We start from the raw sequence: 61,155 nt of genomic DNA on the forward strand, positions 1-61,155 counted from the left end.
ATCCCTGGCAGTGTCCAAGGCCAGGCTGGAGCAGCCTGGGACAGTGGAAGGTGTCCCTGCCATGGCAGGGGTGGCACTGGGTGGGATTTAGGGTCCTTCCATCCCAAACCATTCCAGGATTCTGTGTCTTGCTTCTCTGGAGAACGGATTTGCCATGGAGCAGAGGAGAGCCCCGTGCTCTGAGGAAGGAGGGTGGCCATGGGGCACATGGATCACCCTGATGTCCCCAAAACCATCTGGATTCTGTTGGGGTGGCACTGGGGGAGCAGTCAATCAGACGGGTTCTGTGGCAGGTTTAAAAAGAACGAGGAATAAATTCCCTCCATCCCTCGCTCCATCCAGCGAGAAGCAAACACGTCAAATCTGCCAGCTGGGGCCAAACACTGGGGAAAACCAGAGAGGAAAGGGCAGAGAGGGAACATCTCCAGGCTGATCCCTTCAAAGTGATGCACCGGGCAGGGACTGCCCTGGGACAGGCTGAGCTCGGTGCCCACCTATTGTAAATGCAGGTGAGTTGGTGGGAGGAGATGCTGATGTGTGACTCCAGCTCAAAAGGCTGAATGATTTCTTTATTATAACTGTGCTATAATACATTAATTTACTATTTAAAGGAGATACTAAAATTACAAACCTACTTTTTCTAACTGCCAAATCTAACTCACAACTCGTGACCCTCTCTGAGAGTCCAGCCACAGGTGGGTTGGATTGGATTGGATTGGATTGGATTGGGTTGGATTGGGTTGGGTTGGGTTGGGTTGGATTGGGTTGGATTGGATTGGATTGGATTGGATTGGATTGGATTGGATTGGATTGGATTGGGTTGGGTTGGATTGGATTGGATTGGGTTGGATTGGATTGGATTGGATTGGATTGGATTGGGTTGGATTGGGTTGGGTTGGGTTGGATTGGATTGGATTGGATTGGGTTGGGTTGGGTTGGGTTGGGTTGGATTGGATTGGGTTGGCCACCAGGCCCAAACAATCCTCACCAGAATCCAACCAAGCAATCACCCCAGGTAAACAATTCTCCACACACATTCCACATGGGAAAAACAAGGAGCAGAAATAGAAATTGTTTTCTCTTTCTTTCCTCTGTGCTGGTCTATGAAAAAATCCTGAGAGAGAGAAGGATGTGCTTACTACACCCGCCTTGTTTACATCCCAAATGAGCAGTGAAATGAGGGAACTCGATGCTGACAATCTCCGGGCAATTAAATCCCAGCTCGGCTGAGGTGTTCAGGGAGGTGCAGCTCAGCCCTGCTGTCCCTGCCCTGCTCCAGGGGCTGTGACAAAAACCCGCCTGGCCCTGGGGATTAATGACCCTGCGGAATCTGAAAACCAAACTGGGAGGAGAGAGAAAAACACACTGATTTTTCTCCCCAACTTTTTTTTTTCCTTTCTTTTATTAGCCTCTAAATAATTAAGAGGCGGATGGTGCTCTGCTTTGCAGCCCGAGCTGGCCCTGGAGCAGATGGAATAAATCCATGGGTTGCCATTCCCAGTTCCCTAGCAACGAGCCAAAGCAGGGAAAGGCGCTGGGCTGAGCACAAGAAGATGTTGAAGCAATTAATATTCCTCACCCATGGCTCCAAAGGGCAGCCCTGGTGCAGGGATGGGCTCGGGGAGGGAGGGAATCCTGCCAGCCCCAAAACAAGGGGGCACAGAGGGAACATCTGAGAGTGGGGAATGGGAAAATGAGGATTTTTTTTTCCTGGTAAAACATCGTGTGAGAGGTGTGATTTGGCGGTTAAATCGTGCATCCTGCCCAGCTGAAGGACTTCGTGCAGTTTAAACCAAGCTCAAAATTCAGATTTCTTCAGCTGGCTGCAGATCCCACACGTGGCTGGGGGCCTGGGCATTGGGTTGTTCCGCGCTGTGGCAGCAAATAAATGAAGTTCTGGGGACTTGTTTTTGAGCAGCCTGGGGTGGATGGAGAAATTTGGCTGTGGAAAACACAGCTGGGCTGGGGGAGGAGGGTGAGGCAGCACAGAACCAAGCCCTGGTTACTTAAACCAGCAAAATTCAGAGAAATAAATCACCTGTGTTCTGGACAGGGACAAACTGACAGTGACAGCAGCAAGGGAAGGGGAATAATTGTCCAAGTGGGACGGGAATGCCAGGGAAGGAAGGGCTCTATGTCCCCAAAATCCTACATGTGCTCATCCAGAATTGTTTTGGACAACCTGAATTATCCAAGGATTATCTTGGCTGCTGCAGGGAAAGCTCCCTCCTTATCCTGCTGTGGATAACCCGACTGAGAGGTGCATTTATTTCCATCCTAAAGCTTAGAGGGATTTTTTTTTCTTCACCAGAGTGAGAAAATTGAGGTGTAACAATGTTAAAAACCAACCAAACAACCCCTCAAGGATGTGCTTGAAGCGCTTTGGCTTCCTACAATTTTTTTTTGTGGATGAGAAGCAACGTCAGATTTGCTCCCGATGCAATAAATTCTCTGCCAGGAGACCAGGTTAAAACACACTTAATTGACCCCTGACTCATTAATTGTTTAAGGGGGAAGATAGCGACAGCTTCAGAATGTTTAATTAACCGCTGAAAATTCGGCAGCGAGTTAATTACCACGTAACATTTGCCTCTCTTACAAACATTTCTTGAGACGGGGTAAGCAAGGCAACAATAATTGTAACAATTAATTAGAAATTAAACTGATAATGGCTACAGCTGCTAACAATTAGCGGCTAATTATGTCAAGCACTTTAACCGTTTGGAGAAGGACTGAAGGGTGGTCGGAGAGGGAGAAATAATTGGCTCCACCCTTCCTGAAATTTGTTACTTCGGAGTTTTTTTGGGAACGAAGAAGTTCAGCCGGGTTCCGGGGAAGGCTGGAAATTCTGAATTAGCAAGGATTAAAAAACTCCCTGTTTATCAAAAATTATCCATGTTTAGAAGACATCAAGCCTTCAAATTTTAGGGCACCATCAGTATTTTTTACTTTATCTTACCGGGAAAAGCGTTTCCAAGAGGCTTCACACAATGCAAAAGCTGCCCTTTCCCAATACTTTATTTCTTCTTGGTTTGGAAAATAACAATTTCATGTTTTAAATGCCTTGGGCCTCCATGATGTGAACAGTGAAGAGCAGGAATTGTCTCTCTCAAGGCTTGGATTGACGTGTGAGGAGCCAATGGCTTTTATATCCCTCTAGAAATTCTCTATTTTGGCATCTCTTGGTAATTTTTGCCACAAAAATGGGTCTGTTTGATGCTGTGAAAGCTTGGAGTCCTTCCTGTTGGTCTGGGCTGCTTTTCCCCATGTCCCCTTCCTGTTCCTTGGAATCCTGACCATATCCCAGGGCAGCCATTCCATGGAGATGGTTCCTACTTTGATTCTCCTGAGCAGGGCAGGTGCCAGCAGCAAAAATACGGGGTTTTCCCACTTTTTTCCCCCCTGTGAGTAACACTAAATTTCTCACTGCAGCATCTCTAGTGAGCAAAACACCAATTTTGACCGATTTGGGCCCCAGGGGTGACCTTGGGGCGTTGTCCCCTGCCTTGCCCCACACTGTGCTTGCCCACTTGCTTTTCCCTCCCCAAATCCCAGCCTCCCGCAGCCCCTGGTTGTTTTTGGAGCACAACGAAGCCCGGACTTTGCCAGCACGAGACAATGGAATGCAATAATTGGAGCTGTAAAACCCATCTGTTCGGGCACACGGAGTTTTTTCTGCACGGTGTGGAATTGCTTGTGCTCCACGTTTCTATTTAAATCCCGTGCCTGTGGAGGGAACTTGCCCTGCCAAAGCAGAAGAGGCTCTGGGATGAGGGAATAGCCGTGCCCAGGGGGGTTTCAGGGCTCAGGCTGTGCACCCAGCTGGGGCTGCACCTTCAGAAGGCACAGAGCTGGCACTGCTGGCGCTCCCGAGGCGGATCCTGCTGCGTTTTGGGCAAATCTGGAGGCCAATTATTGGTGTCGGTGGGCATCGATGATTGCTGCTGCCACGGGAGGGATGTGCAGGTCCTGCCTTGTCCGAGCCCTGCTCTGCTCCAGCTTCAGCCCGGCCTGAGGAAGTGAAAATCCCAGGGTTTAACATCTCATCTCCTCCAGCTCTTCCTCAGCCGCACTTTTTCATTTAAATCACTTCTTATGTTAAATACCTGCGGTTTGGGCCATCCCACCCACATTTACCCTCATTTGTGTGCCCGAGGGGCTGAATTTGCCCAAGGTTTGGCCAGTGAAGAGCTGCAGGATTAGTGGGCAGGCCCTGCCAGGTGTCCTGCAGGCTGCTGGGCTGCAATTCTGGTGAAATTCCATGTTTAGCCTGGGTTTTTTGGCAAGAACTCATTCCCTGGCTGCACCAGTGTTCCTTGCAGCAATGCTTTGTTGCTTTTGTTGTGCTTACCTATTTTATATAATTAGAATAGAATGGAATATGTCATAGAATAAAAAATTATCCCTACCACCTTTTCTTCAGAAATCTCCTGCACAAAGCTCGTGCACCATCTTAGGGAAACCAGTTTGCTGGTGTTGGGCTCCACAGAGGCCCCTGGTGAATTCAGCTTTTTATTTTTAGTCAGGGAAGCCACACGTGGCTCTCGCTGCTGTTCAGGAGATGGATCCATCAGCAGGCAGACAGGTGGGAGAAGGGAATGTGGAGATGTTTTCCCCGTGTGCTGAGGCAATCAGCAGGAGGATATTCTGGGAGCTGGGATGTGCTTGAAGGACAAAAAAATCCGGAGGAACAGAAACTAAAAGTCCCTGCATGGCTGCCAGGTAGGTCTGGGGAAAAACAACCCAAATGAAATTAAAGCCCATCAGGTTTTTGAGCAGTGTTTTATGAGCTGGAGAGGCTGCAGTGGCTCTCCCCTCTGCAGGGATGCTGCAAGAAGATGTCAAATCTGCACTGAGGCACCGTCAGCGAGGAGGAGATGGAGTCTGCAGGGTGGCTGCTGGTGATTCCAGCAGGAAAGAAATCCATGAATTCACCTGCCTCAGTGCAGCCAGGCAGGAGGGGCAGGGAGGTGGCAGCATGTGGAGAATCCTCTCTTCAGCAGTTTCCTGGGTTTGATGGGGTGGGGAGGATAAAACCAAGCCCTGGGCACTCCCTGAGATGCTCCTGGCTGGGAACGACCTTTGGGCAGCACCCAGACTGTCACCAGAGGACACAAGGAAAAACCACGCACCACAGCCTTGGTCACGATGAAGAGACTCATTTATTTTCTCTGACTCCAATCTTTTATAGTTCTCAAAAGGTGCCAGTGGGTTGGAGGGTGAACGTGCCACCTCTCCAAGGACACTGGACAAACTACCTGTACATCAAATTTCTCCTCCTCTATGAAAGATTGGAAAACAACAGGCTGTTTACAGGAAGTTGTGTGGGAAAGTTCTCTACAAGAATGTAAACTCAGAAGGCTTTAGAAAACTCTTGAAAATCAGGGCGACACCCAGACCCTGCAGGAGCACTCAGCACAGAGCAGGAGCAGCAGCCTCCACCCCCTCTGGGTGTTTTCAGCAAAGAGAGACGAGCTGGGAGGTGGGGAAGGGACCAAACCAGCTTGGAACCATCTTGAAGGAGTTGGGATGGGCCTCAAAACGAGAAGGGGCAGCTTCCATGGCTTATCTATCAATGGCAGCTGAGTAACAACTGGAATAACAGCTAAAATCAAGTTTCATGCTTCAGTTTAAGGGGATAGAGGGTTTTAAAGGCACATTAAAGCAGGGATAACCTGAAATGGGCCAGGAGAATCCAGTCCCAGTTTGTCAGGGGGGTTGGGGAGAGGGTGAGGCTGTTCCATGGAGTCCCATCTGACATTCCCAATCCATGTGCATGGAGGAATGTGCCTTGGTTTCTCTGGCAGGGATATCAAAGCCCCATTTCAGGCTCTGGGGCAGGGGCTGCTCTCCTGCCAGGCTGCTCTCCAAGCTCTGCTTCCTCACACTCTGGCCAAGGCAGGAAATCTTTGCCCCCATAACTCCCCTCAGACTGAAGCAACCACAAAAATCAAAATAAAACCTGCACAAAACCCAAACCCAAACATTTCTAACCTGTTGATTTTGCTGGGGCAGCACAAGGCAGATGCCTGGATGCATCCCACTCCCTGTTTTCCATTCAAAGGGCTTTGCAGTGCTGGTGTTCCAAGGAAGCCTCTCCCTCTCCTGCTCCAAGCAGAGCAGATTCCCATCCCCATGAAGCTCCCTGCTGCACAGAGCCATTACTGCAGGAACCATTTCTCCTCGTGCCCACACTCTCCCTTAAGTGCAGTTTATATAATTTCAGGAGTTTTGGGAGCCCCAGCGAATGCTCTGTGTTACCCCCTTCAAACCAAGGCTCACATCAGCATCTGCTGGGTCTCCTCAGGTGAGGTGGATCCTCTGCGTGTGTAAAACCTCCCTTTTCCTCCTCTGTTCCCTCGCTTCTGCTGGCAAACACAACATCTGTGCCTTGCACCGTTAGCCTTTATGTGGGTATGAGCAGACAGGGATTTTCTCTGCAATAAAAATCATCAACAGAGCCATGAAATGGGTTTGCCTCCCTGGCTCGGGCTGCACACGTCCAAACAGTAAAATCTGTAACCCAGAGGTGAATGTGCAGTAAAAAAAATATATAAAAAATAGCAGCAGGAGTTTACCTCAAGTGATTTTCTCTGCTTCTGAAGCTGGCAGCGCATTTAAGGATGTTTGTGGCCTTGTGCTTAATATTTCCTTGATAAATTTGGGTCAGGGATGGATTGCTGTAGGTATTTTAGTGCAGAGGAAGAAAATATTTGTAGAACGGGAGCTCAGTGGAGGCAGCACAGGTAGTGGGGGTTGAGCAGTGGGAACCTGCACTGGTTATACTGGGATGGCTTTTACTGGGGACGATATCCTGTGTGATTTCTGTTTTGGAGCAGTGGTTGTGTTCACAGGGAGCAATTCCTCCCTCTGAGGATTCCTCACCCCCTGGTGCTCAGTCCGGGGCCCTCCTGCAGGGCTCCTGGAGCCTCTTCCAGGCATGGATTCACGGATCTGTGGGTTCAGAGCCCATGCTGATGCACCAAGGTTTATTTTCTTTAAAGCCAGGGATGTTTGCAATTACCCTAAGTGTGAACACATGCTTCCAATCCTTGTGGGAAGAAAGCCCTGGCTCCTAATGAGATTTATTCCCCACAAGCCTGAAATAAATGGAACATGGCAGCAGGAGCTTTTCTTTCTGCAGCAATGCAGCGAAGCTGTAAATATTCCTCAAATGATCTAATCCTTTTATGCTCCTCACCAGGAGAGGCACTTCCAAGTGATTCCCTTTTAAGGCTCCTTTTCCACCCAAATTCCTCTCCGGAGCAGTCACTGGGGTGGCTCTGAGCAAGGTCCAGCGTGGTTCCCCCTCAGCACCTGGAGGAGAATGGGTTAAGAGGGAGACTCGAGGCCTGAGCCAAGAGAGGAGCTGCACAAGGGACACTTTTGGCTGATTCCTGGTGGATTTTTAACCTTGCACACGAGCTGTAGGAGCACTCTGCACGGGAGGCAGTGCTGCCGCTTTCTCCCTGCTTTCCCTGAGCCACAGGCTGGAGTTTGAAGCTTGTGGAGGATCAAATTGCCCTCCAGGAGCTGTGGCTTTAGGGTTGGCATCTCTCAGGTTGTGGGTAAACCCCTGTGATCAGAGCAGGAGGTGCTGGGCCCCACCAGAGACCCCCCCATTCAACCCTGGGCAAATCATTGCAGCCTGTGCCTGAGTTTGTGCTTAAAGCTGCCTTAAACCGTGGCTTAACCCGTGGCTTAAACCTTTCCTTTTCCAGGCCATCACCTCAGGGAGGACACGTGGGCCACGGAGCAGGGGCTGCCTGCGAAGGTGACAGCGAGATGGATGCGAGGCAGCCAAGGAGCTTGGCTTGAACCCCTGCTCCCAGCCAGGAAGGCTCCCAGCTGTTTGCACATCTGGATTCTCTGTTTGTGCTTAGAGGAGGTGTTCTCCTACAGGAGAGGGCCTGACAAAAATTACTTTGTGGGAAAAAAAAAAAAAAAAAAAAAAAAGAAGCTCTCCCTCCTGCTCAAAGTTTAATTTGCCAGTAAATGCCCCAAATATCAGCTGTTGTCAATTATTGGGGTGTCTAAAGAGTAACCCTACTCCAGGTTGTAAATGGCTCTGAGTAGCAGAGATGCTCCCTGTGAACTGTGAGAAACAACACAAGTCCAAGGCAATAAATAAAGATGTCTCATTATGAGGAATGAAATTAATTAGGAAACTCAAAGGTCATAAGAAATGGCAAATTTGGGGATGTAATTTGCTTGCAGTGACTTGATTAATGCTGGGCAAAGCTCTCTGCTGGTGGAACAGATGAACTGGGGCTTTATCAGGGCCTAAAGAACAGAAGGGACTCCAGACCTGCTGCTTTCTTCATACTTCTGTCCTGTACTTAGAAAAAAAAATAGTTTTCTTTGAACTTATTAGCTATGAGTTCTTTGGGTACTCTAAAAATGATTTAATAGCTTGGGCTTAGGTGACTGTTAAACCTAAATTGTCAAATTAGGGTTTTATACCATGCCTTCTAAAAAGATTAACGTCACAGACGTGGTCCTTGCAACCTCCTTCTGTTCCTGGTGCCTTTTCCATTCCTGTTCCAGGTGTTCTCTGTCCTGCTGGGGGTTCAGCTGAGCTGGGTGAGCCCTCCCAGCCCTGGCACTGTGGGATCCTGCTGGGCCAGGACCTCTGTCCCACACGGGGTTTGTCCCCCAGGCACCTCTGAGGTGGCTCCCAGAGCTCCAGCACAATCCCCTGGCTGCACTTGGGCTCCTGCGTGCTCAGGGGACTCACAGTTCTGCTCGGGGTCCCTTGGCAGATGTTTCCTAAAAATGAGGCCCCTCCCCATTGGTTTCCTCGTCCTGAACTTGCTGTGCTCTGGCAGAATTCCCATCCCACAGCCACTGCTTTCCCTGCCATGGCTGCCATGTAAGGAATAACAGAACTCTGAGGGAAAAAAAAAAAAAAAACCAAAAAAACACTGATGGTAAACTTGATGTTGCTTCAATTTATAAAGTCAGCTTGGGTGTGTTAGTTTTGTTGGAGATGGGAGAATTTGGGGTTTCCTTTCTTTCCTTGAGATGTGGATCAGTGTCCTAGAGAGCTCAGATGAGTTGGAATGAGCTGATCTGCTGCTCTGGGAGATGACATTGATGATGATGATGATGATTGATGGCTATTACACCTTTTTAATGCAGGAGCAACCCTGATGCCCCAAATGTTCCACTGAACCAACCCCAATCTCAGAATTTAAAGTCAATCCTCACAAATTCTGCCAGGTCCCTCTGCCTGCTGCCTCTGGCTTTTCCATGTCCATATTCCAGGCTGGAGAGATGCTCACAGTGCTTTCATTATGCTCTGTTTTCCCCTGGCTGCCTCTACCTTGAGCTTGCAGGGGCTGCAGAGAGTGAAACCCCAAATATTTTGTCACTTTGGTGGCCCCGGGGTTGTTCCCAGCTCTTTTCTGTCTGACCTGGCTGCCAGGGCTCTGCCTGGGTAGCACCAAGGATCAGCCCCTGGCTCCCTGCCCCTTATGGACTTTCATGTCAATTTTTATTGGGATTATCGACTGTTAATTAGTCCCACCTATAATTACTCTGAGGAAAACCTTTCATTTGGCACCAGGGACTGTTGACTCAGCTTTCCTTGGGAATGGCTGGGGATCAGCTCAGCAGCTGGATTTTTAACAGCACCTCTGGCACTCATTCCCAGCACTCAATTCCCATTTCCAGTCCAGGATGAGCCTGGGGGGAATCTGAGCACCCCTTCCTGCACTTCCCTTCCCCATGGCTCCACTGCCTGAGTCTCACATGGAATGAGGAGGTAAATCAGAACAGAACTGGGATTTTAGGCCTCTTTCCTGGAAGGAAAAGTTCTCCCCCAACCAAATCCTTGAGGCTCCATGTGAGCATCTGCCTGCAGCATATGGGAAACAACGTCTGGGAGAGCCAGGCTTCAAAGCGGGGAGGTGATGCTGGCAAAAGGCATTTTTGGGATGTTTGGGGATGAAAACAGGCTGCTGGATAAAAACTGAGGTTTTGGTAGGATTCTTTTCCTGTATAACTTCTTAAAATGATCATCAGAGAATCTCAGTCGTGGAGAATGTCATTATGACTAAAGGTTAGGTTTTTATTCCCAGTGTTTGAAAATGGAACCACTTCAGGCCCATTTCTGCACGTGGTGTGGGCTGTAAAAGCCTCCAGGTTCCCAGCCATTTTCTGGGGAAAGGGGTTGGAAAAATTCATTTGATGCTGTTTCTCTGGAGCCAGAAATGGCTTTATCCTGTATCCCATCATCCCAGGCCATTTCTATTCAGCCCTACAAGTGAAGGAGCTGATAGAAACCTCCCCCACATCAACAAAGTGCCCTTATCTTAATAGGAAGGGACCTTTGGGGTTAAAAAGGACTGGAGGGGGTCAGAAGAGGGAATCTCTTCCAGCAGAAATGAGGCAGTGCTCCTGCTGACACCACGGGATTGATTTTTACAAGTGGGGCACTTCAACATCTCCACTTTCAAACAAATATTCAGGGGGTCACAGATAAGCTGGGAAGATCAGTAGCCCCCATTGTCTGGGACACTGGAAAGCCCATCAGGTAGGAAGGATTTGGGCAGGAAATGTTTAAAAAAGAGGCTCCTGAATTTAAATTTTCAGACAGATTTCTTTTTTTTTTTTTTTTATTATTCTCTCCTGGGAGCAGAAGGGAGCTTTGATGGTGGAGCTGAGGACAAAACAAGCAGGAATGTGTGAGGAATGACACACTGACAGAGTTCCTGTCTCCCAGAGGCAGATTTTAGTGCTTTTCTCAGCTTTTTCAGCCTTTGCAGCCCCCGTGGGTGGGGACAAGTGAAGCTCACTTGGATCTGGGGTTGGCAGTGGCAGGAACTGGGGTTGGACCTGGCAGATTCCTTATTTTTGATTCTTCCCTGCCTATTTGTTTGTGGTTGCCTCCCCCTTACAAATCTTGCCTGGCTGCAGTTCCAAAGCAGTGTTTTAGAAGCAAATCACATATTTTTCCCTAATAATCCCTGAGAAAAAAGAGCTCCCCAGCAGCCCCAGGCCTACACGGTGCAATTAGGTGTGCTCGTGGCATTCTGCACCTCAGACCTGACTCCCAGTGGCCTTCTGGGGACAGCAAGCTCTGATTTTATTGGCTTCATTATCCTTTTCTCAGGAATTAATAGCTCCTGAGACTCCTGGCCTAATGTGGCTGATTTATGTTGGAATTGAGCAGCAGCAGGGAAATTGCTGGCTGGACTGAGGATGCAAACAGGAAACAAAGCTCACCCGGGGGGTGGGGGGAGATGCTCTGGCTGTGCCTGAGGGACTTGGGGGCTGCTGCTGCTCCCCGGGGTCAGCCCTGAGCTCTTGAGGGGCTGGACACTTAATTATTGCTTTAATTTTTAATGTGCTGGGGGAAACATGCCCTGAAATTAAAGAGGCTGGGCAGGTGAGGTGGATGTTTTACATGGAGAATGTGGGAGCAGCAGTTTTCTTAAGGAATTCCAAGCTATTCCCTGGTTTCCAGGAACTTCTGGTTTGGAAATTCTGTTTGCTGGCTATTGATAAGATATGGACAGACTTCACCATGTGTGGGAGCTTTCTCTGGGCAGGATCTGCATCAGCTGGAATTGTGGAGCTGCTTTCCCCCCAGCACACGCTGTCCAGAAGGGGCTGTGCTCCCTAAAATCCCTGGATTTCAGGCAGGCTGCATATGTCAGTCTGTTGTAGATGCTGTGACTGCTGCTCTCGAGGTTCTCTCTCTTGTGAAAGAGAAGAAATTCCTCCCTGAGGAATCCTGAGGGATCTCAGCTCTGAGGGAGAGGGAGGAAAGAGGGGATTTTCTGTAGCCTTGGCAGTTCCAGAAAGCACCACCCCGGTGCCACAGGGGGCTGGGACAGGGAGAGGTGATGGACGTGATCCAGGACGTTGGCTCTGGATAAACAGAGCACCTGGATCCTGCAGAAATGGAGCTTTGCACTTCACTGATGCTGGCAGCAGAGCTCATGAGCCCGACAGGGATCAGAGAGCAACTTTTGGAAATTCCTGCCTTGGGAATTGATGAATTTGGGTCTAAACCAAGGGGAAAGTGGGTTAGCAAGTGGAGGAAATGGCAGATAAGGCTTGGCATGCCACAGGACGGGTCTGAGAGCTGTGCAGAGAGTGTGGAGACCTTTGGCAGTGCAAGGGGTGGGCTGGCTGCGAGCTGCAGCCCTGGGGATGTGCAGGGACAGGGGAAGGGCCTCGTGGAGAAGGGTTAATCCCACCTGGATTGCCAGACCAGCCCTGGCTGCTGCTGTGTGAGGTGAGACCCCTCTGCCTTGCGGTGCTCCCCCAAATCCATCGTGTGACCCCAGGGCAGCTCAACCCCCAGGATTTTCTTGCAGGAGCAGCTCTCTGGCAATGCCCAGCTGTCCCTCCCTCATCCCTGCAGCCCTGCAGAGCCCTTGGCCCATTCCTGCCCTGGGCTGCAGGGAAAGCAGAGCTGATCTGCCCCCGAGGTGGGGCTGGGGGCTCGGGGCTGGAGCCACTGGATGGCACTGCTGCCTTGCACAAATCCGGCAGGAGCTGCCTGGATCTGGGAGGTAAAAAGGGAATGCTGGCAGGGACAGAGCTTTGGGGTGGCACTTGTCACATGTCCCCATGGCTGGGTCCTTCTGTCAGCGACGGACAGAGGAGCTGGGAGTGTTCCCCGGGTAGGAATGGCCCTGGGAGCCCTCAGCCTGGGCACGTTCCCTGTGGGATGGGGCTGTGCCCTTTTCCCAGCCTGGATTTGGCAGAGGTGGGGTCAGCCAGCCCTCAGGGCTGCCCGGGAGCAGGGGACAGATGGATCCCAAACCTCCTGCCATTCTTGGGTGCCCCGAGGTGGCTTCAGCCCCTACTTTGTGGTTGAGTCTTTACAAAGACTCTCAGGGCTTTGCTTTCTGCTCCCTTTCCATGTCTGAGCTGACTTACGAGAAAGGGAAAAACCCAAGAAACACCAGGCAGAGGAAAACTTGCAGAGAGAATGAGAAATGACGTTTCTTGGACTGTGCTGAGAAACTTTGCAGGTCACTCTTGCTTAGATCCTGTTCTGGACCTTCTTCAGAGCACGGCCACAGCTGGGGGAGCCTCAGGCCCGGGAGGCAGAGCAGTGATGACAAGTCCAGAGGGTTCACAGGGAGAGGGAAATGGAGGGGGAAACTTTGTGTGAGATCAGCAGATGAAAACCCAACCACTTGACCTTCTTTGAACTTATTTCAAACCCATCAGGCATGGAGAAAATTGAGGCTATAACTCAGGTTGCTCCTGTTGGTCACATTACCAATTCCATTACCCTGGGCTGTTTGTCTTAATTGAGCTGCAGTCTGGCCTATGACTAATTGCCAGGTCACTCTGGCCCTAAATTAAAGAACACGGTTGTTTTTTCTACTTTTAACAACTTTAAAGTCCAGTTATTGTCACATTTCTTCCAAAAGTCTGTGGGTTTTGTCCAGGCAGGCTAAATGGTGTGCTGAGTTCAAACCAACCCACATTTTTCTTCTTGGGATGGTTATTTATATTCCAGTGGTGGCTACACAGAAAATGGCCCTGGAGGTTACTTTGACCACTGGGAGTTCATTACATCAACAGGAAAAAAAAAAAAAAAAAAAAAAAAGGTGAGAAAACGGCCTCCTGCTCAAAAAATCTCCTTGCTGCTCCCTCTTACCCCACACCATCATCTGTGGTGGGGTTTGGCTCCTCTCGCTTCTCCCCAGCATCACCTGTGAGCCTCAGCAGCACTCTGGGGGCTGGGACTGCTGCTCAGAGCTGCCCTGCAGGGTAAAACCCCTCCTGACCCTGCAGCCTGGGTTTTGGGGTGAAACCCCTCCTGACCCTGCAGCCTGGGTTTTTGGGGATGAAATCCCCCTGCTGACCCTGCAGCTTGAGTTTTGGGGTGAAACCCCTCCTGACTCTGCAGCCCAGGTTTTTGTGGGGATGAAATCCCCCTGCTGACCCTGCAGCCCAGCTTTTGGGGATGAAATCCCCCTGCTGACCCTGCAGCCCAGATTTTTGGGGATGAAATCCCCCTGCTGACCCTGCAGCCCAGATTTTTGGGGATGAAATCCCCCTGCTGACCCTGCAGCCCAGATTTTTGGGGATGAAATCCCCCTGCTGACCCTGCAGCCCAGGCTCTGGGGGTTTGGAGGTGAAATCCCCTGCTGACCCTGCAGCCCAGATTTTGGGGATGAAATCCCCCTGCTGACCCTGCAGCCCAGATTTTGGGGATGAAATCCCCCTGCTGACCCTGCAGCCCAGATTTTTGGGGGTGCAATCCCCTGCTGACCCTGCAGCCCAGGCTCGGGGGCTTTGGGAGCAAGGCCAGGCTGAAGGCAGGGCCCGGCTTGGCTCAGAGCTGCTCCCTGTTCGGCTGAGCTCGCCCTGGCTGCTCCAGCAGGGTGCTCAGGGTGCCAGGGCTGCCTGCTCGGAGCCGCAGCAGCTCTCCCCACGGCTCCGGGGCTTTGCAGGCGGCCCCAGGGCGTTTGTGTCCCCGTCACCCCCGTGAGGGAGGCTGGGCCTGCGGGAGTCACCGTGAGCTGAGGGCATCCCTTACGCTTGAAGGGCCTTGCTCACAGTCACCCTCCCTATAAAAATTGCACTTTCAAATGTCCATTGTCCATTTTCAAATGCCCAAATTGTCCATTTCAAATGATCCTGGCTAATGATTCTTCCCCTCCGGTGATTTCCAGGGCATTTCCTCTGCCTCGGCCCAGGCCGCCAGGCTCTGCGGCCTTTGGGGCAGGGGCTGCCCAGGCCTTTGCTGTGGCTTTGGGTTCGGGAGGGATTCCAGCACTTCTGGAGGGGAAATCAGAGGGAGGGAGGAGGGGATGGGCTGCCTCGTGTGGAAAATGCGGATTTTAGGATTGGCTTCTCGCAAATATTGCAATGAATATCATATGCGTGATGTTAGAAAGTTATGCTGTGTTAATTCTCTTAAGTAGCGTGTTAAATACAGTTTTAGGTTACAACACCATGTTAAAATAGAAACTCTGCGATGTGAGATATTTGTTACTAGCTCAAGAAATGGATGAGATAATCAAGAAACTCTTCACACAGAGATAACAGCGACAGGGCACATAAAGAGTTACAGCCTCCTTATCAGAAAAGACAAACATCCTTCCACCTCCTCTCTGTCTTTATGGAACCACCAGGATTAAGGGGAAGAAGTTGACAAAAACCAGAAAAATTCTTAATTTGCAAGGAATTTATGCATCTTGTATGAGATATATCAATATGCATCAGGCTGTTGCTTTTAAGGTTATTCCTTTGCTCACAAGGCATGCTTGTGGTGGCTTAAGTGCCCAAGAGCATCTGGACATCCATAATTCATTGTTCTTTATTGTCTTGTAATTGTCCCAACTCTCAATTTTTATTACTCTAATTGTATTACTATTTTTATAACCATTTTATTTTTATTAAACTTTTATAAATTTTTAAAACAAGTGATTGGCGTTTTTCACAAGAATATTCTGGAGGGGCTTTGTGAGGCTGGGACAGGGCTCGCCTCAGTGCCCTGGGGAGAGGGAGGATGTGGCACAGGGAGGAAAGCCCTGGTGTCCTTCCCTTGCATCCCCCAACGGCATTCCCAGAGAAAAGGCAAATAAAAAAGCAAATAAAAGGCCGAAGAGCCCAATGCCCAGGGTTTGTGCAGGTCCTGCATCCTGCCCCAGCCTTGCCTCGTGGGAATTATTGAACTCCCTTTGCTCATGGCCTATAAAATGAGGATCAAAGCCTGTCCTGCTCTGTCACAAGGAGAGTTCATTAATATTCATGAGGCAAGGTAATATTCCAGGGGAGGGAATGGTTCTAACTGCTCTGACTAATGAACATCTGTCATCTCCAGCACTCGGGAAGGTAAGAGTGATAGAAAATGTGAGGTACTGCTGCACACCCAGACACTTCAGAGCTATTTACCCACTCACACAAACCAAATTAGCACCTGCTGGGGAAGTGCAGGGGCATCCATTCACACAAACAGATTTTTTTCCATCAAGGAATGTGCTTCAGAGATAGAGGCAGCCTCGGTTTCACAATTAGGCAATTAACGGGGCCATTAAAAGTGAGTTAAACGCATTGAAGCCAAATGAAGTGCACCCAAAAATTTGGAACTGGATATCACAGCCTCAAAGCAAGGTATGGCTTTACATTCCTGACGGCTGTCACTGGTCCCTGGGATGTGACAAAGAAGTGGCTCTCTTCAAATTTCTTGGAAAAACACCAGCCCTGACACCACTGCAGCAGCCTCAGCTGCGTTCCTGTACCTGCTTTCAGCACTGAACACTTGGTAAGAGGAGATCTGATTCAAGGGCCAAAAAATTCAAATTAAAACAACCCAGGTGCTGCATAATGCCTGTTGCAATGCCAAGGAAACTTCCTCAGAGCTGGTGAGACCCAAAAGTCACCAGGTCCTGATGCGACCCAGGTTTTGTGTGTTGTAACAGAGCTTGTAATATCTGAAATTTTCTGCCCTCTAAAGGGCTCTGATCCCTCATTTCTAATTATAGCAGCTGGGATAACAATCTGTGCTGGGAAAAGCCTTTTACAGAGCTGTGCTGATTCGTCCTGAGTATTTATTGATTAATATAATCCAAGCTTACAAGCTCCTGAGCACTGACTCCTCTTTATTTATTTTTTATGGCTTATTAGCATTCACCTGAAGGAAAGATGATGGGTGCTTCAAAAAGAGCAGAATTCAGAAAAGCAGCTCCCTGCAGAAAAGCCACTCCACCCTTTGCTGTGCCCCAGCCCAGTGATTTTGACTTCATCACAAAGCTTCTCCCCCACACCCCATCTTTTTGTCCATCCAAGAAATGCTCAGGAACAAGAGCTTGTTGAAAGGGGATGTGAGGGAGCAAAGAGAAAAGAGGTCAAGAAATTATCAATAGGAGAATCTGTCAAGGTGGCCACTTGGCCAGGTTTGATTTCTGTGAATGTGTCCCCTCTGATTAGCTTTACATCTCGGGGCTATTATGGGAATGTATTGTGTTGGAAACCATTCTCCAAACTGAAAATGCCCCACTGCTTCTCAGGCCCTTTTTTTTTTTTGAGCAGGGAGTGGGAATGTTTTGTGTCTGGGATGAACCATGGCCTCTCCTCCCGTCCTGAAGCTTCACAGATTGTTCTCAGATTTGGACACACTTCAATGGACACTTTTTAATATTTTTTTTTTTATTCTGTCTATAGGTCTTTTGTACATTTTCTTTCTTGCTTTTCAAGGCTGAGAGAGAGTTTTGAAGATAACAAGTCCGTTTGTCTCCTGCTTTTTGAAATGTAGATATCGATTTTTGCTCAATTTCCCCTGTTTTTGCACCTGAAGTCAAACTGGACAGAGGAGCCAGGAAGAAAATGATGGACCACTGAGGAGAAAGCTGAGCTGGAAAGCACAGGAGACTCCCACAAGACTGAATTTTGGCTCTCCCATCCTTTTGTAGGTGGTGTGAGAGAGTGATTGTGACCAAAAAGCTGCTCCTGGCTCCCCCCAGTGCAGCCAGGTGCTCTGGATGGTGTTTATTGAATTTTTATTGACTGCCCAGCCCAGCTCTGGGTTTGATGTTCAATTCATCTGCAGGATATTCCTCCCTTTGTGTGGAGGTGCTTGCTGGGGGAGATTTGGGGCAGCAGAAGCAAGGAAAGAGGAGAGTAGGTCATTAAATAATTAACAGGAGGTGCTGAATTCCCTTTTTTTCTGGGATTATATTCCTGCCTAGGCGCAGTGGTCCCGAGAGAATTGGGACAATTGGATTTTTTCCCACCAGATTTGCCCTGATGCTCTGGAATTGCTGGGTAGAACTTTCAGTGCTGTCCAGCTCAGCTCGTGCCCTGGGCTGCCTGGCTGGAAAATGGGAAGCAAAGCTTGGATGAGCCTTTTTTTTTGGGGGGCGAGGGGGGGGAATGACATTTGTGTGGCACAGACTGGTGTAAAAGTAGGTTTTTGTGGAGTGCACCATTTCACATATGGAAATATTATAGGTACCCTGGAAAGATGTTCTAAATCTGTATTTCTCCATGAACAGTGCTTAGCAATGTGCTTTTTGCTTTTTTTTTTTTGGTGGGAACTTGGCTGTTTGAGTCTCCACCTCAGCATTTTGAGGGTTTTCCAAGGAATTTCTCCTTTTCTTCCCGAGAACCTGGGCTGATCATCTGCACATCAGGTGGAAAGCCCCTCCTCCAGCAGGATGGTTGCTAATTTTGAGGTGAGGTGGCTGTCACAGCACCGCCAGCGTCGTCTTGGATGTGACATTTGAACAAAGCTGCTGCAGGCTCTGTGCTGCGCTTCCGTAACCATCAGCATGCTAATTAGATGCAAATTGTGTCTAAATATTTAAACTCAAATCAAAACAAGCCACTCTCCCTGCTCCATACCAAGCACCCAGCTCACCCATGGCATAGCAACCATCTCCAGGAGGTTTGGGAGGCATCAGGAGGGATGGGAAGGGGTGTGGGGAACACTTCCAACACGACCTTTCAGGATTGAAAGCGTTTGTTCAGAGCAGCATGTGGGTAACACAAAGCAGCCCTGACAGCTCTATTAGGGAGCTTTCACAAACTCTTCTTCCATATTGGAATCTTATCGTGGCTGCAGTTTGTGTACACATTTATTTATTTGATTTTTTTTTTCTTTTTTTTTTTTAATTTTTTTTTTTTTTGACGCTGTTTATTGGGAGGGAGGTAGGAGAAAGGAAGATCAGAGACTGTGGAGTGAATTTGCAGCCCTGTGCTTGGCAGAGATGGGCTCTACCTCCCCACACAGCACAAATGAGATCGCACATCCCCAACTTTGCTTTCTTGGAGAGGTTTTGCCACTTTCCCCAGGGAAGGGAGGCTTTTCCCAACAAAACTGATCAACACCTTCTGTTGTAACGAGATGTTTGTTCTCTCTGTGCTTACACGGAGAAATCCAGTGTGGAAGGAGCCTGTGCAGCATTGCCACAGGGCCTCAGCTCATGTGGAATGCTGGAAAAGCTGGGATTTTGTCCGAGGGGAAGCCCTGGCAGCAGCTCAGTCCCCAGCACTGCAGCAGCTGCCTCCTGTCAGCCTGGGCTGAGCGAGGGGCACTGAGGGAGCAGAGGCTGCAACCAAAAATAGTGCAACCTGAAAAGCAGGGGCTGCACTGGATGCTTTGCTGGCTGCAGGAAAATGAAGAAGGATTTGGGACGTGCTTCCTTATTTACCAATATATCCGTGTGACTTTGTCACTTCTAGCCCTCATTTCTGCTGCTCAGAGGCCGAAGAACTTCCCCTGTGTTTTATTCCTGATTCTCACCTCTTGTTCCCCTCTCAGGGCAGAATCCCTGGTGGGCAGGCCTGGCTCTCCAGAGCCTGGGGCTGTTCTTCCAGCTGTTCTCTCCCCGACAGGATTTGCTGTGTCCTCCTGTGCCAGGGCCACTGTCCCACCGTGCCCTGGCTGCCTTTGGGGACAAACTCTGTGATTTCAGGCTCCACGCACTGCTGTGTTTGTGCACAACCTCAGCTGCTGGCATGAAATCACCAACAGAGCACGGAACAGCCCCGGATTTCACCCTGCACCTGCTGGATTCCTGTGGAAGTTTGGGATCAGGGGACACAGGGCCAGGACCTGCTGTCTGAGCACCCCAGCAGCTCCTCTGCCCCGAATTCCGTGCTCCAGGTGCTCAGTGCAGGTTCCAGGGGCTCCTGGGATGTCAAACTCTGCACCCACACAAAACCCCAGCACCAGCAGCTCTGGTTTGCTCAGCCAGATACCTTTAAATTGAATTCATCTCCAACTCCAGTTCTGTGCAAACTCCATCAATTTGCCCGCAATTAACTCGTGGCTCTTGCAGAATTAAGCTGGTTCTTTTTTTTTTCTTTTTTTTTTTTTTTTTTTTTTTCCCCTTGGAGAGAGTTAAAAAAAAAAAAAAGAGGCAAATCAGCAGCTGATGGAGTCCTGCTTTTCATTGTCCAAACTGCCAGCTCCTGGCTCTGTCTTCTCATGCCCACAAACAACGGGGCCTTCCCCTTCGTTAGGTTTTATTGCTTCTGCTGGATTGAACAATAACAAAGGTGCAGGAGTTAAAGTGCAGGTGCAGGATCCACTTCCTGCCCTCAGTGAGTGGCTGTGGCAGTGATTTTATGGGCTGTAACCTCAGACAAACACGAGAAAATCAGAATTTAGGGTATGACAATAAACGTTTAGGCTCAATTGGTTTTTTTTGCCATGGACTAGTGGGGTGCACAGAGGCAAATACTGAGATTTATAGCTTTATTTAAGTTCTATTAATTTGTTTAGTTGGATGCATGTCTGCGTCTGAGCTTTCATTTAATGCAAGGATTATAGGCTCTGTGAGTCATCAATGAGGAGAAAAAATGAACTTCTTTGGATAAACTTGCATCTCACAGATTACATGAAGTTCAGAATTTACACTCCTGAGCTAAACATTATGACAGGAAAAATTAAAATGCATTATGCATCACTAAAATTAATTAATTTAATTTAATTGAAATTTTGGTGTTGCGTGTTCTGAGTGTGAAAAAAATTTTAAAAACCCTAAAATTAAATTGAAAAAATTTTAAAAACAAAATGTGTCCCAGTCAAATTTTGGCGTTGCCAGTTTTGGGTTTAAAATTCCCCCAGCCACCTCCAGAGCTGGAATTTCGTTGCTGCTTTCACGAGCAGCCCTTGGTAAAAAATTCTGGTGAAATTAAAGGGTTGGGTTTCTTTGCTTCTCTTTCACTCATCAGCCAGCGAAGGTCAGGCAGCTGGAAGCCTTTGGGCACTGTGGCACTCAGGCTTGCTCCCATTGTTCCTCGCAGAAAGGAGAACAGGAGCAGCTCCCCCAAATGTTCACATTTGTACAAGTCCCCCCTGTCCTGGCCCTAAAAGGGGCCTTTGGGGGTGGCTCCTGGAGAAGGAGGAGGAATTCCCAGCCTGGGATTTCCAGCCTGGATTAGGTGCAGGTCTCCCACGCAGCTCCTCAGCAGCCTGGCCACACAAGTCCCACTCTTTGGGGACTGAAATAAAACCTTTGGGAAGAGCTCCCTCCAGTTTCAGAGCTGTTCCCCATCGAGTTAGAACCCAAAATGATGCTGGGAAATGCTCTTTGGTGAGTTACACGCTCAGCACGTGGCTGGAGGAGGCAGGGGCTGTGATCTGGGACAGAAATCTGGGGGTTGTGCAGGAAAAGCTGGCAGGATCAGGTGGATCCTGTAAAAAAATCCTCAGGATTTATCTTCCCCCTTCTTCCTCATGATGCTGAGCCTCCTGATCCACAGGAGAAGGATCTATAGGATGGAGATCCACAGGAGAAGGATCTATAGGATGGAGATCCACAGGAGAAGGATTTTTCCATGTCCTTTCTCACCCTGTCCCATCTCGCATAACTCAGAACCATCTCTGTAACTGCATGTCCAGGGGTAAAAACTTCATTTCCCTCAAAATCCCATTTTTAGGAGAGTCTGGCTCTGGGATTTCAGCCCTTAATATAGAGATTGTTCATGAATTGAAAACTTGGGCTGAAAATGGGGCAGGGTCTGATGGGAGAGTTTTCCATGTAATTCCCGTGGGTTCCACAGGCATTTTCCCATAGAAAATTTGGGATCACCCATTGCTGCAGCAATGATCAGATAATCTCAGCCCCCAGCCTCGGAGCACTGCGTTAATTAAAGCCTGGCTCCCCTGTGGGAATTGCCCAGTCCTTTGAGGGGAGGATGAGCATCAAGAGCAAGAGGTCCTGCCAGGCTTTGCCAGGATTTTGGGCTGGGGGGAGCTCCTGGATTTGTGCCAACGTCAGGAATTGAGGATGGAACACCCACGGCGCTGACCACACAGATCAGGCCCTGCCCTGCCCTGCTTGCTCCAGAAAATGCAGCTTTTCAGCACAGTTAGTGATGGGCTTGGACTCAGCCCTGGGGGGCTTTTCCAGCCCAAATGGTTTTGTGATCCAGCAGAACAGAAAATGCCCAGCACAGGGAAAACCAACCTTCACCAGGAGCTTCTTGGCTGCCCCTCTGCCCCCTCAGTGTCTGCAAGGGAGACCTCTGGGCTGGCAAATTCAACCTGGCTGCAACTTCTCTCTCCCAGTCTTGGCTGCTGGGAGAGGTTTAAGTCCCTTTTTGTGTGGCTTGGGGATTGTTTTCTCTGCTCTCTGCTTGTTTTTTCGGTTTTCCTCTTGACTTTGTAGTTTGGTTTTACTCAAAATAGAAACATCTGTGGCTGGTGCCTCTCTCCAGAGAGCCAGGCCTGTTTATTCTCCTTTTTCTGGACTAAAATTGTTGGAGAAATTACTGTTCAAGGCCTTGGGTAAGTCCTGACTCTGCAGACATCAGATTTCTCAGGGATTTCAGTGGTACAAATGTTTTCTTTCGGGGGTTTGGTACCTCTATTTTCTCTACTATTTAAGTGCAAGAATTAGGGGAAGAGAAATACCCTGTAAAGGAGTCATCAGTGGAGGGTTCCTTCTCTGCTTTGCTGTCTGCAGGAGCTTCTAATTCCAAGTTGTTCCTGGCTGTCAAGCTTGAACTGTGCAAAGAATGATCCCATGAGAGCCTGCAGAACCCTCCCTGCCCTCCAAATCTTGCAGCATGTAGCTTTTGGCCTGCCATTTATTTTCCTTGGGTTTAAGAGAGGAAAGAAGTAGAAGAGCTGGAAGTGGCCTGGAGCACTTTGTCATCTTGGGGTTCATTGTTGTGCTGCCTTGATGAAAAGTTTGCTCTTTTTGACTCCTCCACCCTTCCCTGCATCCGATCAAAACTGCCCAGGGAGCTCCAAGCGAGGAGAGATTTTGTTTGCAGGGGATCAGATCAGCTGTGTCAGCCCCGCTGGGGCCGGTTCCCTCACAGAGCTCAGCCCAGGAGTTGTTAGTGCAGGGCAGAGATAAGGAGCAGCATCAGGCTGGGAGTTTGCACGGGCTCCCGGGGAAAAGCCAGCCAAGGAAAGCAGTCCCTGCTGTCACCCCGGCCTGGATGAGTCCCAGCTGGGAGCTGGGTGTCCCTCCTGACAAAGGAGCAGCGTAAGACGTCCCTAAGAGCCTTGGAAAAAGGAGGAACGACAAATGTTTTGTGCAAATTAGAATTCATGTAAATATTCCCATATGAGAAACTTTCATTTATCACTGTAAATGACTTTATGGCGGTGAAATCTTTGCTCTTTAATGACCTAAAAGTGCCCTGGTGCTGTCTGGGATGCTGGAGCCAAGGAACATTCCTAACTCAGCAACACTGAAGTAGTGAAGCCAAAGCTTGAACTTTTAGGGAAGATTTGTCAGAATCCTTATCCTGACCTAGTGCACAAAGGACAGTCCAAAAAATGGAAAAAAAAAAAAAACAACCCTCCTGGTCTTGAATTTGGGGCACTTTTGGACAAGAAGTCGCAGGGAAACAAAGGGAAAAGCAGCCCCATGGATGTTTACTGGCATGGCCCCGTGTCCTGGGAGGGCTTTGCCTCAATTATCAGGTGACTCTGAAATCCCTGGAGCCTCAAGACTTCTGGAATTCACTGTTAGGGAAATAATGCTAAAAATCCTTTCCCTTCCAAATCAGGAGAACCCTTCCCAAGTGGAGCAACCCCACTCCCAGCTGTGGCACTGCCTCAGTTTCCCCAGGTCCAGGAGCTCCCCTGCATCTGCAAACTCTGCACACCTGGGTCTCCAGGAGGAGCCTCAATGAACCCCCCAGCCCTTTCCTGGCTTTCTTATTTGAGGGGTGCAATTCTTCCCACTGGTAATTAGGGTAATTAAGGGGTGTAAATAAGGGGTCTTGGATGCAGAACGTGAGAAGTGAGGGCTGTTCATGCAGGGGGAGACATTTCCTGATGCATCCCACTGCCCTGGGACTGAGGATGCTCCTGGCAGGAATTCAGGGAATTCTGTTTCAAGTTCGGGGCTTTAACGGCTTTGCAGAGCATTTAAAGGGAAATTAGGGCAGAAAAAATGCAAATGTGACGCTGGGATGGCGCTGTGTGTGAGGTTAGGGGGTGCCTGGGTTTGTTTTTAGAGGAGATCATTTAGGGGAAAGCTGGAGTGAAGAATTCCCCGTCCCAGCCCACCCAGGCTGCTGTTCCTTCACCCAGGGTTTTCTGCAGGGATGCTGCAATGAAAGCCACGTGTGAACCCCCAGGGGAGGGGGAAGCAGCACCCCCAGGCACGTGGGATGGAGAATTCCCTGCCTGGGAAGAAGATCCCCAGCTGAGGAACTCAGCCCAGATTCCCTGCCTTGCTCTCCAACAGCCTCTGTGCAGCCTGGGTAGAAATGAGTTCATTTCAAAGCTGTGGTGGAGATTGTCTGGTGCTTTCTCTCTTCTGCTCTTCATAATTAAACATTTCAGCTTTAATTGCTCCTGTCTCTATAAACAGCATCATCTTTTACCCTCTAAGTTATGCTCTGGTACCTTTGCTGCAAGAACCTCAATCACCACAGTTATGTTCTCTCCCCTGATTTTAACAGCTCACTCCTCTTCAAGAGCCATTCAGAGTCTCATTTGAAGTCTCTAAAATATGAATTATCTGGGAGGAGACTGGGAAAATATTGGAAATGTATTGGATTTGGGCTCCATAGCCCAAGGTGAATGGGATCTTTGGCCCCTTATTTACATGTGTCCCTTTAAAATGGGGATTTCGAGAATTAGAGTTTCTTTTTCTCCTGTGATCAAAGTAGGAATAGAGATTTCTAAATAATCTTGAATCTTCCTCCTGGTTTGTTGGTTTGGGTCTTTTTTTTTTTTTTCCCAATCAATTGATTTACTCGGAGCTGCTGTCCTAAAGGCTAATGAGGCAGTACAGAGATTTATGGATGATATTTCCCTACCTCTGATGGGACTCTTTTAATGCCTAATTAACTCTGAATCAAAGCATCCCAATCCTCCTGAAATCTGAGCCACAAAGAATCCACTTTTTGTTGATTTTTCACCCAGGACTTGTTAAAACTGAGTCTTGGCTTCCCTGATTCCCTTGGAATGAACCACCAGCACCACTGGCTCTGGGATTGGGCCTTTGTGTGCAAAGATTTGGGGCTTTCCATACCAAATGTCAACTTTGGTGAAGAGTTGAGGGGATGTGTGAAAAGTGGAATTTACTTGTGTGGCTGAGACATTTCTGGTCGAGCCTGCATCTCCTTTGAGAGAGACATTGTAGGGGCAAGGCTGAGCCAAACATAAACAACTCCGGGGAGCCGGAAATTCCTTCAAGCCCGTGAAAAGAACAATATTTGTGGAAAAGCTGGACGGCCTCGTGCTGGATGTGAAGGCAGCCATCTCCAGAACAGTGTGAGCATCTCCACGAGGTTTGTTTTGAAACAGGAGCCACCCAGCAATGTGAGCAGAGCTTTCATGGCTTTGGCTTCTCCGCTGGAATGTGGCTGCTTGCAGAGGGAGAGGGATTCAGAGCATCCTCAGGAGAGAGAGGCCTCAGGGCTTTGAAGCTGATACTGTAATTAAGGCCATATTTATATAAAAGTAAACATTTGGGATAAGAACTCAGCGCTTCCTCCTTTCCTGCTGCTGGTGGGTGAAACTGGTGGGTTTTGCTTTTTCTTCCTGAGCTTGGCCACGTCCAGATGATTTCCAGCAGCTCAGGCTGGAGGGGGCATCACTGATGTCCACAAAGGAGCTGCTCGTGTGGCTCTCCTGCATCACTCCTGGTAAATTCCATGCTTGGGAGGCTCAGGAAACAGCTCCTGAGAGGCCAGGATTGGGATATTTGTCTTACATGCAATTTGGGAGGTGGTTTGCTGCTGCAATCTGTTGTGTAAAATGTTCCAGAGAGAGAATTGGGAATGGATTCTTCCCCAGACCTTTTGGGGGAGTGGGAGGAAGGAGAGAGAGAGAGGAGCAGTCTGAGGAGAGGAGTGGCAGGAGGGAGGTGGGGTTGGGATCCCACACATCTCAGTCCCATGTTCCAGCAGCCCCTGTGCTGCACTCTGCTCCTGCCTCTATTCAGCACCACAACAAGGATTTCTGCCCCTCAGAAATGTCCTGATTTTTTTTTTTTTTTTTTCTGATTTCCTCAGAACTTTGCCCCTGATTTCTGGAGATCAGGGAATTGCTCCTGCCTAAACCCGTGCCCAGCTGGAATTCTGCTTGAGCACCTCCAGGCCACGTTTGTGCTCCTCAGACGTGGTGCCTCTCCTGATGAGCAGAGTGCAGCCCATAAAGCTCCTTCCACCATTTGCTGGGTTCCACTTCCAAGTGGTTCTGTTTTCCAGGGCAGCTCAGCTCTCTGTGACATCAGAGAGAGAAGCACTTAGAGAAGGAGTTTGATTCTCCTCAGGAGAGAAGGAGGAGAGAGCCTCTGAATCTCCCTAAAAAATAATTTACCTGGAAGTGGCTCTTCAGCTGAGAGGGCACAGCACTGATGGACCTGCAGAGGAGCTGGGCTGTTAGAATCTGTTAGAATTAGAGATATTATATATAAATACAATTTTCCAGGTGTTCTGTGGATCTACAACCAAGCTGGGCTAAATCCTCTCAGTGTCTGTGTAAGAACCTGCAAGAACTTCTCTTTCTGGGCCATTTTTTTATAGAGTGAGTTTGGGAGAAAGATTCTTCCTGCCTGTTGGTGTGACCTTCAAAAGCAGAGAGGGAGTGGAAGGCTGGGGCACAGGCTGAAATGTCTCATTTCGTGAAAGACACAAGGAAAGTTAGATTGATTGATGGATAATTCCCTAAGGGGAGAGAATTTTATTAGAGGAAATGACTGCCAAAAAAATCTTGAAATAATTAATATCAGCACTTGCAGTTTTTAAGTGCTGGGAGAGAGAGAAAATGAGGGGAATTTATAATCCAGAGCAGAGGAGCTGAATTCAGGGGCTGTGTGTTTTATCCAAGGTACTGAACGAGCTGATGGAGAAGCAGATATTTCACAGTTTCAATTAGCACAGATTACTTTATTACTTTCTCCCAGACAGTAATTATTTTTGGTGATGAGGAAGCCTTGCAGATTTTTAAATTTTCCCTGTGCATATGGGATGGAGTACAAGGATGAACTGTAGTGACAGGAAGTCAGATCCCCCGAGAACTTCAGTCTCTCTGAAGGGATGGATGGCTCAAGGAAACACTTCTGACATTTAACAGCATGCAAGTGTCAGAAACGTCTGATCAGGGAAATTAACAGTGTTTATTAGCAAACAGAACGACAGCATTTTTAAATCCCTTTCATTAGGGCTGTGTTTGGAGAACAAGGAGCAGGACATGTGTGAGAATTTTAAAATGGAGCTGTCAGGAGTTGGAGGATGAATGAATCTTTTTCAGGCTCAGACTGCCTCTTTCCAGTCCCTGAAATGGGGAATTTAAAACTGGGAGTGGTTTCAGGGTCCTTTAATGGGCTCATTTATCTTGTGATAAGGGCAAGGAGCTGGCCCTGAGCTTCCCCTTCCCGTGGAAATCTGGGCTGGGGAGTCCCAGGTTCAGCATCCCAAATGTGCTCAGATCATCCAGGAGGACGTGCTCTGCTCCAGCACAGTCTGTCAGGGTCAGAGAAGAAGGGAGGGGAAGGGCTGAGCTGCTGAAATGATCTGGTGCTGCTTTTCCCCTCAGAGCTGCTGCCTTGCGTTCACAAAGCCCCGCAGCAGCAGCAGCAGGACATGCACAGAACCAGCTGCAGCTTTTGGGAATGTTTTCAGCAGCTCCTGCCTTGATATTCCCCCTTTCTGTTTTGGAGTTTGACTGGTTCTGTGGCCAGGGCAAAAATCAGTGTGATCTCTTTTGAGGGGGAAAAACCTACAGGGAAAAACAGGAATAAATCACAGCCAAACAGTGCTTTTTTTTCTTTATTTGAAAGATTTCCAGTTCTTTTTCCTCTGAAATTTGTAATGGGCCAGAAGTTTTTATTTCAATAAGGCCCTGTTGGATTGAGGAAAGTGGCTGAGAAAAGACAGGACTGGATGGAATAAGAGGCACTTCAAGAACCACTCTGGCCCTGCCCTATTTGCCACGCTCAGGCAGAGCTGGGGTTTTATTTTGCTCTGGTACCAATCCATAAAAGTGTGATTAGGAAGCCTGGCTTCCAAGCTGCTACTGAGCAGATGTGCCCATTGTAAAATCCCATTTCTGTTGTTCATTGCCTGCTTTTTGTTTCCTTCCAGGCCTCTCCTCTGCCCAGCAGCCCAAAGCAAACACTGCTGGCACTCTGCAAACAGCCAGGCAGGCTGAGCAGCCTTTTTGGGGGTACAGAAAAGGAGATTTTATCTGCTCCTCTGGCCCCTGGCAGCTGCCCAGGGCTGTTAGCTCCATCCTTCCCCAATAAATATGATTCTCCTGGGCAGAGGTGGGTGATAAAGGTCTCTGTCCTGCAGGGCCTTTGTGCTCAGCCTTATCAGCCCCTGCCCAGGGATCCTTTTCCCCGCTCCCAGCGGCAGGACCTGCTCCTGGAAGGGCTGTGTGGAAGACATTCCTTTTCTTTGCCCTCTGGCTGTATGGTTTTGCACAAATAGAAAGTAAGAAAGGCAGCTCCAACACGAAGAACTGTGTATTTCTGCAGTAAAAGTCAGCGAGGCTCCACTGATTCCACAGGCTTTGATAATTTACATTGGGTTTTCTCTGGTGAGTCTGATTTGGTTTTAATCCCTCGCCAAAATGAGGGAAAATTGCCATTTCTGGGGCAGACAGGCCCCAGATGTCACCATTTCATCTACAAACGAGGAAAATAGTGAATTTGGGAATACTTTTAATGCTCCTGAATCTCCCTCCCTTGGCAGGAGCACTGTGGGTTAAAAGGGAAGGGGTCACTGAGGATTGGGCTACAAAACACCCCAAAACCTGGTCAGTATTTATCTCTGTAATAATAATTAGCCCCAAATCCACAGATTTATCCCTCTCCTGGCTGTGACACCCATCAGAGCAGCTGAATCACCCACCAGGGGCTGGAAATGTCAGGGGACACCTCCCTCAAAGCTCTGCCCTTTGCTGCTTTCCCTCTCCCCCTCGTTTTTGGGGCCAAACCAGGTGGGAGAGGGAAAGCTGGAGCTGTTTCATGGCTTTTTGGTGCAGAGAGCCACTCTAATTTTAGTTCTCTGCCTTATAATTAAGGCTTTGAGCTGGTTTTTCTCTGCCTCCCCTCTCTGTGGTCGTGTTTACCAGGAGGAAAATAAATAGGAGCTCTCCCAAGGCCAACTCTCAAATTGTACCCTTAGAAAATGCTGGGTTTAAATTGCCTGTGGTCCTGAAGCTCTTCCCAAGGCCCTGCCTTGGTCTCAGTTTAAGAGCAGCACTATAAATAAGTACAAGCAATGGTAAATCTCTGAGTAATGTGGTTCTATGATGTAGCAGAAGCTCTAAAAAATCAGCACAAAGATGCTTTGCAACCCAGAAGTTCAAACTGCTGTGTCAAGCACGCTAAAGCTGAAGCACGGATGAGGTAAAGCCAAATATATCCTAAAGCCTTAAATTTAATCCACCCCATTCTGTGCCACGAGGAATCATTTATTGCTGTAAATCACCACAAGAGATGATTAATTGCCTGGCATTAGCACCACGTTCTCTGGTGAAATTATCACTCCAGCCATGGCATCAAAACATATTTCACCTCCTCTCCCCAGGATGAAAACAGGAGCACGTTCCTGTGTGTTAATCAAGCCCTCCATTAATCAGGGTAAGACACTGTAATTGTGATTACAGTCAGAAATCAATTAATGCTCACCTTAAAATAAAGCAGTGCTCTCAGCTGCAGCAGGTGCCCGCTCTGTGACTTTAAAGCCCTTTTTGGTCTCCACAGCACCTCAAGCCCTGCCTTGCTTTGCAATCAACTGCACTTATTTGTTGTCTTTTCATTCCCTCCCTCCAGAAGGTTCAGGGGCATAAACATTCCTCAAGGCTCCTGGGGCTGTTCGAGTGAGATGTTAAACGTGGGCTTTTGTCTCTCCTGATCCCTGGAACTAATGCCATTTTTGGCATCCTGCTCTGGCCAGCCTGGCCCTCTCTGCAGCCTGAATCACGTCCTGGTTTTCCAGGCTCAGCTCAGTGTCAACATTTGCAGGGCACAGGGGAGGGACTGGGGTGTCACAGCAGCCTGGAGTGGATGTTTATTCCCTTTCTACCCACCCAGGCTCCTCGAAGGTTCCAGAATTCCTGGGTGTGCTCAGCTCCCTTCAGTGTCCTGACAGGCGCGACTGAGACTCCGGGTGTGACCACCCAAGAGGAGCAGCTCCCCCTGAGCCCTGCTGGGGATGAGCTCTGGGACAGGACTTGCAGGACTTGGTGAAGTTTTTGGGACGAGAAATGAGTGGCTGAATAGCTGAGAGGGCTCAGAAGAGAGGGGAGCTGATGGTCAAAGGAAGTGACCCCACGTCTCTGGCTGGGAGGAACTTTCTGCTTAGAACAAACTGGCACAGACAGCAAAGAAACCTCTGGTTTGGGGCTTGCCAGCCTTCCCAAAAATAGTCAAGGGAGGAGAGGTTATCGTGGTTTCCCTGGGCAAGGACTGTTCACCCTTTCAGCGAGTTTGTCCCAGGCTGCACAGGCAGTGAGCAGAAAACCCACAGCAAAGGTAGAACAAGGCTGGGGCAGGCAAGAAAACAGAGTTTGGGAGTGTTTGTTCAGCATGAAAACTCTTTTGGTGCTTCCCCTTTTCAATTAAGCTACCAGAAGAGAATCCAGATTAATTTTCAGATCTAGATCTGATGAGCAAACGCTGCTTTGCTTCCCTCTCCAACAGCTCTCCTTTCAAATATCACTCGCCTCAGTTCTGGCCGCTGCTGGTGGAGAATTTCCCCGAAGGAAACTACTCCTTGTGGCCTCTGGGAAGAGCTCTGGAGCAGGAATTGCCCTGCCGGCAGCTCCCACCTCGTGTCCCCTGCCAAGGAGCCAGATGGAGGTGGGCTCTAATCAGGTCACTGCAGGAGAGGGGAACGGAAAGACTTGGAGGAGGCAAGAACTGGGAAAGGCTATCACAGCTATTTTTGATTCCCGAAGAGGAGAGATTAATTTAGATCGTCTGGTGTACACAAGGAAAGAGGGGGAAAAAAACAAAAAAATCTGTTTGAAGACAAAGGGGCCCAGTCCTGACTGTTCTTCTGGGCCCCGTCATTAACTGCGCTGATGAAAAGGGAACAAACGGCTCCTGCATCATTACTGAGCCCGGGCTGTCACACAAACTGCTCCAGACACGGGGCTTTGTTCCCAGCAGAAAGGGAAGGCACACATGCCCTGGATGCAGAGAGAAGTGCGGGCTCTCATGGGGCTGATTAGGGGACACAAAAGCGAAAGCGCAGGAACGGCGCTGCTGACGCGCTGCCAAGGCCAACGGTGCCTTGTGACCTCAGCCCAAAATGGGAAAACGTCCCGAGGTTCACACACTGGAAACCCAGTGAGATGATTTCTGCTGAATTCTGCCACTCTTCACCAGGGAAGTTGGGAAGCAAACGCTCTCCTGAAGAGCAAACCACCAAAATGCCTCAAACTCCTCATCAGGCTGGTGTGAAGTGCTGGATGGTCAGGGGTGCTGAGCTATAAAAGAGGAGGGAGGGGTAAAATCCTGTGGTCTGCGTGATCTGTGCTCCCCTGGCAAATATTTGAACCTGGAAATGTTGATGGAAGAGCAAAGGAAGAAGCTACAAAGGATTGTTCAGCTGGAAGAATTACAGAAGTTCGGGTGTCACATTTTCAAGCTTAAATTTAGAGTGATCCTGCTCTTGGCAGTTGTGGAAGGTGAAGGACCTGAAGCATCAGGTGGCAACAGTGCAAGCCCTTGGATCTTCTCATTTTCTTGCCCCTTTTCTCCCACAAATTTCTCCAAATGAGCAGATTTTACTTTTCAGACAGTGGCTAAGAGAGCTGTGAGCTGGGTGAAATTCCGAACGAATGGAAACTGCTCAAAACAAGAGCTGAAATACAGAAGTAAAGTGAGGTTGGGTCTATTCACAAGCCAATTCCGGGGGTTATTAGCCCACTTCTACTCCTCTGTTCATCAGGCAAAGGCCGGCAATTTCTTTATTGCCGTAGGAATCCTAACACAAACACAGTAAATGAAGTGAAAGCCTCATGCAAATGAAGTGAAAACCTCATGCAAATGGAGTGAAAGCTTCATTTAGGACTCAATTCCTTTGCCTCACCTCTTCCTGTCAGGGCAGAGACAAGGAAGAGTTGATAACAGGGAGAGGTATTGAACCAACCTTTCCCCTCCTGAATTTAAGTTTAGCTCAGTCTCTGACCAAAGGCCCTGCAAATCAATTAGGGCTGACAAGCCCGGCTTTGAGTGCAGCACCGGGGCAAACGCTGATGTCTCAGCACTGAGAAGAAAAATCTCCAGTGTTTCTGACCTTGGGTGGAGTAAAACATCTCAGAGCATGAGCAAAACAGAGAAAAAAAAAATCATTTATTGGTGAGCACCAGCGCTGGAGAATAATCAGCTCCCTACAGCTGCTGGATGGCTTTGGCTGGGATGTGACCAATTATAAGATTATTGGGGAAAAACTGAATTTCCAGCATGATTTCCATCCTTCCTGTGAGAAGGTCAATGGAATTTCTGTGGAGTACCCAAAATTAGGGCTTGTTCCTCCCTGGGAAAATGACATTTGGTGCTGGAGCATCCACCCTCTTCCTCCTGGTGCTGATCATTCCCATTTATTGGCTTTGATCCCTGTCAGTGCCACCTTTTGGGTGCAGGGAAAGGTGGATTTTGGCTGACAAAAGCAGCCCCTCATGCCCGGTTTTGGAGCTGAGGTGTTTTCAGCCCTCAGGTGATGACAAATTGCTGCTTCTTGGGATCGCTCTGATGGGATAAGGACAGCCTTGGGGGACTTCAAACTTCCATTACTTTTTAATGGGAGGAACTTTAATAGAAAGGCTGAAATGCAGCTTCTTATTGCGGCGCCTCGGCATTTCTGGAGCCATAAATTCTCCCCTTGCCCCTCTGCTATTACTGATGTATCAATTCTTTCTACTTCTCTGAGCACTTAAATTGAAATAAAATCAGGTTTTAGGCTTTATGTATTTTTAATACAATGAAATTCAGCTTAAAGTTGTAGAAAAACACTCCTTGGCGTGGAGTCCTCAATAAATGAGAGCAGCAAGAGGGGAAGTGCAGGGTTGTAAAATCTGGGAGGGGGAAATCTCCAGTTTTGCCTCTGTGGTTCCCTCCCTTGCTTCAAATCCCCCCCTTTCCCCTGTTAATTCTGCCTGCTTGAGTTCATTCTGTATTTCTTCTGCTTTATCCCCTTTTTCTCAGCCAAACTGCTGAGGCACAAAGATCTTTTCACGTTCCGTGTCCCCCCCACAGCAACAGCAGAGGCGTGAAAAGCCAGGTGATTTTAGGTGAAAATCTCACCTTTTATACCAGGGAAGAAATGAAACAAAACCGGGTTGGGTTTCTCGTTGGGGGGGGGGGGGGATTTTTGGTGCAGATTTTGAAACCCAAGTGGATGTTTTGAGTTTGAAGTGCCAGGGTTAAGGGGAAGAAGTTGGCAAAAACCAGAAAAATTCTTAATTTGCAAGGAATTTCTGCATCTTGTATGAGATATATAAATATACAACAAGCTACTGCTTTTCAGGATTGTAAAAAATTCTTAATTTGCAAGGAATTTCTGCATCATGTATGAGATATATAAATATACAACAGGCTGTTACTTTTCAGAGTTATTCCTTTGTTCACGAGGCGTGGTTTTGGCAGCTCAGTGCCCAAAAACATCCGCACGTCCAAAATTCTTTGCTTTTTATTATCTCGTAGTGTCCTGATCCTCACTGTCCAGATTTTTATTGCTCTAATTTTATTACTATTTTTTTATAACTATTTTATTACTAATAAACTTTTAAAATTTAAAAAAACCAAGTGATTGGTGTTTTTCACACTCATCCAGCCAGGCACTAAAATCATCCTCCAACAAAGGGACCGCAGCGCTCCTGTCACTGAAACTTATTTTTCCATGCAAGAAGCAAAGTGGATGAGCTGGTTCATAAAAACCACAGCCAAGGCCACAGCTGAGACTTGGGGCTGCTGAAAAATCATAATTAAAAAAAAGGGGTTCAGACCAAGCTGATTTGTTTGATCACAAAATGATTTTCCCCCCCTTTGTTTAGGCATTCCTGAATATTTCATTTTGTCCCAGACCAACAAATCTTGGGGTTTATCAGCACCTCCACCCAATTTTGGCTGTGATTTTTTTTTTTCCCCCAATAAATTTAATTGTTCCTCAGATTTTTTTTTTTTGTTTCTTTTCCTGTAAAGAATTTTGTGCCCTTTTGATTAAAAATAGGAAGAACTTGGTGGGGAAATCAGTGAAATCTTTTCTTTCCCAGCCCTCCTGGTGCTCCTAAATCTGATTTTAAGTGTCTTCAGTTGGGATCACACAGGATCATTTGTCCATGTGTGAGAGTGCCGGTTGCTTCCAGGACTCCGTGGAGTAGCGAAATAAATTAAAAAGGGGGAGGAAAACCGCAGGAAAAATAGAAATACACGAATTTCAGAGGAAACCATCCCGTGTCCAAATGAGGAGCAGCATGGCAGAGGTTTGCAGGGCGCTTTCTGAGCAGGCGTTTGTGGATTGCTTGGGAAGGACATCCAAATGTCAATGAACACAGGCAAAGGCATCATGATCAGGGCACCCCGAGGGTCCCAGCCCTTCCTGGCTGCCTCTAGGAGCAGTAATTGAGCAAATGAAATCATCCCGGGCCAGGCTGCTGGCAGCTGCTGTGGGATTCAGGAGTCCATGCAGGGGCTGGTTGCAGAGAGAAAAGAGGGCTCAGCTGTGGGAAAGGGGGAAAAACGCTGCCCACAGCAAGGTGGGAGCTCTGTGTCCAGCTGGGAGCATCAGCCCCGGGTTCTGGAGGGGCTCTGAGGAGCCTCCTGCAGAAAACTGCCTCATTCCTCATCCTTTCCAAAGCCTCTTCCCAAGCTCTCCCTTTCCTGCCTCCCGAAATATCCAGCTCCCATGCCACGCTCCACATCCCAGAACACTTGTTGGGCCAGCAGGAAAAAAAAAAAAAAAAACACCTTTTTTTCAGGTTGGAAAAAACCTTTCCAGCAGGGAAAAAAAACCCCAAAACTTGCAGCCCAAGGACAGAGCTCGGAGCAAGCTGGGGTAGTGGGAGGTGTCCCTGGAATGGGATTTGGGGTCCCTTCCAACCCAAACCAGTCCAGATTCCACGATTCCCAAGCGTGCACACGAACATCCCTCATCTGTGGCGACCGTGGAGGTGCAAACCCCCTGCCAGCAGAGCCGGCAGCAGCTCGGAGCCCCCGGCTCTGGGCGTGGTACAAATCCACCGAGCTGCACAATCAGAGGATGGCAGCGCAGCAGAAATGAAATTACAGCTGCTCCCAGGGCACCGTGACCCTGCGAGCAGCAGCCCTGGCAGGGGGCCAGGCCTGCACTTAGAGGGATGGTTCTGGAAAAAAAACAGGAGGCTGAATGACATTTTTCATATTAATATCTATGACATTTTTCATATTAATATCTATTCCTTCCCTGTCCCCCAGCATGTTAAATTCAGCTGTGCACCAGTCCAGGCTTGTATTCCCATTTTCCAGCTGAGTTTTGCGATCATTTATTAAGCCAGAAACAATTAAATCAAGTCCTGGTGTAGCTGTTAATTATAAGGAAATAAGGACTTATTTCAATAATGCTGCTGTTGTGTTCTGCTTTTCTTTTGAGCTCAGTTTTTTAATCAGATAGAAATGGGAAATCGGGATGCTTGGAAGAATCTCAGCATCCAGATTTCCAAGCCTGGTGCCTCTTTTCCTTTAAGCCTTAACCCAAAAAAGCTTTATTTTTAAAACTGCTCTCACTCTGTGGTATCTCTTCAGAGCTTCTGTTCCATTTGGCAACTTTAGCAGCTCATTAGGGCTTCTTGCTTTTATTTTGACTTGGGTAATGAGGGCTGTAAAGAATTGCCAGTCTACACTGGTGTTAATGAAAACCAGAGTGCAAAGGGCAGGGCTGATAAATCCCGCTCTCTGAAGGGGCTGAGAATGGAGCAGGAAAAACATCTCAGCCAGGATTAGCTCGAAGCTGCCTCAGCAGGGCCCAGCTTTGCGAGGGATGGTTTGTCTGGGGGGTAAAATCAGCCACGTGGGGGTTGCCCCTTGCTTTTCAGCAGATTTGGTGCTCTCAGGCAGCAGGGAAAGCACTCCTGTTCTTCCAGGCTGCCTGAGAGCTCTGTCCCAGACTGAGCAGATGGCTCAGCTCTCCCTGCTCCTCAGCCTTCCACCTTGACTCAGGGCTTTGCTTTTTCCAGGGTGAATTAGGGACAAGGAGGAAAATCCCTGCCCAGCCCTGCTGTCCCTGTGCGCTCCCCACCCCTCTGTCACCTGCCTCACCTGGATTTCTCCCCGTTGCCGTGGCAGAGGCTGCAGGCACAGCTCTGCTCTCACCTCCACAGGCTCTGAGCACGTGTGGCTGCTTCTCCTGCAGCCCCTGCACATAAAAATTTCATGTCTGCAGCCGAGAGTGCATTTCATCAGTCTGAGTGCCCTGCCGAGGGCTGGACTTGCAGGACCAAACGAGGCTCTGCAGGCTCAGTGATCGTGTCAAGGCCTGGCTTTTCCTTCTCTAAACCCGCTCTGAAACCCGGCCTGGCACTGCCCACGTCGCCCTGAAAATTCATCATTTGTCATTCCCAGCGTTCTAAGTCTGGCCTGGCTCCAGAGAGGTCTGACAGAGAGGAAATTTAGATTAGAAATTCGGGAAAAATCCTTCCCTGTGAGGTTGGGGAGAGCCTGGAATGGTTTCCCAGAGCAGCTGTGGCTGCCTGACCCCTGCCCGGGTTGGAGGTGTCAGTGTCCCTTCCAACCCAGGCCATCCCTTGATCCTGGGAGTGGCTGCAAAATCCCCCCAAGGACGGGAGTGGGAGCTTGCCTGTGAGGCTGCTGCTGCTGGATTTGGCTGCTCTCAGGAGAGCTTTGATCCCATCCTTGGGGAGCCCCCTTGTTGGGATAACTGAGCATCCTCCTGCCGTTCCCATGGCAACGGGATGCCAGCTCCATTGTCCTGTTTTGGGGACACCAGGGGACACACAGGCTCGCCCCAGCGAGCTGCTGGCCCCATCACAGGAGCCCTCACGGGGATTTGGTGCTGCTGCTTCCCCAGGGAAAAGGGATCAGGGAACTCCTCAGGATGAGCCCCATGAAATTCCATTTTCTGCCACCTTTTAATGCGTGACATCTGTCCAACTCCCAAAAAAACCTCCAACTCCCGGAATCCTGGAGTTTTAGCTCCTCTTCTATTCCTATTCCATCATTTTTAAAGCATTCAAACACGCAGGGAGTCGAGCTGGTTACGACTCCTCTAAAAAAAAAAGCATTTAAACAAACCCGACCTGGAAATGTGCTCGGCTCCCTCAGTCAGGGAAAAACCCCAATTTTCTAGGAAAAATCCAAGATATTTTTTGAGTTTTCAGGTGTTTTCCTTGAAAAAACCCCAATTTTCTAGGAAAAACCAAAGATCTTTTTTGAGTTTTCAGGTGTTTTCTAGGAAAAACCAAAGATCTTTTTTGAGTTTTCAGGTGTTTTCTAGGAAAACCCCCAATTTTTAAGGAAAAATCCAAGATATTTTTTGAGTATTCAGGTGTTTTCTAGGAAAAAAACCCCAATTTTCTAGGATAAAGCCAAGATCTTTTTTGAGTTTTCAGGTGTTTTCAGGTGTTTTGAGTTTTCAGCTGTTTTTCTAGAAAAAAACCAATTTTCTAGGAAAAATCCAAGATATTTTTTGAGTTTTCAGGTGTTTTCCTTGAAAAAACCCCAACTTTCTAGGAAAAACCCATTTATTTTCTCTGATTCTTTGTTGTGCTTGGCTCCATCCACCCACCTGAGTTTCCCTTTTGGAAACTTTTCCCTTTTTTCCCCAGGAAAAGCAGGTTTGAGGCATTGTCCCTTCCTTCCCAGGGTTCTCCCTGCCACAATTTGTGCCAGGGAGGGATTTGGACAGTGGCTCCACATTCTCCTCTCCCCCCAGTTGATCTCATCTATCAGCAGGATTTTTTTAAACCTTTTGTTGGCAAAAAAATTGTAATTTTCCCTGCATTTTCTGTCCTCTCTAAAGGCAGGGACCGTGCTACAGTCCCAGAATTGTAATAACTTATCTCTCCTTGTTGCCTTTGTGTCAGGTGTTATTATTAATCCTTATCAGTCTGTTGAGGGGAGGAAATTAAAAGGTCTGAAGGGACTGAAACTCAGAAAAATTTGTACTTTGGTTACAAGCAGAAGCAAAAAAAAAAAAAAAAAAGATTATGTACAAGATTGAGAAGTAGATTTCAAGCAGATTTCTTTTATTTTTGGAAATAAGCAGTACAGAGGCAAAACAAAAAAAAGAAAAAAAGAAAAAAAAAAGGAAACTCTCCCTTCTTCCCCAAAAAAGGATGGGAAGCCAAAGGAGAACCACAGCAAACCCAGACAGGGCAATTCAGTCCAGCATTAAATTGCAGAGTTAAATATATTTAACTGCAAAGGAGTTATTTGAAGTTGCTGTGACTAAATAATGGATTTCATTTTCATAAACAACTCATTTTCCTTCACAGAAAGCACCCAGAGCAAATGTTGCTCTGAAATTGTTTAATTAGCAAGCCTTGCACTGAGTTATTTGTTATGAACTTTCTGTCTTTCAGCATCTTCCCCTCTTAGATTAAATCTCATTTTCCCACTCAAAGGCTGGGGTGTGAATGGAATCAGCACTTTCTGTATTTAGAATGGAACTGGGTTTCTGCATTATTAAAAAGGGAAAAAAAAAAAAAAAAAAGGGGGTTTTGGGAATCCTGGAGCTCATTTAGCTTTTCTGTTTCTTGTTTGCAGAAATGTTTTCCAGGGCAAGCACAAGCACTGGGGTCCAGTCGTTCTCCAGCTGTAAAAGGAAAAGCAATTTTGCTCCAGTCCCACGTCCATGACCTTGTCCAGCTGCTCATAAAATGGGATTTATTCAACACCATCCCAGGCTTTGACCTGAAAGGTTAATTTTAACCAAACTGGCCAATTTCCCTTTAATGGGATTTATTGGCACCCAAATAGGAATCAATAGGAATTCTCCATTACTGGGCTTGTAAAACCAGCACCGAAAATAGAAATAAATAGGAATTAGTCGAATCAAGAGAACAAAAGTAACAAATGCAGAGCTGTGCCTGGAGCTGATTCTTTGGGGTTTAGGTTTCCATTCTCCGCAGGATTTTGGTGTGGGTTTGGTGACCAAATTCCCTCCCTGCAGTTCCTAAACTTCTTTTTGAACAGAATTTCCTGCAGGGCTTTGGGGAAATCTGATCTGTGCCCCGAGGAAGGTTCATTTCCAGAACTGCCCCTTTCTCCCTTCCCGCCTGGAGCCAGGGATGCTGTTTGTGAGCTCAGCACATATTCCATATTGCCAAGAGATTTTGGGGGCTGTGGGAGGGGCAGTCCCAGCTCCCAGGGGAGTTTCAAGGTGGGCTTACAGAGGCTCAGCTCTCCTTCCTGCTGCTGTCAGAAATTCCCTGCATTTCCTGGGAAGTTGTTTCACCTCAGAACAACCCCCTTAGTCAGGACTTGTGGCTGCTCCTTGTGGCTAAACAGCCAGCTCTGTCTGCAAAAGCAGTCATAAAACATAAAATTCAATCCTCTTCCACCAGAATGCATTAAAATCTCTCTTTATTTTTTTTTTTCCCATGGGGAAAGATATCTTCGAGCTGTCCCAAAGCTTCCAGCTCCAGCCTCATTCCAGCTATCCAACAGGGTGGAAAACGTCCCAGCCTTTCAAAGAGCAGCCCAGAGCTGGGACAGGATCTGTTCACTTTAGATCAGCTGAAGGTTTGGCTTTTAGTGCCTGCAGCTTTGGGGGCTGAGCTAAAGGGGTTTATTTTTCCACCCAGACATGGATCAGACAGTGCTGAAGCCAGGACATTCTATCAATAGAGCAGGAAGTGTAAAGCACTTTATGTGTGAAAAGAAATATTAATATTTGAGCTAGAACTCCCAGAGAAAAAAATATCTGATAACCAGAAACAGATTTTGGTGCAGATTCTTTTTTTTTTTTTTTTTTTCCCTGAACTTGCAGGAAGTTTGGGGGCTCTGTGTATCTTGCAAAGAGAAAAGGAAAGCACTGAGAGCAGCTCAGGCTCTGTTGTGTTTGGGACGAGGATGTTTGAAAGGAAAGGCTTTGCCAGGCTGGGCTGCAACTCTGGGCAGCTCCCAGAGCACTTTTCTGTGTCATCCTCTCACTGAAATCTGCTTTTTCACCCAGCCTGGTTCAGAGGGAGACTGCTCTGCAGCAGGGTCCTGATTCAGCTGCAGGGGACCCGTGGGGGATTTCCTTTTGGGTCACTGCAGTGCTGTAAAACCCCACAATCACAAATGCTCCTCTCTGCTGTCCTGCAGGTTGGAAGCATCTCAAGGACCTGAGCACATTTCCAGGCTGCTGGGGCTGAGAAAAAAATTGGATTTTTGGGTGATAATCAAAGGCTGAGTCTCCATCCTGCCTGTGCCACCAGCTTGGGGTGAGCCCCTGGGTTCGTGGCAGAGGAAATTGAGATTTTTCATCCCTGCCAGGGTCTGGCTGGGGGTTGCTGCAATAATTTGGGGATGTTTAAAGGAGGCTCAGGGGGGACTTTTCCCTCCACAGCCCCCTGGCAGGAGGGTGCAGCCAGCTGTGATCGGGCTCTGCTCCCAGGGAACAACAGGAAAAGGGGAACCAGCCCCAGAGCGTGCCAGCTTTCCTAGAAATTCCCTTGTCTTCACCCTGGGGGCTGACACTGGGAACCTGGCAGGGAGGTGAGGGGACCCCAGTGGAACTCGGCCAATTTCAGCTCCTTCTGTAAAGCACAAAGAGCTGCAGTGACGATGCCACCGATTTACCTGCTGGAAATGTGTGGTTTAAGGTGTGCTCTCCTGTCTCCTCCCCTTCCTCTTCACACCTCCATTTGCAACATCGCTAAATTCCCTGGTAACAAATCTCCTCGAAGCCCTGCTCTCAAAGGTTTCCCTGCTGCCATAAATCCAGGCTGAGGAACAGATTGGAGGGGTGTAAAAAATGCCACGTCAGGCAGCAAAACGGGGAGATAAGGGGCTGAACAAGCAAACGGGTGTTTGATCATTCCTCACCTGCTGCCAGAGCAAACAAACCTTTAAAAATAAGTAAATGGACCACGTGTCCTTTTCATCTGCTTTATCTCGTCTGCTCTGAGCTGGGAGATTCATAACTCGCTCTCCTCGGGCCTCGTAAATTGTTTCTATTATTCATGATTAAAGTCCGGAGCAGAAGGTTCTTGCATATATCAGCAGACACTTGTTAGAGACATCCTGATGTTATTAAGACATAGATTCAGCCAAAGGTCGTTAGGAGAGCGTCCAAATGGAAATATCACATGGGAGACAGAGGAGAAAATTAGGGCTGAATGTAAAATAGGAGCTGGGAAGCGTCGCAGCAGGACAAAAAGGGGACAAGGGGACAGTTTTGGGGCAGGGGACAAGTGGGAGGAGGTGCAGCACATCACTGTCCCCTCCTGGTAAAGGGCACGTGGGGGACAGAGGAGAAAATCGGGGCTGAATATAAAATGGAAGTGTCACTGGGAAGCAGAGCAGGACAAAAAGGGGACGGGGGATGGGGGGACAGTTTTGGGGCAGGGGAAAAGAGGGAAGAGCTTCAGCACATCACTGTCCCCTCCTGGTGGAGTTCAACCCCAAAACCCCGCCCAGTTTGTTCCAAGCATCTTTAAGCTGGGCTTTATCAGGGCAAATTCTAGATGTAAAGCCACACTAGAGCTTATCCCTGTTTAACACGGCCCCCTCCACGCCTGGCAGGAATATCCAGATGTTCCCAAGCCTCACACAGGCTGTGCCTGCAGTTCCAAGAATGCAGCTGGAGGCCTGGATGATGTGGGAACGTGCTGCTGCTGGCCCAGATGAGCCCTCCAAGCTCTGCCAACCCCCCTCCTGTTGGAGCTGGAGGTGCTGGGAAAACAAAGGTATTGATTCATTGATGGTGGTTTAATTGGAACAGATCCACAGAGCAGGAATAGCTGCAGCTCCCGGGGGTCCCAGGGAATCTCCAGGCAGGTGCATTTGTCACATGCTTGGCTGATTTGGAGATCCACAGGAGGAGCCTGAAGGGGAAATAAAGGGTATTGAGAGGCGAGGAGCAGATTCCTGCCTGCCAGGCCCCTCCTGTGCGTGCTTTGGGATGTGTTTGGGTCCCTGAGAGCAGCTCCTGGCAGGTACTGCGTGCAGTATTGCACTGGCAAAGCGTGCTCTGTGCTTCAAAAGTGCAAACGTGCCTTATCCTGGACTGGAGTCAAACCACACCCCATGAAAGTACCAAAAAATCCTTTTTTCAGTTGTAGAGCCTGATTTGTTAAATCACATCAGAAAGGGGCCATAGACAATGGCTGTCAGTGGGGTTTGTTAATTCTCACCACAACGCCTGGGCCAGCACCACCAGTGCCTCCAAACCAGCCTTTTGTGCAGGGGGAAAGTCCAGAAAAGAAGATGATGTTGCCTTTTTAACAGGGAATCCTTTCCTTTTTGGTTTTTTTTTTAATTTAATTTTTTTTAAATTTAATTTTAAATTTAAATTATGAAGTGCTGTTTGAGATCCCAGCTCACTGGGAGCACTTCTCCTCCTGCTGAAGGCAAGAGCTGGGCTGGGTCTCTGTTCCTAACCCAGCTGCTTTTGGCTTCTCCCTGCACAAAAGGCTGGTTTGGAGGCCCTGGTGGTGCTGGCCCAGGCGTTGTGGTGAGAATTAACAAACCCCACTGACAGCCATTGTCTATGGCCCCTTTCTAATGTGATTTAACAAAACTGCCAGCGAGTCAAAATTAATGCAAATGAGTGCAAATTCACATATTCCAAAAGGATTAGAATATCATTAATGTGGGCATTAAATATTTAAACAATATCTCTATGAAAGAATTATGAGCTTTCAAAGCTTGTCTGTGTGTTATGACCACATTAAAGCAGTTGTAATGACATCTTCTATGCTGGGACTTGGAATTATCCTTTTTTTTAAAGGATCATCGTGGCCAGAGCCCCCAGTGTCCCCCCAGGTCGTGGTGGCCCTGGGTGCTGTGATCCAGAGCTCAGCTCCAGTGGATGTGTGGGGGTGGGAGAGGCAGGAGCGTGGCTGTGAGTGTAAAACCCAACCAGCATCACCAGCAGGGCTCTGCAGGGCCATTCCACCTCTGTTCTGGGGTCAGAGCTCATCCCTGGCCTTCGTCCACGTGGGATTCAACTGCTGGAGAGCTGGGAAGGTTCTCCTGGCTGTGGGGGGATCCTGTCCCCTCAAACTGTGCAAGAATTCCCAGAGCTTTGCTCCCTCTGCTCATTCTGTGCCTCAGCTCCAAGGGATCTCTTCAGCTGTGCAGGGACAGGGATCTCCTGACTCGTGGAATGGGTCTAATCCATGCTTTATTTACACATCTGCACCTGATACTCTGCTTTCCCATCCAAACCAAACTGAAGCCACGTGGTAAAACAAGAGGCACGTTCCATAACCAGCTGCAGTGAAAAGCTCTGATTTTCTGGGAATAACTTGATGGAAAGTCTGCCCAATTTCATTTACAGGAGCAGGAGGACTTGGAGAACGTCTCAGCTGAGAGAAGAGCTCGCAGGAAAAACAGATGACCACAGATCAGATGGGGACAGTGGGGATCGAGGCACTTTTTTGAGTGGCAAGTGTAAAATTAAGATGAGCTTTGATATTCCTAGTGAAGGCTCAGCCTATCCTGAGCCTGCCAGGCCTTTCCCTGGCTCTCCATGAGAACAGGAGCTCATCAGGATAACTCAAGGGATCCAAATGTAAAATTTGGATGGTCCCAACAGCCACAATGATGTTTTTAAGCCCAGGAGGGCTGTGACAGGCAGGTCTGCAATGGGATCTGAGCTCAGCTCTCCACTCCTGGTACAAAGCACTTCTTCTGTGCCATGTGTGCCTAACAAAGGGATTAAAATTAAAAAATCAAAGGGAATCAAGTGCATTATTCCTCTCAGGGAAAAGAGAGAGGGGTGAAGAGCCCACTTGTGTGACTTAATGCGTTTTTTAAGGAGCTCTCTGGCACAGTGGGGAGGATTGCTGGGAGAGAGCCACGGATCCAGAGTCAGGGGGAAGATCTTTGGTGATGGCTGGGAATTGTTCTCCAGGCTCTCCAGCCTCTTCTGCCGAGGCACTCAGCTCTGCCAAGTGCTGGGAGCTGGCAGTGGGACGTGCAGGGAAGCACAGTGGGCTGAGATGATTTCCCAAACATTCTGTGCCTCCAAGCTCTGCCTCTCCTCACAGCTCCCTGCCAGGGTTTAAAGTGAGCAGGGCCAGCACCTGTGGCTGGATGAGAGAGCTGGCACTGCAGGGAGGCACGGGACAGGGACTGGATGATGCCCCTGGGCCCCTCCCAGCTGGGGCTTTTCCAGGAGTGTTCCTCTCTTTGGGAATGGCAGCTTTTGCTCAGGTTTTGGGCATGGAGCACGTGGCCCTTTTCCACAGGGCTGCAGGAGGAAGCTGGGCTGGACACACAGGGCTGGGCTTTGGAATCCTGGCACTGGGAATTTCCCCCTTCACCAGCAGAGAATTTCCTTGTGTTGCTTTCAAAGGCAGGGCTGGGCTGGCTGCTCACCCCTGCAACACCACACAGAGGTTTCCGTGGGGCAGGCAGGGATCCAGATGGATTCAGACCCTGTTTTCATTTCTGAGCAGCACAGAGCAGCACAAAATGCAGAACCGACCAACCTGAGCTTTTGAACCTGCTTAAGGATGGTCAGGCACCACGAACATCAATTCTGTGACTAATCTGATCCATCTCTAAATGTATTCCTTGTAATCAGCAATCTGTTTTCTTTAACTACAGGCACCTCTACGTGACCAGTACATGATCTAATTAAATGCAACATATTAATGATCCCCTGCATGGATTTGTGATCCTGTAATGAATGGCAGAACTACACCACAACTCTGCTTGGCTTGGTTGTGGCTTGGATTTTAAAATTATTTGCTCCATTTAATGGCCAAATAATTAATGATAAATCCGTGCGTGACGCTGCTGTAAAATCCGTGATGAAACCTGCTCTGAGAAGCTCAGCTAAGGTGGGAGAAATGATAATTAATTCAGCTCTTGCATGGATAATAGTTGGTAGGAGGCTGAGCTGTAGATCTGGGCTTGCTTTGCCAGCTCCAGTTTTCCTGTTTTGTTGCTGTATCCACAAAAACAGCAACGGGGAGTTGGGGATGGAGCAGCAGTGACACCTGAGAGCTGCAGAAATCTGCTGGAATGTCAGCTCTGAGATTCCCTGTGATCTGCTGCAAACCTCGTGGCAGATTAAAGACAGAGACTGGGAAGTTGGAGACAGAGCTGGCTGCAACTTGAAACAATCCCATAAATATTTATTTATGCACAGCTGCTCTGGTGGGTGACTTACAAGGGGACTCCATCCCCCTTCCCTTTTGATTTGTACAAGTCCCATAAATTGTCCTTTTTTTGACCACTGCTTTATTTAATTGCTAAGCCAGCAGCATGGTTTCAAGTTAGACATGAGGAAAAGCTGGAGGATTGTTCAAGGAATGAGTAAATGGTTTGGCAGGAAGCTCATCACTGAAGGGAACAGACTTTCTCAGCAAGGGGTGAGTGGAGGCTGATCCTGCCTTGGGGCAGCAGAGCCCTGAGAAGCTCTTCCAGCCCCTTCTCACCCCAGCTCCGAGGAATCTGTCAAGTGATTGTTGAATTTTCTCAGCTGTTGGTGTAAAGTGAAAAACCCAGGCCTGGACCTCGAAAACCACAATGCCCTCACACAGAAGGCAGTGGGGGACACCCAGAGAAAAACGAGCCTGACAATCTGCAGCCCTGGCGCCATGGAGCCAGGAGGCAAATTTAGACAATTTCTGGTTTGTTTGGTTTTTTTTTTTTTTTTTTTTGTGTTGTTGTTGTTGTTGTTGTTTTTTGTTGTTGTTTTTTTTTTTTTTTTTGTTTTTTGTTTTTTGTTTTTTTTTTTTTTTTTTTAGCTTTGCAAAGTCTGGCAATTGGATTGGTTTCAGCTCCTCATTGCTGCTGGTTGATCCTGCTGCAGAATCCTCGGTGCTGCTGCTTGGCCTCCTGAAACTCGGGCTCCAGAATGAGGTTTGGAGCTGGGTTTGGGGTCCCCCGTGCCAGGCAGGCTCTGCTGCAGCCAGCACAAAGGCACTGCTGCCCCTGAAAGGGGCCGTGGCTCTGAGCTGAGGCCTCTCAATGAACTCCAGGGGAGTCCCGGGGGAGTTCCTGGAGCTCCTTTTCCAGGTGTCCCCAGCTGAGGTGAGCACAGAGAATCAGATCGATTTTCCTCTCCCTCGCTGGCAGCCGAATTTCCATCACAAAGGAGCTGCGGTGAGTGCGCAGAGAACTTCCTCAGGCTGACCTCAGGCACCTGGATCTTGGGAAGGAACCTCCCTGGAGAACCTCAGGCAGTGAAAAAACCAGGCAGGGAGGGGTCGGAACCTCCACAAGGTTGCAGTGGTTCCAAGGAGCTCTGGGTGCTCAGGAATTGGTTGCTTTGCTTCTTTGAGCAGGTATTTTATACATATATGTATAAAAACACCAGATAAATTGGGGCAGTGCACGCTGCCTTGGCTCTGCTTTGATCAGGGTGTAGCTCCTCCAGAGCTGCCCTGATTAAATCAGAGTGAAAATAAATTGAAAGGGCTTCTGTCTGATTTGTGAGACTTCTTCAGGTGTTAAGGGGGGAGAAAAAACATCCAAGGAACCAGGAAGAGAGGATTTACCATTTCATTGCCAAGGAGAACTCTTGCTAACACAGAGAGCAGTGAATTGAGGGCTAGGAACTGTGAGATTTCAGTGTTCAGGTAGCCAAGAGGAGACCACTGAGGCAAAACTGAGGAAAACACTGCAGATTCATCAGCACCGTGTCCTGCACGGCACAGGAAGGACAACAAAGCAGTTTTTCCCTTCCCAGTGTGGGCTTCCAGGAGCAGAGGTGAGGTTGCTCCGGATGCTGCAGTGGTGCTGCAGCTCTCTCCAGCAGCAGGAGCACCTCTCCCCGCGCCATGAATATTGAAATCCCCCAGTCATTAATCTCACTTCCCCACCGAGGACAAGGGATGTTCAATTCCCGGCCACAAAAAAAGGCTCTGCAGGGATGATTGAGTTACTCCAGTTGCTTAAAAGCTGCCTGGAACCACTGAAAGGCCCTGACAGGCAGGGAGGGGAGGTCAGGGGTGGAGTTCATCACCTCCCAAACAGAATTAATCAAGGGGACAAAATCAGAACACGCTTGCTATTGAACACGGAGTCAATGCCCGCTGGAAAGCAGCGCGGTGTGGTCCCGATTTAGAATTCCCAGAGGGGACTGAGAAAGGCTTGGGGAAAGTCCAGGGAAGGAGAGCAAATCCCTTTGTTTCCAGGGAAAAGGGGAGAGAGAAGGATTGCCTCGGGAAAGCGGCAGAAAGAGGAATTCTTGGCAGGTCTCCCTGCGGTTTTAACCTTCCGTGGCGTTTTTAAAGGTTTGAAATCCAACGGGGGGAGTTGGGAAAGGACAGAAATAAATGCAGGAAGGTGAATCAGGCAGGAGCATCCTCGTGGTCCTTTTGGGACAGCTCAGCCAGACTCTGCCCGCACTTTGTGCTCCTGGGAACTCCAGCAGGGCAGGAGGAGCACCCTGGAAGTTCCTGGAGGGAATCTGAGAGGGTTGACAGGAGGCTTTTCCCCTCACTGCCTCTTTCCACGTGGCTGGCCATGCCCAGATCCACTTCCAGAGGGGATTTGCAGGCTCCTGTCCCTGCCCAGGAGTGCCACCGAGCCTGCTCCCTTCCCAGCCCCTAAAACACCGAGCGGTGGCTCAGCTGGGCCACCCAGCCTGGCAGAAATGCTGCTTTTCCTGGCTTGGTCAGTGTCCAGAAAACTTTGAAGCGTCAGAGGGATGTATAAAACAATATAGAAAGCATTTCCTTTTCTCTCCCTGCCGGCTCCTTCCCCCCATTCTCACCCTGATTTGTTTGTGCCACTCTGGGATGGACAAACAACCCCAAATCTCTCTTTGTTGGCCGCTGTAAAACACAGGCAGAGATGAGCAGAGATTTCACTGCAAGAGGCAGGAGACCTTCAGAGGATGTTGCCTCTGGGGAAATTTGTTCAGCAAGAGGCTTTATTTTTAATGTGACATGGAGGAACAAACCACAGGATTGAATCTTTTTGGTAAACCTTGCACAGGGCCCACGGCCCAGCTCGCTCTTTTTGCAGCCTGCTATTATTCATGCCCCAGATTTGCTTTTTCTCAATGGGTTTCCCGAGATAAAAATGTGCATTCTGAAAGAAAAAAAAAAAAAATTGATAAAATAAGTGCATTTGTGCTTTGTAACCAACCAGGCTCTCTCAGAAGTATCTTTTTTTAAAATGAGCAGCACGTTTCAGGTGTGCAGCTGAATTTCCTGATTCCCAAAGCTGCTTGTCAGAATTATCAAGGCAACGGTAGCAGGCCCAGTTGCAGTAATTTGATTATTAGGCAAAGCATGCAGAAATCTCTGTGTTTCCTTCCCCTTCTAAGAACAGTTGTTCCTGAGTCTTTATCTGCTGCGTTCGGTGAACTTTTGCTGAGGTTCAGGGCTCTGAGCAGAGCAGCAGAAGCTGTTCAAGTTTCCTTCAGCACCAGAGTGATTCCAGAAAAGCAGAGGCAGAAAAACGTGAGGAGAAGCTGTCTTGGAAATGAGGCCAGGTCTTGATTGCACCCAGTGGCTAAAAGGGGAAGCAACTTGGACAAAAACTCCATCTGGGAGCTCTCCAGTCTGGATTTTCAGGCAGACTTGCACGTTGCTCGAATTCCTTCTCTTCCTGCCTTGACCCCAGCATCAAACTTGGCAGATCTGTTTGGGATCAGAGTGGAACAGAGCCTGGAGCTTGTGGGTGATCAGGTAGGGAGGGTTTATGACCTGACTGTACTCAGGAATATGTCTTTTTTAAAAACCTGTGGTGTTTAGGAAAGCTTGTGGTGTGTTTGTTTGCTGGCTGGAGGAGACATTGCTGTGATTTTGTTGATGACATCAGTGGGAATTTGACACTGTCTATTTTGTTACTTGATTTCCAGGAACTGGATCTCCTGAGTAGGTCTCCTGACTTTGCTCTTTTTGATGGCAAAGCTGGTTTTTAGGAGAGTCTGGATGATTTTCTCTCTTTTTTTAAAACGTTCTCACGGCTCCCAGCTCAAGAGGGCCTGTTCAGGATGCAGGGATCAAAAGGCTCTTCCAGTTCAGAAATCAGGCACCAGCCCTTGGGAGGAAAGCTCCAAACCCACCCAAACTCAGCGTGGATGAGCACTGAGCCCAGATCTTGGCTGTGGAGCCCTCAGCCAGGGCTCAGACACCAGAGGGGGAGCAGACCTCAGCAAACACCTCCCAGGAGCGCTGGGCAGGGCTCTGGGTTTGTTTTCCCCACGGGGAATCTTTGGTAGTTCCACATCTGCTGAACAGCCAGCCTGGAGATGAGGCCCTGGGTGAGATCAGGGTGAAAATTGACTGAGCCAGGGCTCAGCACCCACGTTCTGCTGAGCACCAGGAGAAATGGGAATCCGGAGAACGCCTTTTCCAGACACGCAGCCCCGGAGATGCTGCTCCTCCTGTTGCCATGGTTACCACACTTGTCTGACAATATTAGGAGGAAAATGTTCACATTGATTTCTCCCCCCTCCCCTTGTTTTCCCCCTGAAATAAAAGATGATACCTGGGAATTAAATTAATCCCTGGGCTGGCTGCGGTTGTGTCTCCAGCGCAGTGCCTGGCATGCACATGCACAGGGATGGATTCTTCCCCTTTGGACTTCACCAAATTCCCTCTTTGCCACTGCTCCTCTCCCCTTCACCCTTTGCCTGCCGTGGTTCCCAGAAGAAGGGGAAGGGGAGGGTTCCCAGGGGTGGGGGAAGAAGGGTTATCGAGGGGTTGATGGTTTTTGTGTGTACTGGGAGGTGGGTGTGATTTATTGAAAGGCAGCATTTCCGAGCAGTGCTGTTTCACCGCTGCTCAGAGGAGTGTGGGTGCTCTCATTTCACTTTATAACTCCCATTCAAACCAAGCCAGCTGGGAATCAGTTCAGAGAACAGCATCAAGCTGAATTTCCCGTGTTGTAAGGAGACATAAAATCACAGGAAACGGAGCTTGCCCCCTCTGACCTTGTTAGTGGAGCACTCACTCAGGTCTCTGATGGCCCAGACGAGGAGTGTCCCACTTTCACAGTCACTTTTCCATCCTCTGGGCACACCTGACGCTGTTTGAAGCAGCCTCAGAACTGACTTGAGCCACGCTGGTACAAAATTCCTCAGGTGGGAGGCACTGGAGCCTGCAGGAAAGATGGAGAGGGACATTCCACAAGGATGTGCAGTGACAGGACCAGGGGGAATGGCTTCAAAGTGACAGCGAGGAGGTTTAGAGGGGATATTAGGAAAAAACCCTTCCCTGTGAGGGGTGGAGGAGGGAAGGGTGGTGCTGCTCTGGCACAGAGGGGAAAGAATCCAAGAGGAGGCTTAGTTCCTCCACTTAGCAATGAAAATCAATCTTTCCCTGTTGGAATCTGAGAATCCTAAAAGCTTCCAGCACTGAGCAGGGAGCAAGGAAACTTGCTGAGTGCCAAAGAGCTCTGAGTCCATCCCATCAGCAGCTCCCCTGACCAACTCCACAATAACATCTGTGCTTCCCTGACCCTCTCCCTAAATCAGGGCTTTCATCTCTGCAGCTTGTCCTGAAATGGGGCTGAGGGATGCTGAGAAGGCACGGAGCTGAGGATGGGGCTGCTCAGCAATTCCTGGGAATCGCTGCTAAGCCCAGAGGAATGCAATGTTCCTGTCACAAACTGGCACAGAACTTTGGAGCATCCCTCCATTGTTCCATTTAAACCTTAAACGTTTGGATACAAAAACCTCAAACATCCCGGGCTTTTTGTTTATTTTTCCCCTTAATTTTTGTCCTTTAAAGCTTTCTGTCCCTCAGTTTATCCCTCCCACGCCAAACTGAGGCAGCAACACAAGATTCCAAACACATCAGTGTCATTTTTACCTTTGCTGGCTGCTGCAGCAAATTAAAACCACCTGCTGGTGATAATCCCCCTGCCTGGAGGCTTAATGATGCCATGAACTCTGCAAGGAGAGTTTTTGGTGTTTGATCCAATTATCCAGAGCTAAAGATGACTCAGGAAGGGGAGAGGGATGATGCCAGGCTTCTGTGTCACTGGATGGTCACGCACTAGAGACGAGCCTTTGAACGGGCTGTATCACAGACTTTTACTGCAAAATCTGATTTAGGCAGACAAGACTAAAGGCTGGGGGAAAGAATTTCTCATTGCCTCAGCCCACCAATGGGGAAATGAGGTGCAGTGATGCACGAGGACCTTCAGAAGCAGCCCAGCCAGGGGACTCTGGGATGGCTGATCTCAATCCTGCCTGCAGAGCGACGCTTTCTCCTGTCTCAGTGCCTCCTGCTCTTTCTTTCTGCTTTTAATTTACATTGCACCATTTAACCATTATTGCAGGCCCTTCGGGCTATTTATTCTTGGAGAATAAAAGCTGAATGGGAGCGCCGTGTGCAGGAAGGAGCTGGAGCAGCAGTGAACGCTCCCTGCTGCTCCCCTGCTGCCTGGCAGAGCTGGGGCTGCTCTCTTTGGCCCCAAGCAGGTGCCAGTGAACAGAACGGGGTGCCCAGAGGAGCTGGAGCTGCCCCATCCCTGGAGGTGGCCAGGCCAGGTTGGAATGAGATGCTGCAGGCGGTGGGAGGTGCCCAAGGCTGGGATGAGATGAGCTTCGAGGCCCCTCCCAAGCAGAACCATTCCATCACCTTAAAAAGCTGTTTGTAATTTCCCCTTCCAACGTATCTGAGGAGAGTGAATGTGAAAAACGCCGGGTTTGCCCCCTCCCCGTGATATTTAGGCAAAGAACACTTCTTGAAGCCAAGAGAAAGGTGTTTTAATGGGGTGTGCTCAGCAGAGGGGTGCCAGGGGCTCTGGCTGACCTAACTGCTCTCCATCCCGGCCCCACTTCCACAGCAAACTGCACAGCCCCACGGATTTCTGGTAAATGTTGTGATTTTAGGGCCCTGGGAAGTGAAACAATAACGTTTATTGGTTTGGAGAGCTGCCCACAAGAGTGCACTAATAAAGGTGGGGAGCAGCCCGTGGGGTCAGTGAGGGAATCCTGAGAAGAATAAGGAAAATGAAACCTTAATTCCTCTGACCAGCTGATGGCCAAAACACATCCCCAGAGAGCAGAGCTCCGAATCCTTCAGCTGGTTCATTCCAGGAGAGATTTCTAAAACGTGGAATTTCTGTACAAGCCTTTTTTCCCCCAAAAAACAACAGATGCAAGCGAAGAACACAAAGGGGATGAAAAGATCTGTTTTGATGAGTAGGCCTGGGAGAATTCAGAGTGAGTTCTGAGTGGGATCTCTTGGCCCATGTGCTCAGAACAGAGCATCACTCAGTGCCTGGGCTGATTCCACATCCCACAGGAGCCTTCGCCTTGTGCTCTCCCCCAGCTTTGTCTTTTCCTCTTTAACTGAGCAGGACCAGGAAGGTCTGTGCTGTAACCAGGGCTGGGTGGAGCTCTGGGCTGTGGAGGGGGACAAACCCCATCTGCTTTGTGCAGAAATCCACATCCAGCACCCCGAGGACGGGGACAGGGGGGTCCCAGTGCCATTTGCAGTGGGGTCGATACCTTAGGTTTAAGTTTTTCTGTTCTGGTTTGGTGTGCAGCTTTCAGCTTTATATTCAGTGTCACTAGGATCTTTCTTCAGGGTGGTGAAGCCAAACAATCCTGTTCTAGCTGCAGACTCGGGGACAATCTCTTCAAACTTCAGGCCCAAAGCATAAACAACATGAGAAGAGGAGGGCAGGCAAGCGAGCAAGGAGGATGAAACTTCATCATTTGAAGCTGTTAACTGGGCAGTTAACTCCTATGTGCAAATGGACTAAAACTTACAAAAATGTGACCAAGCTCTCTTTTGCTTCCATCTCGGAGCCATCTGGGTACTGCCAGGGTGTGGCCTCTGAAGGCACCTCAATAAATCTCCCCTTTAGTGCTCTTGACTCCGTCCAGCCTGTGTTCCAGCCCCTTAGGGCATCAGGGTGACACCCCCATTGCTCAGGCAGCCCCCCTGAGCCTTTCCCCCACAGGAGGGAGGCTGGGGCAGCCAGCAGGAGCAGGAGGGAGTCCTTGGGATGGCCAGCACGGCTCCAGGAGACCTTTGCTGCCCTTTCCTGTGGCAGCACACTCTTCTCTCTCTCAGGATTTTTTCCTAGAGGAGCACAGAGAGAAGAAAGAGAAAACAATTTCTATTTCTGCTCCTTGTTTTTCCCATGTGGAATGTGTTTGGAGAATTGTTTACCTGGGGTGATTGCTTGGTTGGATTCTGGTGAGGATTGTTTGAGCCTGGTGGCCAACCCAATCCAACCCAACCCAATCCAACCCAACCCAACCCAATCCAATCCAATCCAATCCAATCCAACCCAACCCAACCCAACCCAACCCAACCCAACCCAATCCAACCCAACCCAACCCAACCCAATCCAATCCAATCCAATCCAACCAATCCAATCCAATCCAACCCAACCCAACCCAACCCAACCCAACCCAACCCAACCCAATCCAACCCAATCCAATCCAACCCAACCCAATCCAATCCAATCCAACCCAACCCAATCCAACCCAACCCAATCCAATCCAATCCAACCCAACCCAACCCAACCCAACCCAATCCAATCCAATCCAATCCAACCCAATCCAACCCAATCCAATCCAATCCAACCCAACCCAACCCAATTCAACCCAACCCAATTCAACCCAACCCAACCCAACCCAATTCAACCCAACCCAATCCAATCCAATCCAATCCAATCCAATCCAATCCAACCCAATCCAATCCAATCCAATCCAATCCAATCCAATCCAATCCAACCCAGCTGTGGCTGGGCTCTCAGAGAGGGTCACGAGTTGTGAGTTAGATTTGGCAGTTAGAAGAGTTTGTAGTTTTAGTATCTCCTTTAAACAGTAAATTAATGTATTATAGCATAGTTCTAATAAAGAAATCATTCAGCCTTCTGAGCTGGAGTCACACATCAGCATCTCCTCCCACCAAGCTCACCTGCATTTACAATACTTTCCCAGAGCCCAGGCTGTGCACAGCAGCTCCTCATCTCCTTGGGCAGCTGCTGGGCTCCACAATTGGTTTCTTTCTCCTCAGCAGGACTCGGGGAGGCTCCCAGGGAAGCCCTGCGCTGGGAAGGGAGGCTGCTGGCCCCCGTGACAAGTGACATGATGGAGAAAATTGCCATGTCAGCCCTGATTAGGGACAGCATTTCCCTCCCTGCCCCAGAGGAGCCTGAGAAGGTTCCGTGGGAGCTGGGAATCACCTGGAGCTGCTGGCCTGGCTGGGTGTGGATGTTTGGGAGGACACCCAGGGGAGGCTGCTGGGGCCTGGGGGATTTTTGAGCACATTTTCGTGCTTGACCTGCTCCTCACCCCTCCCTTTGCCAGGAGACAAGGGAACAATGTGCTCCTTTCTGAGCCAGGGTGCGGGGATATTTTTGGCTGCTTCCTAGGGATGAGATCACGGAGGGAACTCAGGGAAAACAATTCCTTTCCCCCCTAATTAGAAACCAGCAGCAGCCCTTGCTCTCTCTAGGTCTGTTCAAAACCATTTGCTGGCTCTTGCACAGCCCCTTCCCAAAGGCCTGGTTTTAGAGACACAAGGCTGGGCTAAGCTGGCTCCAGCTCAGCCTCTGCCAGTATTTTGGGTGGCTCTGAGGGCATCATCTCCCTGTTGATCAGCCCCAGAGCACCCTCTGCTACCCCTGGGATTAACTCCCAATGCCTCCACGCACTCTTTCCTCTATTAGACAGGAAGAACTTTGGAAAAAGTTCCAAATACCACCCTAAAATCTGAATCCCAGCCTCGCCTAGGAAGCCTTTTTACAACAATGAATTTCCATCCCACCTGACAGGGACCATAGGCAGCTGCCACCCTGATTATCCGCAGCACAGAAATCTCCTTTGGCAGGTTTTGGTTTCCTTATTTCCTCACATTAATTGCTTCCCTGGGAGCCCGGAGCAAGGTTCTGTCCCAAGGAAAAGGAAGATGTGGCAGCTGAAGTGTGAGGGGTCCTGCCTGGGCTGTGTGCTTGGACATCCATGTGGCTCCTCCAGGGAAGTGCAGGGAACATTCCTGCTAATGAACTTCCTTGGAAATGCCCATTGTTCTCCCAAATTATTTAAACTCCATTCGTTTATCACAGCCTTTTAACAGTGGTGTTTGGCAGAGCTGATGGAGAACCTCACCAGGGTCAAGAGAGAAGGAAAGGAGCATTTCCCACATTTTCTCTTTAGCCCAGTTTTCTCCATTCCCAGGGCCCACTGACCTGCCCTGCAAATAAAATTGTCAGAAACCAGGACTTGGCTCTTGTGGCAGCTGAAACCATCCCAATTCTGATGGAGAATTCTGATCTCATCCCAATCCCTCCCACGCCACAGCCACGCTGTGCCTGGCTCCCTCTGCCAGGGTTTGTTTGCTGTCAGATCCGACAGGGGATTTTAGCTGCAGTTGGAACTTTAAAAGAAGCAGCAATCCTGTTCAGGGCAGTAGGGCAGGGAAAAGGGGTGAAGAGGAGAGCTGGGCTGTGTCACTATGGGACATGAAATGAGCTCACAGAAGCTTGGTAAGTTCAAAAGAGAAAAAGAGCTGACTTTATTTATGACCTCACAATATATAGAATTCCAAAAGTGGAATTGCCACCTCTCCAACCACACTGGTCAAACCAACAGTCCATCAAATCTCTCCTCCCACAAGGAAGAATGCAAAACAATAATTTTTTACATGAACTGTGTGAGAACTCCACTAGAAATATGGAAATATGGAAACATCAGAACTTTAAAACTTTCAAAAGAACTATAAAAGAAAACGTTACACTTTCAAAAATCAGGGCAATGGGGATGGTTTCCAGGGAGGGAGGAGCGTGCAGGAACCCCTGAAGGATCTGCTCCCACACAGACCCCGATGATCCTCAGGACCCACAAAGGCTGCAGAGAACCTGAGCAGATGGAAAATGTTTCTATTCTCAAAATCCAGCTGAGATTCCTGGGTTTGCCTTCCCTCCCTTGCCCTTTGGATCTCCCCTCTTTTACTTAGTGCCACGCAACCCTGCAGGAAAGAACAATTCCCTTATTCCTGTGGAAAGGGAAAGGAATGATCCCCATCCCAGACCAAAGAGATTTAAAAGGATCTTTCGTGTCTGGAAGTGCCAATAACAGCCCTCAGCAGCAGCAGAGGAAGGCTCCTCCAGGAGCCTAAACGTTGTATTTTTGTGGGGAAAAGAGAAGTTTAAGAACACAGATTGCCCAGGGGAGGAATATTTGCATGGAGATTTTCCTTCTGGCTGGTATCACATCTCCCTGCCCGGGAAATGAAGCGAGGGGAGGTTTTTGCATGCTCTGCATGGACGAGGTAATGGGAGATTTTGTGCTCCAAGTGGAGATAGCAGAATCACATTGGGCAGGTGAGAAATTGCCTCTCGCTTTCCTGCAGCCACTATCACCATTCTGAAACGGGGAGGGGGGGCTGGACAGAGAAATTATCTCCAGCAAAATAAAGCAGCTTTTAAAATAGCAAGCCTGGAGGAACAGGTAACTCATCTGTAGGATCAGTGCAGTACAAGAGGAAATCCAGATTAATATTTAGCAGAAGCAAAAACTCTTTAATACCACATGTTCCCCCAGAACGTTCTTTTCTCCTCTTTATTGTTCTTTCCCTTGGAATGCTTTGGAAGCAACTCAGGTGATTCTTTGCAGACTGGAGCAGTGCTAAGAGGTTTTTTTTGGTGCTTATATTATATCATGTACAGCTGACAGGGCAGGTTGTCCTGTTGGTGCAGGTGCAGCTCCAAAATCCTTCCAGGTAATTGGGATTTTTTTGAAGGAGCCATTATGGAATTTCTCATTCCCATCCCATCATCTGTGAGGTTGCAGCTCTTCTCTCCTTCCAAAGGTTGGGGTGGTTTTTTTTTAATGGGTTTTTAGCCGCTTCAGAATTTTTGTTTTGGATTTCAATATGGTTTTAATTAAGGTAAAGATGTTAATGGCACACTTAATGTTCATGAAAGCAACAGCAACACTCCCCCAGTGACTCACTTAAAGAAAGCACATCAGGTTGTGCCTTTATACTGAAATACGCTGGATGTGCTGTTTTCCCATTTTATCTCTTCACAGCCTTGCATTGGACTGGGACTGAATTGAAATTCCAAACAAAAATCCTGAAATGGCTGAAACCCCACAAAATTGGACTTTTGCCCCTTCCCTTGGCTGGCAAAGCCCCTTATCTGGGAGGAAAACAGGCCAATAATTGGGAATTCAGCATCACCATGTGACTGCCCAGTGCTCTATGGATATGAAGGGAAACCCAAGGAAACTGGAATCCACCTGTTGGCATTTGGGGCTGCCCAGCTTCATCCTCTCGCTGCAGTCACTCTGCATTCTCCTCTCCTTGCAAGCCCCCACTCTGCTGGCATCAATAACAAATTAATATATTCCTGTGTAGCGAGCAGCTCTTAATAATTACGTCAACCCTTAATTTGCTGCGACTCAATTACTGCAGCAGCTCATTGACATTGTTAAGGTTAATAACTCCGAGATGCAGAGGACAGGACACATTACCAATCACACTGATTGTGGCAATTCTTGCAGCAAAGCAGGGCAACAATAGGCAAAATGTTATTTAGCAACACTCGGGCAACAGCTTTGCCAACAGTCCAATCCCCTGGGAGAGCTGCAGAGGTGCATGGAAGGTGCTCTGGGAGGTCCTGACTGGGAAATTCAAGCAGTTTGGGCTGGGAGGATCTTTCCTAAATCCTGGGGGATTTCTCCTCGTGCTGGAAGAGCCAGGTTTTGGATCCAGTACAGGCAGTGCTGGTGAGCTGGTAAAAACCAGCAATTTTTCTCACCTCACTGGTGTGTCTGGACTACAACAATATCCTCGAGGGAAAACCCCCGTGGAATATTGCCCCAGCAGTGGTTTGACCCTTTGTTCTGAGCATGGCCTTAAATGTTTCTGCTTTTCCTCCTTCAGAGCTGCAGCCAGGCAGGACCACTCCTCTCCTGCCTTCTCACCATCACTGAGCAAAGGAGTGATGGTTTAATGTATGTGCTGAAGTGACTCCTCAAATGAATCTTAATCACATGGGCTAATTAGAGGCTGTGTTTGTTAATCAGATGTGAATAGCAGGGTGATTTCTCTATTTAGATAAACGTCTGCTGCAAAACCTCTTGGCAGATGGGCCAATGTTTGCTCCCCCCCAGCCTAAGTGGGCATTTTAGCAGGTTGCAAACATAATTTCATAGCTAATTAGGGACAAATGAAAACAGCAATCCTGGTGTCCACCACCAGGGCCCAGACACTCTGCTGTGGTGGGAGGCAGGGAAGTGTTCTGTGTTGGGATCAGCCTTTGGAATTCCTGGATCCTCCTTGGGGTCCTGGTCATGACCTGGGCTAAGCTGATGCACAGGACTGCTCAGAACTCTCTCCCCCACAAAATAAATCAGGGTGGGATTTACTTGCAGGCTTTACAGGCTGGAAGGAACCAAGTTCAATTCTTGGGGATGGCCTGTGCAGGGCCAGGAGTTGGACTGGGATGAGCCTTGTGGGTCCCTTCCAGCTGTGATTCCACAATTCTAAATAAAACTGAAACCTGGAGACAGCAGCTGCAGCTGATCTCGTGGCTAACCCAACTGCAACCCAAGTTTCTGATGCCCTCAAGTCCTGAAACCAAGGAAAACAGGTGAATTTAGCCTTAAGAGGCCCTTGAGATCTGTTCCTTGGGCTGTGGGTGCTTTTCCTTCTGCCAGCTCTCCCCTCTCATCACCCCATGGACCTTCTCCAGAGCACTGAGCTGGCTCTGCCTGGGGCATCACCTCCCACCTGCCTCCTCCAGTCAGCAGCTGAAGCTGAAATGACATTTTCAGCGTGTTTGGCTTCCCTTGCACTCTCCAGAATTACCCTGAAGAGTATTTAAATATCTCTCCTAATAATTACACCGAGTTCCCTGCTACCCATATTCCCAGCAGCTCCTCTGCCAGTGGAAGTGCTGAGTTATCCTGCTCTTATCGTGCCTACCTATGGATTACAAATAGATCTTATTAACTGCTCCGAGCTGACACATCTATTGGAATAAAGGGGCTCGTTTCTTCCCAGGCAGCAGAACAATCTTCCTGTTATGCTAATAAATACAGGAATTTGCATAAATCTAATCAGATGGGGAGGCTCAAACGGAGCCCAGCGCCCCCGGGTGCTTGGGAGAGCTGCTCCTGCAAGGGGATTGAGGCCCCACCAGTTGGAACTGGGCAGGGACTGGGAGGGAAGGAGGTGAGAGTGGTCTTTGCATCAGCGCAGCTCAGCCTCCAGGGGATTGTGTTGCAGAGCCCCGTCCTGGCTTTCACAGCCTGTTGTATTATGCATTGTATGCATTAAATGCTGTACTGGAGATAAGAAAAGGCAATTTGCTCCGAGCCCTGATTGTGCTGGACCATCCCTTCGGATGAATAATGAGGGGCACTGTTTTGTGCTTTTGTAACATGGCAAATGCAGCACCCCAAAACCCCCTGGCTCTGGCAGGTGCTGGGAGCATCCCCAGCCTCACAAACCCCCTTTAGCTCTGGTGGTGAACAATCCCTTTCCCTCCAACCCCATCCACATAACGAAACAAACAAAAAAAAAAAATCCTGCGGATTTGTGGAGAGAAGCTGCTGGGAGGATTTGTGACACCCATGACCTTGTGTAGGGTTTTGTGTCTTGGACAGCTCTGCACCAGATTGGGCTGAGGCTGGAGTTTTTTGCAGGGCAGAAAAGGGAAGTTTCTGCAGCCTCCTCCCTTTTAAAGCTGGTTTGGAGCCGGCAGTGCTGGCAGATGCAGCTCCTTTCCTCTCTGCACTGGCATTAATGACAAACACATCTCCCTGCCCCTCCTGCTTTACCCTCCAACACTCCTGGATTTGTTTTTGGAGGGCAGGAGAGTGCTGCCTTCCCTTCCCAGCACTCGTGCAAACGCCCAGCAGATGTCTGCTCCCCTGTGGGAAGCCTCCCTTGGAGCCAGCCCCGGGATCTGCTGTGGATGCCAGCCTGGGCAGGGAGAGACAAACAGCAATGGGTCCTCACAGAGGCTTGTGAGAATTTTTAGGGAGCTGTAGGAATGTGATAACTTGTTAGTCTAAACCATCTGCAGTGGTGTTTTTCCACCTTGCTTTTCTGTTCCTCTCAAGGACGGTGTGTGAGAAAGATGTTTTTATTAATTAACCAATCAAACAGAATGTGTCGTGTCGGTCTATTTAAGCCAAAGTTTCCTTTCCATTAAAGCTTTCTTTTCTTCTTTTCCATTAAAGCCTTCTTTTCTTCCTTTCCATTAAAGCCTTCTTTTCTTCCTTTCCACGCTGCATCCTTGTCTGTTCTTGTGTCGTTCTTGGCACAAGGGTGACAATCTGCTGCGCTGAGCAGGGCAGGCTCATTCTGCTGGAGAGGCAGGTGAAGCCAAGGCTCCCCTTCAAGGCAGAACCAGATGCACCCTGCTTGCAGAAGGAGCCTTAAACCACATCCCCCAGCAGGCTTTTGCTTCACATCCCATCTGGATTCCTGGCTGGGAGCGTTGGTGCTGAGCCCAGCCCTGCCCATCCTTGCCAAGGAGGGGCTGGTGCCAAGCGTGTGCAGCTCCACAGCAGCCTGGGAGCTGGGATTTGTTCACCTGGAAAACACTTCCATGCACCTCCAAATGCTTCAGCAGCAGAACGTGGCTCCAGCTCCGCTGGGGCAGTGGCTGAGGACTCTTCTCACACGGTGAGGATGCTCCCAGGGCGGAGGGGGAGAATTTGTTGTGTGAGTGGCAGCAATTCCAGCTGAGATCAGGCAGAGGAGGCACCCAAGGGCAGGGACACCTTCCACCAGACTGCTCAGAGCTCCATCCAACCTTTGGCCTTGGGCAATCCCAGGGACGGGGCAGCCACGGCTTCTCTGGAACCTGTGCCAGAGCCTCACCTCCCTCAGAGGGGAGGAAAGAGATGACCCCTCATAGTAAAACACGGCGACCCAGGCTCAGGGAAGAAATGCTGCTGTTTGGTTCTAGATCAGAAGGCTGAAGGACAGCTTTATTAAAACTATACTATATTCCATTAATATACTATTTAAAGAGATACTATTTTATTCTATATATTTATTTCTTACTTACCTAGCTAATTTACAAACTCGTGACTCTCTGCTGAGAGCCCGAGGCACAGCTGGATCCCACTGGTCACTGACCCCAAACAACCTTCACCAGAATCCAGCCCAGCAATCCCTGCAGGTGAACAATCTCCACACCACATTCCACATGGGCAAAACCAAGGAGCAGAGATAAA

At 48.8% G+C, this 61,155-nt stretch overlaps 1 protein-coding gene and 1 long non-coding RNA gene across 9 annotated transcripts; both read right to left on the reverse strand.

Moving 5' to 3' along the window:
• Positions 1-33,465: 33,465 nt before the first annotated feature.
• On the reverse strand, positions 33,466-36,721 carry LOC128799205 (uncharacterized). The gene is made up of 2 exons (XR_008434663.1): positions 36,159-36,721; positions 33,466-33,836 (listed from the first exon to the last, which is right to left on the reverse strand). It is a non-coding gene; the product is annotated as an uncharacterized LOC128799205 (long non-coding RNA).
• Positions 36,722-51,702: 14,981 nt separating this feature from the next.
• On the reverse strand, positions 51,703-55,395 carry LOC128799214 (uncharacterized). 8 transcript variants are annotated; one of them, XR_008434669.1, is made up of 5 exons: positions 55,146-55,395; positions 54,141-54,845; positions 53,873-54,018; positions 52,711-53,026; positions 51,703-52,582 (listed from the first exon to the last, which is right to left on the reverse strand). XR_008434669.1 is itself a non-coding variant. In XM_053963448.1 (5 exons), exons 1-5 carry the CDS (start codon positions 55,233-55,235, stop codon positions 52,522-52,524), a joined length of 801 nt encoding a protein of 266 aa, XP_053819423.1. In that variant the 5' UTR covers positions 55,236-55,395; the 3' UTR covers positions 51,703-52,521. The 8 variants fall into 8 exon arrangements, 1 of the variants encoding a protein (XP_053819423.1); XR_008434671.1 differs by having other exon boundaries at positions 55,066-55,395; XR_008434672.1 differs by having other exon boundaries at positions 54,141-54,325; positions 54,725-55,395.
• Between the last annotated feature and the right edge of the window lie 5,760 nt (positions 55,396-61,155).

This window comes from Vidua chalybeata, chromosome 23, assembly GCF_026979565.1.
Source record: "Vidua chalybeata isolate OUT-0048 chromosome 23, bVidCha1 merged haplotype, whole genome shotgun sequence".
NCBI lineage: Eukaryota > Metazoa > Chordata > Aves > Passeriformes > Viduidae > Vidua > Vidua chalybeata.

Bases quoted from the DNA above. Each gene is read 5' to 3' on its own strand.
- LOC128799214 (XM_053963448.1), bottom strand. From the start codon at position 55,235: ATGAGATCAGAATTCTCCATCAGAATTGGGATGGTTTCAGCTGCCACA. The intron at 54,326-55,145 runs GTCAGTGGGCCC...TCTCATCCCTAG, and splicing joins CAATTTTATTTGCAGGGCAG to GAAGCAGCCAAAAATATCCC. The intron at 54,022-54,140 runs GTGATTCCCAGC...CACGGGGGCCAG, and splicing joins AGCCAGGCCAGCAGCTCCAG to CAGCCTCCCTTCCCAGCGCA.